Source organism: Oryctolagus cuniculus, chromosome 3, assembly GCF_964237555.1.
Source record: "Oryctolagus cuniculus chromosome 3, mOryCun1.1, whole genome shotgun sequence".
Classification (NCBI taxonomy): Eukaryota; Metazoa; Chordata; class Mammalia; order Lagomorpha; family Leporidae; genus Oryctolagus; species Oryctolagus cuniculus.
The window spans coordinates 97,661,872-97,733,960 of NC_091434.1; the positions used below are offsets into that span (position 1 = coordinate 97,661,872).

General features: G+C 37.9%; 1 long non-coding RNA gene and 1 pseudogene across 1 annotated transcript in view; one reads left to right on the top strand and one right to left on the bottom strand.

Moving 5' to 3' along the window:
- Positions 1-40,617: 40,617 nt before the first annotated feature.
- Positions 40,618-41,090, top strand: LOC100355787 (transcription factor BTF3 pseudogene; annotated as a pseudogene).
- A 20,554-nt stretch (positions 41,091-61,644) lies between these two features.
- Positions 61,645-72,089, bottom strand: part of LOC103348755 (uncharacterized) — a 12,397-nt gene continuing 1,952 nt past the window's right edge. Inside the window, exons 2-3 of the long non-coding RNA XR_007920406.2 lie at positions 69,283-69,388; positions 61,645-61,813 (exon numbers count right to left, since the gene is read on the bottom strand). This is a non-coding gene — a long non-coding RNA (uncharacterized lncRNA). The remainder of the gene's footprint in view (positions 61,814-69,282; positions 69,389-72,089) is intronic.

Below are 72,089 nucleotides of genomic sequence, written 5' to 3' on the forward strand. Positions count from 1 at the left end.
CTTTCCTCAAATTAAAATCCAAAAATAAACATACAAATAAATTTAAAACGCTGACAATTACGGTATAATAAAAGAACAGAAAATAATTGGAGAAAAGGGGGAAGCAAAGATTAGATTGAGTGGCCAGATCAGCATTACATGACTTAGGAGTGAGGGTTCTCTGTAAGAGATCAGAAGAAGAGACGAGGAAAGATAAAAGTCTGTGTGTGGGTGGGAGAGATGGAAGATCGTTCCAAGCAGGGCATAGCTCAGGACACTGAAGGAATTGAAAGTAAGCCATCAGGAAATTCAATCATAGTCATTGATGAGGAGAGTGGCCAAATGTGGTGGGGGGATTTGACCAAATATCACAGCATGAAGGGCCTGGGGCCCGTTGCAAGTGGCTTAGACTTTCCTCTGTGTGATGGGAAACCAGGGAAAGACTTTAAGCAGGAGACTAGTGTGATTTAATCACCTTGGCTGCTAAATGAGGAATGGATTTATGAGGAAACAGTAAACAGGAAGACCAATTAGGAATTTATCACAGTGGAGATAAACTCTACAGGGGAAAAAATATGATGATAGATTAGCATAGGGTCATGGCAATGATGATGGAGTTATAGAGATGGGTTTCAAAGCTTTTTTGAAGATGAAATTGGCAGGAGTTGGTCGTTCAATTAACAAGGAGGCTAAGGAAGGGAGCAAAGGCAAGAAAGATCCCCAGACACCAGACTCCATGTCCAGGGACATCATCCAAGACTTCAGGTAGATAGGTTGAAATGTATTGGTACTCTGGGCAAACCAGTCAAAAAGCATTACTCTCATATAGGGACTCAAATAGGGGCTATTTCTATTAAGGTGTGCACTCTCTGCAATACATTTAAAGAACTGACTGGAAAAATATTAGCATTGTCTTTAAGGTTTCCTTCCCACTTTTGCTGTCATGCTTGAATAATATTTCTCTGTAGTTTGTTTATTTTAAGAGGCTTATTTTATTTATTTGAAAGGCAGAGTTACAGAGAGAGAGAGAGGAGGAGGAGGAGACAGAAAGAGAGAGAGAGAGAGAGAGAGGGAGAGAGAGAGGTCTTGCATCCACTGGTTCACTCCCCAGATGGCCAGGCCTAAGCCAGGAGCAAGGAGCTTCTTTTGGGTCTTCTACAAGTGTGTAGGGACATCTTCTGTTGCTTTCTCTCTCTCTCTCTCTCTCTCTCTCTCTCTCTTTTTTCTATTTATTTGACACAGACAGTGAGAGAGAGAGAGACAGAGAGAAAGGTCTTCCTTCCATTGGTTCACCCCCCAAATGGCTGCTACGGCCAGTGCGCTGCACCAATCCGAAGCCAGGAGCCAGGTGCTTCTTCCTGGTCTCCCATGCGGGCGCAGGGCCCAAGCGCTTGGGCCATCCTCCACTGCATTCCCAGGCCACAGCAGAGAGCTGGACTGGAAGAGGAGCAACCCGGACTAGAACCCGGCCCATATGGGATGCTGGCACTGCAATCGGAGAATTAACCAAGTGAGCCATGGTGCCAGCCCCCTGTTGCTTTCTCAAGCACAATAGCAGGGAGCTGGATCAGAAGTGGAGCAACCGGGGCCATATGCATATGGCATGCTGTCATTGCAGGAGGTGGCTTTACCTAGTGTGCCACAATACCAGCCCTTAATTTGGAGTATGTTTTAGAGAGTTAAGTAACTGATTTCATTCTCTATAGGTTTGGAACAAATTGAAAAATCAGACAAAAAGAAATATATAGCCAGCCAGAAATCAATCAGGTTGACTAGAAAGCTGGACTTCAGGTTTATCGCCAAAAGGCTAACATTGCCCTGCCTCACTTACTATCCCTTAGCAAACCACAGGAACTACTGAAACAGTGGAGATTTTTGAAAGCAGACAAACCTACCCAGGACCACTGTCTTATACTAGCCCAAGTCAGAGGGAGAGAGTCCCCACTGCTTGTTATCTTTTGACTTTGCTCCTTTCCATTGGGAAATAAGAATCAATAAAGGCCAAATCCTTGTCACCCTCAAATAAAGTGACTTGTTCCTGTTCCAGGGGGAGTTGTGAACATAGTATACCCTACTTACTGGGAAGAGCACAGAACAAGAATTAACACTCAAAATGACCAGATGTCTTTTCCTGGTCACCACTTACCTCTGTGTGTTCTTTGAAAGTTAACTTAAAGCCTGCTATGGATCAAGAGCAAAAATGATTAAAAAAAATGGTTTGGAATTCAATAAAATATTTGAGTTTTATTCTTCCTAAAGAGTTTGACAGCATTACTTCTTTCTTTTGTGCCTTAAAAAAACATGAAGCCCATTAGAATCCTTTTTTTTTTTTTTTTTTTTTTTGCAGTAATTTGAAAGGTTGCAAGGTTTAATTGGGTAGGACATCCATCAGAACAGAGGGAACAGAATCCGAGAGAGAGTGCACAGTCATTCAGACTGAGGAAGCAAGTTTACATGGTTAAAAGGAGAGAATACACCTGACAGGCCAGGTGGGCAGCTCAGGAGAGAGCTGAGAGCTGAAAGCACAGTCTGTATTCATACTGGGGCTTATAGGGGAAAGGGGTCCATTTCTGATTGCCTTTTCTCCATCCCCTCTTCCTCCAACAAACAGTAGAGTGTGAATTAGGATTCCTCCAAGTACTGTAGAATCTTTTTTTTTTTTTTTTTTTGACAGGCAGAGTGGACAGTGAGAGAGAGAGACAGAGAGAAAGGTCTTCCTTTGCCGTTGGTTCACCCTCCAATGGCCACCATGGCCAGCGCGCTGCAGCTGGCGCACCGCGCTGATCCAATGGCAGGAGCCAGGTGCTTCTCCTGGTCTCCCATGGGGTGCAGGGCCCAAGCACTTGGGCCATCCTCCACTGCCCTCCTGGGCCACAGCAGAGAGCTGGCCTGGAAGAGGGGCAACCGGGACAGAACCAGTGCCCCGACCGGGACTAGAACCCGGTGTGCCGGCGCTGCAAGGCAGAGGATTAGCCTAATGAGTCACGGCGCCGGCAGTACTGTAGAATCTTAATGCTCTTCCTTGCAATGTTGAAATTTTCAGACTCTATTTCTTCACATACAAGATGACCAGCTATGCTCAAGGGTCTTTTTCTAAAAAGTAGAATACTTTCTTCAGATATCATCTGAGTCAAAAGGAAAATATGTGAAGCTCCCTAAAGCTGGGAGAGACACTAGAGTTCTGAGGATCTTCAGAGCACATCTTGGGATTCCAACAAGCATAGACTCTTTCCGATACTGTATGAGACTGTGGCTGACCCGTATACCCTACTTAATGATGAAGTGTTTACATGTCCAAAGAACTAGATGGATTCTACCCCTTGAGGCATGGGGTTAAAAAATCAAAGAGTAAACAAATGGGTGGATGAAGACTCCCCGTAAAAGAGAAAAAAATGAAAATCACTAAGGATACATTTGAGTGATAATAAAAACTCTAAGGCTGGGCATTTGGCATAACAATTAAGATGTTGCTTGGAATGTCTGTATCCCATAGTGGTGTGCCTATGCCAGAGCATTGTCTCCACTCCCAATTCCATTTGCCTATATTATGAGAAGAAAAAGATGATTGTTCAAGTAGTTTTGTGCCTGCCACCCACAAGGGAGATTTGGATCAAGTTCCAGGCTCCCGGCTTCAACCTGGCCCAACCCCAGCCGTTGTGACCATTTGGAGAGTGAAACAAGGGATGAAAGATCTCTGTGTCACTTTGTTTCTTTTGATCCTGATGCTTCTCCTGTCTCTGGGTGTACCTGTGTGTCTGTGTGAATCTGCCCTTCAAATAAATAAACTAAAATAAATCATTTAAAACATTTAAAAAATATGTAAGTTTAAAATTTAAAATAGAAACTTCTAACAGAACTAAATTTCATTTCATTCATAAACTCAGTGGATGGTTTTTGTATAAATTTATGCCAGTTGTACACCATTTTGCTTGCTTGTTGTGACTTCTGTGATTAGTGAAATCCATTTCATTCTAAAGCTTTTTGCTATCACACAGGAAAAATTTAAAAAGAGCAACTTTTAAGACATATAAGCAACACACAGAGCCCTGAGACTTCAGAGTGCTTGGGTACTTGGCTTCAGAATTCTGATTTTCTTTGAGTGTTGGATTAGTCCTGCATTGAATTGGGCTATAATAATCTATTAGATGATAAAGCATCATTTAACAAGAAGTTATACTCTTATATTATGTTTACATTTCATTTCCATGTTACCTTTTAGAAAATTAGTGATAAGTAGAAGCAGAACAGGTATTTGTAATTACTCATGAGTCATTTGCTCTTACATAATTTAATATCCACAGATCTTTAATATTTACAGCACATATTGCAAGAATTCAACATATGTAGTGATCTTCACCAAGTAACTCCATAGTTTTCTTGAATACAAAGATACAGATTTTGTCACATTTGTGTAACCTGCTAAAAATCTTGCTGTTAATTCAAGTGGATGAGATTTGTCCTCTAAAATTTGAATTAAAATAAATGCTTTGCACACATTAATCTGTAATATCCTACACATGTATTTTTTAATGTTGACTGGTCAGTTGGATAGCAGGAAATTTCTTCATAAGTGAGATGCTTTCTGATACCTGAAATCTCCCACAAGTGATTTCTTTTGTGTGAAAGTCCACTCAAAAGTCAAATACCATCACACTACAAGATTCTCAGTGGCAACAGTGCTCTCTTCACATTCTGTGTATGATAAAATGTGCTCTAGTAAGAGAAGAAAGTAAATATCTACTGAGTTAAATAGGTAAGTCAAGCCTAGACCGTGTGAATAGGAAAGAATCCTATACAACAAGGAGTAAAGTCATAATTATCAAAAAAGCAGTAACATTAGAAAATGTAACCACAATAAAAATCATTTATAACTTAGTATTTCTAAGAGCATGGCTGTTCAATGTAGGATACTTTACCATCAGTTATAGTAATACCAAATAATTCTTTTTCAGTTTCTAAATCCAAATTACACCAAAACTCTCTAGCTAATCTAACTAATTCAGAATATTGTCATACAAGGGATACTTAACACATTTCATGGAAACTGGAATTTAAAGATAACTTTATTTTGGTAAAAAAAAATGAAAACATGCATATAAGGGATGATTAAAAAATCTCAGAAATTCATATTATGAAATTATGCATGGATTTCAACTTTTCTGCAACAAAATAAATTTATCTTTTAATTCTGTTTTTTGCAAATTTGTTAACTAACTTTGTTAATTTTGAAATTTTACATTCCAAAGTTATTTTTAAAAATCTATTAAAGTTATTTCTTTAATGGGTTAACTTTTTTCTCCAAAACAATAACAAAATTAATAAGTGTAATACATTATTCTCCCATATCTTAAAAAATAATAACAAACTACTTCTTTTGTTCCATTGAAACATTCTTTGCAGGCAACTTTTTAGCTCTGTCATTTTTGTTATAAATCATTTTAATGCTGCATATTCTTTCACTATCCAGTTTTCTTAGTATACTAAGAATCCATCAATAACTGTGGGCTGTTAGAAAGCAAAAATAAAGATTTTTCTAGATTCATTTTTCAAAATTGAAGTGTGCATTTTCCTAAAGGGATGAAAAAGATATGTTTGATTAACTGACACTCAGAAATCATTCCTGAGCAATCTGTTAGAATTTCTTTCCCTTTACAATGTTTTCTGTTCTATGCTATCAAGAACTATGAATCATAATTTCTGGCAGCTAAAACCAAAGGGGGTGAGAGGCTCTATTAGCATCCTAAAAATATGCATGTCCTAATGCTCTCTTAAAATATGTCTGCTCAGAGATGTTTCAGATTTTCTCAGCCAAGAGAAATGACATTAACTAAGACCCTGGCATGAAGATTTGCTTATTTTAGTTTGCTTGATAATGTAACCATAGCACAAAAATATTGCTACTCAATGGCAGATAAGCTATTTTCTCACATTCCAACCTATTGCTTGCATGTATTACCTGATAAATGATCAAATAACCTATAATTACTTATTGTTTTGATCATTCACTTCTAAAGACAAAATTAAATATATATTGGAATTAGTTCTCTTAGGATAAGAGAGCATTCCCTCTTGCTGTTTTAAAAGAATCTGGTTAAAAATCATTCAGCCCAAACTAGGAATAATTGAGAACAATTAACAATTTAAATCAAGATAGCATAATGTGTCTACAGAAGTAGCTGATAAATTTCTGGGAAAAAGTCAAAAGTGATACTAATTTGTTTCTTGTATTCAGCATTCCACAAGGAAATTTGACTTTCTTTGCCTCTGAAAGTTTACTACAGGATTCCAGGAAGAATTTCCTAAAAGAGAACAATAACTGGCAGCCTGTTTAGCTGACTCTTTGTAAAAGATGAGTAGGATACAAAGGTCAGGCCTCAGTCAAAGGAGACTGTCTTGTTATTCTGATGTTACACCTTTGAGGCAAAGGCCTAATACCTTTACAGAAAATAAAAGCTGCAAAATGAATACTTTTCTCTGCTACAGACAGGGAGAGGACAAGGGTCATGTAATTGCATCCCTTGCTGCATTGTTTCACCCACTTTCTCTTTTTTTTTAACAGAAAACAACAAGTTGGTTAAAGAAAAACTGCCAACTGCTTTATTTCATGTCACTAGGGTATTTGTACACTTCCAAACATATACTATACTTTCAGCAGAATAAAATGGAAATGTTTGATGAATTTGATGAGAAAACCTAAGAAAAGTTTTTCAAGGATAAAATCCACAAAGATGTAGCAAATGCAAACAATGCTGGTGACAACTCTGGCTGTGGTACTATGAGGGAAGATGGATAATTATAAGGAAAAGGGACTTCAGACATGAATTGTAGAATGAACCTCAGTTGGAGACAGCTGGGTGAGAAGTCCCCTCCTGCTCCAGTGACAAGACCACAGCACACACATCTGGAGGTGAGAGCCAGAGGAAGAGGACCTGGATGCAGTAAGGTAGCAATGGGAATATGGTAGCACACTGAGACCAGACATAGGAACCGGGAGAGGAACAAAACCAACTGATAACTTACTTCCTGGCCTCACAGCCACGGGGATCCCTGTTACCGTGGCCACAGCAGAGTGCACTTGCAGGAATACCTTACTTCCGCAAACTTTGCCAGAGATGAATCCAGGTAGCACAGAGAACAGCTCAGTAAGAAGTGCTTCCTGGAGATTTCACAATGCTTCCATGCAGGAATTCATGCTGTTCCCTCTCACAACCCTTAGAGTATAGACTGTGACAATGTGGTATCATCTTGAGAGGAGTCACTGAGGGAATCCATACTGTGCTAGGAGAGACAAGCTCTTGTCTATCTCCTTCCCAGGAGCCCAACAGACATTTCCACATTCTAGCAAGGAAAACAGTGTCATAGGTCCAGTTGGACTCAACAGAGCAAGGGTGATCTAGCTCACACAGCATTCTGCACCTCAGGGGACAGTGGGAGCAGAGCAGTTGGGGTATTCAGCTCCTAGGACCCTCAGTGTAGGGGTGCCTACCCGCTCAGCCTAGGGGATTGTCTTTCTCCTCATTGTCTTCCCTCCTGTGAACACTTGATTTATCACTGGTAGCTACTGGCACCTGTGCACACTAAGACACTGAGACTGTCAAGGTTTCTGTAGCAGCATCCACTCTACCTGCCTAGAGACAGAGCTGCCTGAACAGCAGGGGAAGATTTTGCAGTAAGGTCTGAGCATGCAAACTCTACACCGTGTGCACATTTATGAGGATGGACATGCTCAGGACAGTGTACTCACGCTGAACAGCACACCTGAGCACTAGCAGTATCTGAGATCTCTGAGGTACCACCAAACTAACCAATATTTTAGATTTGGGGAGATGAATGGGGAGAAAGAATGACCTAGAAAATTTGTTTAATGAAATTATAGCAGGCCAGCGCCCCAGCTCACTTGGCTAATCCTGCCCCTGTGGCGCCGGCACACCGGGTTCTAGTCCTGGTTGGGGTGCCGGATTCTGTCCTGGTTGCTCCTCTTCCAGTCCAGCTCTCTGCTATGGCCTGGGAATACAGTGCAGGATGGCCCAGGTGCTTGGGCCCTGCACCCGCCTGGGAGACCAGGAGGAAGCACCTGGCTCCTGGCTTCGGATCGGCGCAGCACACCGGCCGTAGCAGCCATTTGAGGGGTGAACCAATGGAAAAGGAAGACCTTTCTGTTTCTCTCTTTCTCACTGTCTAACTCTGCCTGTCCAAAAATTAATTAACTAATTAATTAATTAAAATAAATTATAGCAAAATAATTCCTCAGTTTGCAGAAAGATCAGGACATCCAAAACAAGAAACTTATAGAACCCAAATAGGCATGATCAGAAAAGAATCTCACCATAACACATTACAAACTTTCAAAAGACAGAATTATAAAAATTGCATGACAAAAGCACCAAGCCACTTAAAGGACCTAATATTAAATTGACAGAATTAAATTCTCAACAGAAATTGTATAGATCAGGAGAGAATGGAGAAATATCATCCCAGTTCTGAAAGAAAAAAACCTGTCAACCCAGAATACTTTACTTAACAAAGCTCTCTTTTATACAAGAAGATGAAATAAAGGCTTTCCAAGACAAGCAAAAGCTAAAGAAACACTTCCCTCCCTGATAATCCTTACAAACAATACTCAAGGATGTACTACATACAGAAACAAAGAAAGGTAACTTTAATCAAGAGTGTGAAAGTATGAAACGTACTAGAAAAAAAAAGTATATTAAGAACACAAGAAATTATAGTGCAAAAATGGTATTACCAAGCTACTGCTTATCAATAGTAACTTTGAATATAATAGACAAAATCCCCCAATTTAGTTACAGACTGGTTGAATGGATTAAAAAAAAGAAAAAAGCAAGACCCAACAACCCAACTATACACCGCCTATATGAAATATAATTTGCAGTGAAGACACACACCTGCTAAAAGAAAAAGAGATTGTATGCAAATGGAAATCAGAAGCAAGCAGACAAAAGAGACTTAGATATAAGACAAAAGCTTTTAAGATAAAGAAGGTCAATATATAATGATCAAAAGATCAATTAAATAAGATAATATGACCATTTTAGTGTATATGCTACTGATGCTAGAGCACCAAGTTTTACTAACTAAATGTTAACAGATCCAAAGGGATACAAAAGCTCCAATACAATAATACTGGAAACTTAAACACCTGACTTTCAGCAATAGTAAGATCAATCAGTCAAAAAATCAACAAAAAACAATTGAGTTTACCAACACTACAAACCAAATGGACCTAAAAGACATTTTTACAGCACTCACAACTGTATAATACACATTTTTTCTTTCTTCAATACATGGAATATTTCCTAAGATAGATCATGTATTAGGCCATAACACAACTATTAACCAATTTTTTTATTTATGTTTCCCCCCAAGGAAACATTTTATTTAAGGAATACAGATTTCATGCATTAAATAAGTACAACTTTAGGAATATAGTGATCCTTTGTACCATATCCACCCTCCCACCCACTCTTCCACCCCTCCTTCTCCTCCCTCTCCCATTCCCAATCCCAGTCCCATTCTCCACTAAGATCCATTTTTGGTTAACTTTATACACAGAAGATCAACTCTGTATTAAGAGTTCAATAATTTGCATGGAAAAAAACCACAAAGTACCAAAAAAAAAAAAAAAAAACCAAATAAAACTTCCTCAACAGTTGAGACAACGGCTATTCAAAGTCATTGCATCTTGAAGTTAATTTCACTTATTTTTTTATTTTTTTAGAAACTTAATTAACTTTAAAGAAGCACTCAAAAATGATACATCTTCTGTGAGCACTTAGACATAATTATAACACAACTCTTTGAGGACAGAGGTCCTGCATGGGAATTAGTGCACAGTGACTATTGTTGATTTAACAATTAGCACTCTAATGTATGATGTCAGTGATCACCCGAGGCTCTTGACATGAGCTTCCTAGGCTATAGAAGCCCTTTTATTAAGAAGGCTGTTATTTAATGAATACAAATTTCATAGATACAGCTTTAAGAATATAGTGGTTCTTCCCCCCATACCAACCCTTCCACCCCTACTCCTGTCCCACCTTCTACTCCATCTCCCATTCCATTCTTCATTAAGATCATTAATTAATTAATAATTAACTTTTTATACAGAAGACAAACTCTATACTAAGTAAAGATTTCAACAATTTGCATCCTCCCCCCACATACAAAGTATAAAGTACTGTTTGAGGACAAGTTTTTTGTTGTTGTTGTTGTTGTTGTTGTTTGGTTTTTTTTGTTTTTTGTTTTTTTTTTGTTTTGTTTTGTTTTGTTTTGACAGAGTGGATAGTGAGAGAGAGAGACAGAGAGAAAGGTCTTCCTTTTGCCGTTGGTTCACCCTCCAATGGCCGCCACGGATGGTGTGCTGAGGCCAGCGCACCGCGCTGATCCGAAGGCAGGAGCCAGGTGCTTCTCCTGGTCTCCCATGGGGTGCAGGGCCCAAGCACTTGGGCCATCCTCCACTGCCTTCCCAGGCCACAGCAGAGAGCTGGCCTGGAAGAGGGGCAACCAGGAAAGAATCCAGCGCCCTGACCAGGACTAGAACCCTGTGTGCCGGTGCTGCTAGGTGGAGGATTAGCCTATTGAGCCGCGACGCCGGCCGAGAACAAGTTTTATAGTTAATTCTCATAGTACAACTCATTAAGGACAGAGGTCCTACATGGGGAATAAGTGTACAGTGACACTTGTTGTTAATTTAACAGCTAACACTTTTTATTTTTGACATCAGTGATGACTATGGAAGCCTTTTGAATCCACATACTCTGTCAGTATTTAGACAAGGCCATAAGGAATGTGGAAGTTCTCTCCTCCCTTCAGAGAAAAGTACCTCCTTCTTTGATGATCATTTCTTTCCACTGGGGTCTCACCCAGTGAGGTCCTTTTTGACACAGTGTCAAATGTATGGGTTTTTCAGTGAGACCAGAATGCCATAAGGGCTGATTCTAAGGTCAGAGTGCTATTTAAAGTGATTGCGATTCTATGATCCTGCTGTGTAGACTGTTTCTCATGTTAGAGCATTCACTCCTTTTTAATTCTAATTATTATTATTACCAGACCCTTAATGCTATCCATATGATCACTTTAACACTTAAGATGGTATTTTTACTACCCAGTTTAGAGGGATTTGGTCTCCCATGGAAAGTTTTTAAACTGTACCCTTAGAAGTAAGTCCATAGGAATGTATGCAAAACTATACAGCTTTACAAGTACAAACTTCATACACTTCATAATTACAACTGTAGGAATAACACTCATACTCCCAAACCCTCTTTCTCCTCTCTCTCTTATTCCCACTATTATTTTTTTTACTGAGATCTATTTTTAATTGACTTTAAACACATGTTTAACTGAATGTTAAGAGTTCAGAAAATGGTATTACAAAAAAAAACACTGTTCCTCAATAGTCAAGAAAAATGCTGTTCAAGTTATTGCTTCTCAAAGCATCAATTTCACTTCTAGAGATTGCTTTTTAGGTGCTCCATTAATTATCACAGATCAGGGAGAACATGTGGTATTTGTTCCTTTGGGACTGGCTTATTTGACTAAGTATTATGTTTTCCAGATTCATTCATTCTGTGGTAAATGACCATATTTTATTTTTTTTACTGCTGTGTAGTATTCCATAGTTACATATTTCATAATTTCTTTATTCAGTCTTCAGTTTATGGAATTTGGGTTGATTCCATGTCTCAGCTATTGTGAATTCAGCAGCAATAAGCATAAGGGTGCAGATAACTCTTTCATATGCTGATTTCATTACCCTTGGGTAAATTCCAATAAGTGGGATGGCTGGGACACATGGTAACTCAGTGTTCAGATATCTAAGGTATCTTCATACTGTCTTCCATGGTGGCTTTATCAGTTTACATTCTCACCAACAGTGGATTAGGGTATCTTTTTCCCTGCATGTTCACCACCATTTGTTGTTTGTTGATTTCTGTATGAAAACCATTCTAACCAGGGTGAGGTGAAACCTCATTGTGGTTTTGATTTGCATTTCTCTGATGGCTAGTGATCCTGAACATTTTATCATGTTCTGTTGGCCATTTGGATTTTCTCTTTTGAGAAATGCTTGTTTAAGACCTTTGCCCATCTCTTAAGTGTTGTTTGCTTTGTTGTTGTTGTTAAGGGTTGTTTGCTTTGTTGTTGTTGAGTTTCTTGATCTCTTTATATGTTGTGGTTATTAATCCTTTCTCAGTCGCATAGTTTGCAAATAATTTCTCCCATTCTGTCATCTGCCTCTTCACTTTCCTGTTTCTTTTTCAATACAGAAGCTTCTCATTTTGATGTATTCCTATTTGTGAATTTTGGTTTTGATTGCCTGTGCCTCTGGGGCCTTTTCCAAGAAATTTTTGCCTGTGCCAATGTCTTGTAGGGTTTCCCTAATGTTCTCTAATAATGTGATGGTGTTGTGTCATAGATTTAGGTCTTCAGTTCATTTTGAATGGATTTTTATGTAAGGTGTAAGGTAGGGGTCTTGCTTCATACTTCTGCATGTGGAAATCCAGCTTTCCCAGCAACTTTTGTTGAAGAGGCTGTCCTTCCTCCAAGAATTAGTTTTAGCTCCTTGGTCAAATATAAGTTGGTTATAAATGCTTGGACTGATTTCTGGCATTTCTATTCTGTTCTATTGATCTATCCATTTATTTTTATACCTGTAGCAGGCTGTTTTGATTATAACTGCCCTGTAATATGTCTTGAAATCTGGTATTATGATGTCTTTGGTTTTGTTTTTGTTGCATAAGATTGCTTTAGCTATTCGGGGTCTCCTGTATTTCCATAATTTTTTATACATCTGAAAAGAATGTCCTTGGTATTTTGATTGGCATTGCATTGAATCTGTAAATTGCTTTTGGAAGTATGGCCATTTTGAAGATATTGATTCTCCCAACCCATGAACATGGAATATTTTTTTATTTTTTTATATATTCTTCTATTTCTTTCTTTAATGCTTTGTAATTCTTATTGTAGAGCTCTTTGACATCCTTGGTTAAATTTTCCAAGGTACTTAATTTTTTTTGTACCGATTGTGAATTGGATTGATCTTAGTAGTTCTTTCTCAGCCATGTTTCCTGTATAAACTCTTCTTCCAGTAGTCTCAGTGGAGTCTTTTGGAACCTCTATATATAGAATCATGTCATCTGCAAATAGGGATAATTTGACTTTCTCCTTATTTGTATCCCTTTGATTTTTTTTTTGTCTAATTGCTCTGGCTAAAACTTCCAGGACTATATTGAATAGCAGTTACAACAGTGGGCATCCTCATCTGGTTCTAGACTTCAGTGGAAATGCTTCCAACTTGTGGCTGTAGGTTTGTCACAAATTGCCTTGATTGTGTTGAGGAATGTTCCTTCTACACCCAATTTGCTTAGAGTTTTCGTCACGGGAGAGTGTTGTATTTTATTAAATTATTTCTCTGAATCTACTGAGATAATCTTATAGTTTTTGTTCTTCAGTTTGTTAATGTTATGTGTCACATTGATTGATTTGCTAATGTTGAACCATCCCTGCATACCAAGGATAAATCCCATTTGGTGTCTCCAATTTCTTGATAAAGGCACCAATTGTTTTAAACTTTCTCTTAACACTGATTTTGCTGTATCTGATAAGTTTGGATATGTTGTATTGTCATCTTCATTTGTTTCCATAAACTTTTTGATTTATTCAGTGACCCACTGTTCATTCAGAAGCATGTTGTTCAGTCTCCATGTATTTGCATATGTTATATAGATTCCTGAGTTTCTGATTTTCAGCTTCATTGCATTGTGGTTCGAGAAGATGCATGGTATGAGTTCAATTTTTTGGAATTTTTTGATACTTCTTTATGACCTAGCATGTGTTCAATCTTGGAGAAGGTTCCATGCACTAGTGAGAAGAATGTGTATCCTGCAACTTTAGAATAGGAAGTTTTGTAGATATCTGTTAAGTCCATTTGGTCAATAGTGTCAATTAACTCTGTTGTTTACTTGTTGATTTTCTGTCAAGTTGATCTGTCCACTGCTGAAAGTGAGGTATTGAATTCCCCATTACTTTAGTCTGTGTATTATTTGAGTATATGTCTCCCTTTAGATCCCTTAACATTTCTTCTAATTAGCCAGGTGCCCCATAATTAGGAGCATTTATGTTTACGGTAGTTAAATCTTCATGTAGAATCATTACACAGTGCCCTTCTTTGTTTTTTAACAATTTTTGTGTTAAAGTCTATTTTAGGATGGCTATACCAGCTCTTTTTTGATTTCTGTTGGCATGGAAGATCTTTTTCCATCCTTTCACTTTCAGTCTGCATACATCTTTGTTGGTGAAAGGTGTTTCTTGTATGTAGCAAATAGATGGATTTTGTTTTTTAGTCCATTCAGCCAGTCTGTGCCTTTTAACTGGGGAATTGAGTCCATTTACATTCAAAGTAACTATTGACAAACAACAATTTTGTCCTGTTGTTTTTCCATAAATACTACTATGTTTTAGTTTGGATTTCCTTTGTACTTTTACTGGGAGATTTTCTTCCTTTACCTTCTTTTTTAGTGATGTCCATGTTTCTGTGTTTCTATTTGCACCACATCCTTGAGCATCTTTTGCATATCTGGACAAAATTCTTTCAATTTCTGTTTGTTATGGAAGGTCTTTATTTCACCTTCATTCATAAATGAGATCTTTGCAGGGTATAATATTCTGGGTTGACAGTTTTTTTCTATTAAGACTTGGAATTTACCTTGCAATTCTCTCCTAGCATGTAAGGTTTGTGTTGAGAAGTCTGCTCTGTATCTAATTGGAGATCCTATGTAAGTAATCTGGCATTTCTCTTGTGTACATTTTATAATCTTTTCTTTATTTCCTATGTGAAGAGTTTGATTGCAACGTGTTGTGGTGAAGATCTTTTCTAGTCATGTCTATCAGGAATTTTATGTGCTTCCTGTACTTGGATGTCCCTATCTTTCTCCAAATTAGGGAAGTTTTCTGCTATTATTTCACTAAAAAGCCTTTCATTCCTTTCTCTTCCCACGCTTTCAGGAACTCCTAGACCCATATGCTGGGTCATTTGATAATATCCTGTAGATGCCCAACATGTTTTTTAGTTTTCTAATTTCTTCTTCTTGCTTTTTGTCTGACTTATAATTTCCTGTGATTTGTCTTCTAAGTTGGATATTTTTCTTCTGTTTCACCAATTCTGATGTTAAGGCTTTCCACTTCATTTTTTATTTGTTCTATTGAATTCTTCATTTCCAAGATTTCATTTTGCTTTCTCTTTAAGATTTCAATTTTGTAGGGGAAAATTTTCTTTCATGTCCTGTATAGATTTCATTAGTTCATGCATTTGTTTCTTATTACTTCTAAGAAATCCTATGACCAAATTTTTGAATTCTATTTCTGACATTTCTTCAAACTCTTCATCTTCACAACCTAGTATTGAGGTGTTGTATTCTTTTTTGTATGTTTGTTTTAAAGATTTATTTATTTGGAAGGCAGAGTCACAGATAGACAGAGGCAGAGGCAGAGAAAGAGAATAGTCTTACATCAGCTGGTTCACTCCCCAGATGGCCGCGATGCTCAGAGCTGTGCCAATCTGAAGCCAGGAGCCAGGAGCTTCCTCCAGATCTCCCACACAGGTGCAGGGGCCCAAGGTCTTGGGCCATTATTCATTCTGCTAGTGCCATAGTAGAGAGCTTGATGGTAAGTGGAGAAGCCAGGTCTCAAACTGGTACCCTTATCAGATGCCAGCACTGCACTCAGCAACTTTACCAGCCATGCCACAGTGCTGGCCCAGTGTTGTATTCTTTTTGGGGTGTCATTGTGTTCTTTATTGTTGTTTCTTGAATTGTGTTTATTGATCATTTGTGGAGATACTTGTTGGTTTCTTTATTTTTTTCCTGTGGTGGCTTTTACCTTTGGACTATATCTGTGTGGATTAGTGGAGTGCTTTCAGGCAATACCTAGAGGCATGTGATGGGTGTACATGGGAGCTCCATTCAGTGCTGCAGGGTCAAGGGAGGGTTAAGGTGACACCCAGGCTTAGCGTGGTACATCTTTAAAAATAAATCTGAGGTAATGGTTTTTCTGTTATGTTGGCATAGACTCAGCTCATTTTCTCTCCTCAAAGGACACCAATGCCTGGGTGCTAGCCTCAGTGGGTATAATATTCATCTACACTTCCACAAGGACCACACAAAGGTTCTGTTCAGTCCTCAGTGTAAGCAGATTCCCCAGCAATGTCCCTCACCAGGTGAGCAGGGAACCCTGAGCATGTGGAGCCTCCCACAGTTACTGCCCAATATCCCAACCACACACTGAGCTTTCCCACACAACCTCAGTGTTTTCAAAGCCCCACAGTCTCAGTGTTTTCACAGTCCTGGCACTCAAGCCTCCCACAGTCACAAGCACTCAGCCCCCAATCAGTTCTCCCCACCAGACTTAAGAGTCTCTGCTCAGCTGTTTGCTGGGTGTGGACGTGAGCTGGCACAGCTGTTACATATATCCAAAATGGCTCCTGCTCTCTATCAGTTTGTTGCAGGACACCTTTGCAGGACAATCTGGTTTGACAGATATGCTATCTCCCACAGGGCTCTAAGCCAGATTCCCTCCAGGCTTTTCCTCCAGTTTTATTGCCAGTAGCTTGGGCTACTGCAGTCTGGTCTCACCTCTCTCCAAAGTTGGTTTGGAGGCTCTCGGCTACTGGGGTCCTGATTTGTGAATGTCCACAACCTCCACATAGTTCCCCTATGTCCCTCTGATTTGCATGGAGCTTCCTCTGTCATTTTCTCCCTAACTCTTCCCTGAGACTGCACTCTCTCCACTTTATTTAAACTATCTTCTCCTAGACTAGAGAGGTAAGCTCCCTCCCTACTCCATCATCTTAATTCAATCTTAACAGATTTTTTTTAAATGAAGCCATATTATGTATCTTTTCTTAACACAATAGAAATTAGCAACAACAACAACAACAAAAAACACTGTAGGAATTATATAAATGCATGTAGACTGAACAATGTGCTTCTGAATTAGCAATGAGTTATTGAATAAATAAAAAGCAACTTTGAATAAAAAATATTGGGTGGGTATTGTTGTGGCACAGTAGGTAAAGCCACCACTAGAGAAGCCAGCATCCTATATGGGTGCTGGTTCATGTCCTGGCTCTCCACTTCTGATCCAGCTCCACTAATACACCTGGGAAAGATGGGCCAGGTACTTGGGACCCTGCAACCCATGTGGGAGACCTGGATGAAGCTCCTGGTTCCTGGCTTCAACCTAGCTCAGCCCTGGCCTTTAGAGCCACTTGGGGAGTGAATCAGCAGATAGGAAACCTGTCTATCTCTGTCTCTCCACTCTCTCTGTAATTCTGACTTCCAAGCACATACATAAGTAAATCTTTTTTGTAATTTTTTAAAATTTTTAAAAAATTTTTTAAGTTTTTTGAAACTAATGAAAATTGAAATATGACGTTAAAATTTATGGGATACAGCAAAAGCAGCACTAGTAGATAAGTTTATGGCAGCAAGTGCCCACATCAAAAAAAAAAAAAAAAAAAAAAGGAAAAGCACCAAAATAATAACCTAACAGTATAATTCAAGGACCTAGAGAAACAAGTAAAATCCAAACTCAGGATGGCATGTTACTGTCATAAAATGGACACATAGACCAATGGAGCAGAATAGAAATGCAGAAACAAATCCATGCATCTACAACCAATTTATCTTTGAAAAAGTTGCTAAAAACACTCCCTTGGAGAAAGGATAGTCTCTTCAATAAATGCAGTTGGAAGAATTGCATTTCCATATGCATCAGTTTGAAATAAGATCATTACACCCTATAAAAGATCAACTCAAAATGCATTATCAATCTAAATAAAAGACCTAAAGCTAAAATTATGGGTGATTTTTACAATAAGGCCCCCCAAATGATAGGCAATTAAAACAAAAACACAAATGTGATTCTATCCAATTATGAAGCTTCTACACAGTACAGTACAGTAAAACAAAGTAAAGAAACAACCAAGAGAACGGGAAGAAATATTTGCAAGCTATTCATCTGATATAAGGAGCTCATAAAATTGAATAACATCAAAATAGTTCAATTAAGAAATAGGCAAACAGACATTTTTCACACATGAAAAAATTCTCAGTATCACTAGCCATTGGGGAAATGCAAACAAAACCACAATGAGGTATGATCTCACTCCAGGTTGAATGGCTATTATCAAAAAGTAAAAAACAAACAAACAAGAAAGCCTGCTGGCAAAGATGTGGTGAAAAGTGAATCCTGGCCGGCATCGCAGTTCATTTGGCTAATTCTCCGCCTGTGGCGCCGATACCCCAGGTTCTAGTCCCAGTCAGGGCGCCGGATTCTGTCCCAGTTGTTCCTCTTCCAGTCCAGCTCTCTGGAGTGGCCCGGGAGTGCAGTGGAGTGCTTGGGCTCTGCACCCGCATGGGAGACCAAAAGGAAGCACCTGGGTCTTGGCTTTGGATCGGCGCAGTGCACCCGCCGTAGCAGCCATTTGGGGGGTGAACCAACGGAAGGAAGACCTTTCTCTCTGTCTGTCTCTCTCACTGTCTAACTCTGCTTGTCAAAAAAAAAAAAAAAAAGTGAATCCTAATACACCATTGGTGGGAATGCAAATTAGCATAGCTATTTAGAAATCAGTATGGGGATTCCTCAAAAACCAAAGCAAGATTTAACGTATGACCCAGTTGTACTACTTCTGGGAATATATCCAAAGGAACTGGTCAGTATATGGAAGAGATATGAGCATTTTCATATTTATTATAGCATTATTCACAGTAGCCAACATACGGATTTAACTTAAATGTCAATGGATGAATGAATGAAGAAAATGGGATATATACACACAATGGACTATTACTAAGCCATAAAAATGAAATATTGATACTTACAGAAAAATGAATGGAATTGGAGATAAGTGAAAAAATTCAAACAGAAAGAAAAATACTATGTTTTCTTTCATATTTAGAAACTAATATATATGTATATGTTTTAGCAAAAACAAGTATAGATGCTTTAGTTTTGGTATATAGATGTATATAGATATTTATAAATGTTGTTTTCATGGAATTATATTCCTCATTTTATGATCTTTGTCATGAATGTTACGTTGTATAATATTAATACACCTACCCTTGATTTTAAAGAAAAAGGTGTGGATGTGTATATGTGCATAATATATGCATATGAAGCCAATATGATAAAATGCTAAAATTGTTAAATCTATATGTACTCAGTAAACTCTTGTTTATGCTTTTCTGCATTGTTGGAAATATTTTGAAACAAAAAGACAAAATAAACAAATAATGTAAACTGAAGAAAAAGAATAAACTTCAATTTACATTTGAGGAAACAGAAACAAAATATTGAATGCCAACAAAGTGGTATTATTATTTTATGCTTGATTCAGAATAGAAATGAAATTTGTATTTATTACATTATAACAGTATTAGTCAAGGATGCTTATTGAAATGCTAATTCTGTTGTGTGATTTTATTTCATAATATAGGTTCTGTGATTATATATATTGCCAGAAAGGAATTTCTTAATCACCCACATGGGAGAGCTGGATGGAAGTTCAGGCTTCTGGCTCAGCCTGGCCCTATCCTGACCATTGCAGGCATTTGGGGAGTGTATAGCATATATAGCTTTATATTCATATTAAGACAGAGATATAAATGTATGTAGATATTTACATGTGTATTTAAAATAAATATAATACAGATATATATATAGATATCTATAGATATGGATATAGATAGGTAGGTACATAAATAGATAGATAGATAGATACATAGATAGATAGGTAGATAGATAGATTTCCTGGTTGTGACAATTGATAGGACTTACAAACAATAACACAGATAACACAGTAGTAACAATGAGCAATCTTAGTGTCCTGAGCTTGATTTTCAAATACCATTCCCTGGATACAAAGTTAATTACATGCTGCATCAGTGTCTTTTGTGCTGCAATAACAGAATATCACAGATTGCATAATTTTGTTATGATTTCAAATGCATTTATTCATCTGGAGACTGGAAAGTACAAGATTGAAGGGACTGCCAATGGTGAGAGCCTACTTGTATCTTTCCATGGCAGAAGGGCAAAAAAGATAGGGCAAGGGAGACAAAAGAGTATCAAACTCACACTTTATAAGGAACTCAGCACAACTAAAGTGGCATTAACTCATTCCTAAGGGCAGAACCTTCATGTTTGAACTATCTCTCATTAGGTCCCATTTTCCAACACTGTTGAATTGGGAATTAAGTTTTCAATACACGCTTTTACAGCAACACATTCAATCTAGCAACCAGGGGCCAGCGTTGTGGTACAGTAAGTTAAGCCACCCCCTACAATGCCAGCATCCCTTATAGGCACAGGCTCATGATCCAGTTGTTCCACTTCTGATCCAGCTTCCTGATAATGGGCCTGGGAAAGCAGAGGAAGATGGCCCAAGTGCTGTGGAGAGATCCAGAAGAAGCTCCTGGCTCGTAACTTCAACATGGCCCAGCCCCTGCCATTGCAGCCATTTGGGGAGTGAATCAGTGGACAGGAGATCTCTCTACATATCTCTCCATTTATCCCTCTCTCTGTAACTCTGCATTTCAACTATATATATAGGAAAAGAAAAAAGAAAATTTTAGCAATCAGGAAAAACACAAGATGAGTCTGAATCATTTTTTTAAAGATTTATTTATTTAGTTGAAAGACAGCATGACAGAGAGGGAGAAACAGAGATCTTCCACCCTCTGATTCACTCTCCAAATGGCCACAACAGCCAGAGCTGGACCAGATTGAAGCCAGGAACCAGGAATTCCCTCCAGGTCTTTCAAACAAATGACAGGATCCCAAGTACTTGAGTCATCTTCTGCTGCCTTCCCAGGTACATTAGCAGAAAGCTGGGTCAAAAGTAGAGCAGCTGTGACTTGAATTGGCACTCTGATACAAGATACTGACCTCAGAAGTCATGATTTAGCCCACTGTGCTAAAATGCCAGCCCATCCTGAATCACATTTGCTATGATAGAAAACAGAAGTCCTCTAAGAGCTGCTCTAAGAGTTGCTCTAAGAGCAACAAGAAATCATCAAAAGGACACAACTCCAGGGGCTCCCACTGGACAAATGTGAGCATCAAAATAAAGATAATGTTGGATTAGGGTGTGAACCTCTTTGGAGGCCATGTTCAGCTTACCACAGTGCCTCAAACATTTCTTATAATCATCATATTTGGAGAACGTTACAATGTATGCCCTTTACCAAATAATCTCCCATAAAGTTTAAATAAGATTGATTCTAGTTACATCGGTCAGTTACCTCACAAGGAGTATGCAAAGAAAGATTAGCAGGGAGTGTTTAAAAGGAGAGCAAGATTGAGGGAACTCACACAGATTAAAGAAATTCTCCTAGAGGAGTAATAGTCACAAGCCCTGAACCTGGATGATCAAGAAAAAGAAGGGGTATGAAGAAGCCCTTGCTTCACAAATGTTCTACATGAAATGGTAGAAAGGAATAGATCCATTGCTGGCCATCAGCCAAGAAAGGAGGAACCAGGGGAATAAGTAGTTCTTTACCTCTATTCCCATTGCTATACATTGGCTGAATTCAGCCATAAATCAAGGGACAAGAGAGTCCTTCTGATACAACCCATTGGATTTAGACTCCCAGAAAACAAAGAAGGTCAGAGAAGAGAGAAGAGTGAATAGAGAGGAAGAAGGAACAACCAATAAGATCTTGTTTGCATTTCATCATCCATTCTTTTGTCCAAATGAAACACATGTGCTATTAAGTAGTGTACACACAAAATACAATCTGTTGCCATTTTAAAACAGAATTATGTCCATTCAGCCATATGTCCAAAAAAATCTGAAACATGTAAAATACAAGATGGCAGGGAAGGGAAAGTAGAAGACACAAACATAGTATAAAACGTGGCTGCTGCCTCAGCCCTGTGACAGAGTTGATAACCACAGCCCCCTTCATGTATTACCCCTGCTCCTTTATCTTCTGCCAGTACCTGGGCTGCTCCGGAACTTTGTTAACAAAGGATGCAAGCACTCACTCTCACAAGATCTATTCTTTTAATATTTCCTTATATCCTGAGTTGCTACAATTGCTCAGTGAAATTATGAGTGGACATGGAAGGATCATGAGAGATTCAATTGAATTGTCTCAGTTTTAAATATAATAATCTTCAGAGCTGGCTCTGTGGTAAAGTAAAGCTACTGCTGGGTGCCGGTTCAAGTCCCCGCTGCTGCACTTCCGATCTAGTGCTCTGCTGTGTCGTGAGAAAGCAGTGCAAAATGGCCCAAGCCCTTGGGCCCCTGCACTCACATGGGAGACCCAGAGGAAGCTCCTGTCTCCTGGCTTCAGGTCACTGCAATTTCGGCCACTGTGGCCATCTGGGGAGTGAACCAGTGGATGGAAGACTGTCTCTCTCTCTCTCTCTCTCTCTCTCTCTTATTTTCTCTCTCTCTGGCTCTGCTCTCTGTTACTCTGCCTTTCAAATAAAAAGTAAATCTTTAAAAAATAAATAAATATAATACTCTTTCCCTACTTATGCAGCAAAAACTCAATTTTCCCTGAGTAACCAGGATTAGTCCTCTCTGATAATACAAGGATCACATTCTGAGCCAAAATACCAATCAGGCATCCAAGCTCTGATTTAAAGGAACCATGATCTGGTGGAAGTACTCATTTCATGAGCAGTGGGAGCTCCAAAGCCACCAAGTCCAAGTTTATGAATTTCTCTTTTTTAATATTTATTTATCTATTTGAAAGGCAAGACTAGAGAGAGAGAGGAGAGAGAGAAAGAATCTTTTTTAAAAAAAGATTTATTTATTTATTTGAAAGTCAGAGTTGCACAGAGAGAGGAGAGGCAGAGAGAGAGAGAGGTCTTCCATACTCACTCCCCAATTGGCCGCAATGGCCAGAATTGCGCTGATCCGAAGCCAGGAGTCAGGAGCTTCTTCTGGGTCTCCCACACGGGTGCAGGGGGCCCAAGGACTTGGGCCATTTTCTACTGCTTTCCCAGGCCATCACAGAGAGCTGGACCAGAAGTGGAGCAGCTGAGTCTTGAACTGGCGCCCATATGGGATGCCATCGCCTCAGGCTAGGGCGTTAACCTGTTAACCTATATCCACTATAGGTAAAGGCACAATTATAGATTTGGCACCATAAATTGGCAACTTTTAAGCATGTATCTTTAACATCTTATAGAATAACACTCCCAATTTCACAGAGTTAGAAAATACAGAGGCTTAATCACAATATTTTTATGTCATCACTGCAGGTTACTGTCTCTAGGAACCTGCAACGTGGAAAGTCTTTAATCAAAGTGTTCTAGGTCTGCAGGATAGATAATGTCAAGCAATTGACTATGAGGCCATGAATGCTCACCTAGGCAACTCAAGTCAAATTCCTGTCTGCAAGTCATAGGCTTTTTCCACATATGAGAAGCAAAACCTTAGTAAGCTGCACATACATGTTCATCTCTAGGGATTCCATGGTCAATGAATCATTGCCACAAATCCCTGTAGATCAAACACTCTGATTACCCTTGCTGCTTATTAAGTCATTTGTGCTCATCTTGTCTCTGGTGGTTTAGCAGTGACATGGAGCCTCTACCATTCTGTGATTCCATTATTCCATTGAAATCCAGGAGTCCAGTACCAACACATTATCTCCTACTATTTTCTCCACCCTGCAAAGAACAGCTACAATAGATATGGGTGTACTTCCTTACCAATTCACATCTTAATGCTCAGGTGAAGAGAATGTCATCTCAGGGTAATGTTCAGTGTGTGGTGGAGTCGATTTCATGTAAGCATTCACTCTAACATTCCCACTTTACTGAGCCTTTGGACTCGGTCCACTACAATAGTACAAGGAGGCTCCAGCATTTCTTTTCCATTAACCCTAGATCACCATTGAGTCTGAACTTGAATTCACTGTATTTACATCATTCCAAGATGGTTAATATAACACATTAAATCCCAAAACCCAAGTAAAAGCAACTATGTAGATAAATTTGGACCTAATTGTACTTATTTTTTGGTTTAATACGTTTAGAGGCTACTCATATATGCTACACAGATTCTTACTAATACAATTAGGCAAAGTCCTGAAACTCTTTGAAGTGCAGTCTGTTTCCCTCATAACCAAACACTTCTCTGCCCATGCTCTCATATATACCTCATACTACAGCTGACTGACTATGTGATCTTTGGAAAGTCATTCCACATATATGAGCTTCATCTTTATAATGAAGGTGAAAATATCTACTTCTTAGGGTTGGTACATGGACTAAAAAGGACATAACTAGAAAGCCACTAGCATAAATCCTTAGGACATAGAAAGTACACAAAATGTTGTAGCATTTTTCCTCCCTTAAGAACCAACCTTGAACCACATCTCCAAATACAAGGAAAAAATAAAAATTCTAAAAATCAACAAAAAATTAAACCAATGTAAGTTGCAAAATTCCTTTGTACTTAGAGCTAAGTAAATCTGAAATATTACAAAAGCATTTCAGTTTAATTTAGACTATGTCACATGCATTACACACATGGAAATACACATTGTGGATTTAAATATTAAGCCAAAGTTTGAATCTGTGTAACTGTCCTTGAAGGAGTTTATTCTCCTTCAAGCATGTATGTCTGAAGAAAAACATCCATAGGATTTCCAGATTTACCAGTAAAAGACAAATGCATCATAAATTGATATTTTAATGGGTCATGGGTGGGACTGATGCTGAGCCTTGAGTATACTTAACAGGTTTTGTTTTTCATGAAGGCCTTCATTTCCATTGACATTGGCAATCGGATTATGAAGCTTAGCTCCAGTGGGACAATTATGTCAAATTCAACTTGGGAGGGTGAAAGTGTTCAGTAGAGAGCAGTTGTCCTTGTTCAGAAGGAAAAAGCACAAAAGGATTAATGATTACTTACAAAACTCATCCTACTTGGGGAATGATAAAGTTCTTACAGAGGAATAGTAATAAAATCATATTAGAAACCTATTTTCCACCTTGTATAGCAGAAATAAATGGAAGAACAAGAATGTACCCTAGAAAATTTATTTATTTACTAATGCATTTTATTCTATTACTTAGTAAAAAAGTACAAACATACTGCTTTTCCACATGTTTTAATTTATACTAATACTTTCACCAATTATATTGTTGGGGAACACCCTTTTAAAAGCTGATGCATTTAGGATAAGCATACCATGTACTTACTTGTGATGCCAATGCCAATTCCTTAAAAACCTACATTTGGGGATGTGACCATATGCATATATTGCAGAGATTGTATCCATTTTCTGGGAAGTAACTTTCTTAATAGCAAAATGGTACAATGTAAAAACAGACAGGCAAGAATCATCTATTAGAATTCTATTAGTTCCAAATACTTCTCTAATGTGTAAAATTAAGACACAAAATAAACATTCCATGATGTGCTTCAGAAATGTACCAGATGTATTTCTCCATTCTTGTGGGAACTTGTGGATTAACCTTCCCACATGAGAAATCTCTATGCAGGAAGATGGTTTCCTCCTGCGTTTTCCACAAACACTGTTGTAATTTTAAGGATGTCATGAGAAATTTTCAAGAATCTGAGAGACATTCTGGTCACTCATTGGAATCGTGCATGCATAATCGTGCATGCATATAATGCAACGAACAGAACAGGGATCACAATATTTGCTTCAGACAGTGAGATCTAACATAATTATAACACTTTGTGAGAGGACCAGGAGCTTGTTTCTCTTTTCCAGTCATTAGAACTCATAGTACAGCCCATTCATTGAGTCAAACTTCAGAATAGAAAGACATAGCCATTAGCTACAGATAGCAATGTTGATTTAACAGTGTTGGAGATTGCAACATCATATTCTGACACTGCCAAAGAAAGGGAGGAGCTGGAGAAATCTAAAACTGGGTTCTCCTCTTAAGAGAATCTTAAGCTCTGCCATTCTGTTTGCTCTGAGTAACAACAAACCATTGTCTTTGTATTTTATTCCCCTCATAGGCCTGGTGAAACCAGAAGCAGGAAAATAATTATCTCTGAGCAAGAAACTGAATTGTTTTTATAACCCAAGTTTCTATTTAGTACAAGGAGAAACCTATTTTTTTTTCTTTCTTTCTTTTTTTTTTTTTTAAACTTTTATTTAATGCATATAAATTTCCAAAGTACGACTTATGGATTACAATGGCTTTCCCCCCATACCGTCCCTCCCACCCACAACCCTCCCCTTTCCCACTCCCTCTCCCCTTCCATTCACATCAAGATTCATTTTCGATTATCTTAATATACAGAAGATCAGCTTCGTATACATTAAGTATGGATTTCAACAGTTTGCTCCCACACAGAAACATAAAGTGAAAAATAATAGATGATTTTTTAAAATGATGATGAAATCAGAGCAGACCTATTGTCATGTTTAATCCCAGTGAGAGTCAAGTTGGGAATTGATAATTTCTTTTTTTTTTTTTTTTTTTTTTTTACAGAGGATCAGTTTAGTATGCATTAAGTAAGGATTTCAACAGTTTGCACCCCCATAGAAACACAAAGTGAAATATATTGTTTGAGTACTCGTTATAGCATTAAATCTCAATGTACAGCACATTAAGGATAGAGATCCTACATGAGGAGTAAGTGCACAGTGACTCCTGTTGTTGACTTTACCAATTGACACTCCTGTCTATGGCATCAGTAATCTCCCTATGCTCCAGTCATGAGTTTCCAAGGCTATGGAAGCCCTCTGAGTTCTCCGATTCTTATCTTGTTTAGACAAGCTCATAGTCAAAGTGGAGGTTCTCTCCTCCCTTCAGAGAAAGGTACCTCCTTCTTTGATGACCTGTTCTTTCCACTGGGATCTCACTCGCAGAGATCTTTTGCCAGAGTGTCTTGGCTTTCCATGCCTGAAATACTCTCATGAGCTTTTCAGCCAGCTCCGAATGCCTTTAGGGCTGATTCTGAGGCCAGAGTGCTATTTAGGACATCTGCCATTCTATGAGTCTGCTGAGTATCTCACTTCCCATGTTGGATCACTCTCCCCTTTATTTACTCCATCAGTTAGCATTAGCAGGTACTAGACTTGTCTATGTGCTCCCTTTGACTCCCAGTCCCTTCACCATGACCAACTGTGAACTGAAACTGATCACCTGGAACAGTGAGATGGCATTGGTACATGCCACCTCGATGGGATTGAATTGGAATCCCCTGGTATGCTTCCAACTCCACCACTTGGGGCAAGTCAGCCTGAGCATGTCCCAAATTATACATCTCTTCCCTCTCCCATTCCCACCACCATGTTCAACAGGGATCACATTTCAGTTAATTTTCAACACTTAAGAATAACTGTGCATCAATTACAGATCTAAACCAGTCATATTAAGTAGAACATGGTCACCAAGAGGGAAACCTGTTGGAGTGAGGTGGACACTATGGGAAATGGTGGCTTGATCAGCATAGCCCTGACTGTTAATGAACAACTAAATACATTATCCCTCTTAGTAGTTTTTTTTATATGTTCTACTTAATATGACTGGTTTAGATCTGTAATTGATGCACAGTTATTCTTAAGAGAAACCTATTTTTAAATTAACTTTCTCTTAAAAAGTAATGATTGAATTGAGGTGGAGAAACCCTTTATGAACTTGAAAATATAAAAATCTCAATTTTATAAAACCCCAAATTAGGGGGAAAAAAAAGTGTAGGGGCCAGTGCTGTGGCTGATTTGAGTCCTGGCTTGCTCCACTTCCAATCCAGCTCTCTGTTAATGTGCCTGGGAAGGCAGTGCAAAATGGCCTGGGTCCTGGGGCCCTTGCACCCACTTGGGAGACCCAGGGGAAGCTCTAGGTTCCTGGCTTCAAATCAGCCCAGCTTTGACCATTGTAGAAATTTGGGGCATAAAACAGCAAATGGAAGACCAATCACTCTCTCTCTCTCTCCCTCTGCCTCTATCTAACTCTGCTTTTAGATAAATCTTAAAAAAAAAAGAAAAAAGTTTATAGAATTTTTAATAAATACTAATAATTCACTTCAGATGTTTCTTTTTTTAATTTGTTTTTCCCAAATATGCTACAAAAATATATCAAGGAGTAAAAAAATTGCTGAGTATATGTAAAAGACAGTACTCGGTAAAAGCAGTCAATGACTCATTCCAAGTCATTACTCTGGGCTTACACCTTTCAGTTATCAAGAAGTGTAGGTTATATAACTATTATTTGAATGATCAGATGGATTTATAGATGGAATATTCAGTTATACTGAAATATAACTGATCTAATCATGAATTGGGATTGTCCATTAATGTGAAAAAAAAAAAAAACTTCAGTCTGTATATGACGAGTTTAGTGGCAATCCTACAGATATGTCTATTATCAGAGATGACCAAAACTAAAAAAAAAAAAAAAAAAATTAAAGTGTGGCCAAATTATCTCTGTGATCTTCACTTTAGAATACTTCTTAAAGAAATAAAAAATCAATTAAACAATTTTAATTATGAGCATTTTTTAAATCTCAATAGTAAAGAAACCAAATCATATACACCTTGAAAGCAGCTTTAACTTCTCCAATCAATTGTACAAAATAGTTGTTACTCTTTTATCACCTCCACCTCAGCCATCAATGCAGTGCACTCTCTTTTGCAGGCCTTCTTCCACACATGCATACACACACACACACTAGGTGGAAGCAGCTCCCACTGAGGTCGACTGATGATAAAAATGATACTTAATTTAAAAGACATATTTTTAGTCCTCATCTTACTTGATCTCCAAAAACTCACAGGACACTCTTTCATACACCCTTCTTCAAATACTGTCTTTCCTTGGCTTCCATAGTATGTCACTTACCTGCTTACTTGCTTCCCTTCTGCTGTGGCCACTCTTCTCTGCTGGTGCATTCTCTTCTCCCTTCTCACTTATTAATGGTAAGTCACCTTCTCCTCTTTACATATTCTCATTCTAGACAATCTCTTTGAAGTTCATTGTTATGGTTTAAATATGTTCTCCAAATTTCATGTTTTAGAAATTTAATCCCCCCAATCACATGCTAATGGTGTTTGAGAGATAAGAATTAAGAGGTGATGAGTCATGAGGACTGTGCTCTCATAAATGGATTAATTGATTCATGATTCATGTGGTATCCCAGGAGTGGCTTTGCCATTAAAGCAAGTCTCTGGCACACTTACTCTGTCTTGCCTTGTTATAATGCCGCAAGAAAACCCTCATCAGAAGCCAAGCAAAAGGTGTCTCCATGCTCTTAGACTTCCCAGCATCCAAAACCAAGAGCAAACTAAATTCTTACTCTTTATAAACTACCTTGGTACCAGGCAAAACAGAAAACAGACAAGAAATCCATGCAACTTTTTTGAAGATGAACCACAAACTTCTCCAGTGTGGATCTCCTATTTCAGGTCACCAACTGCCTGGGTGTGTTCATTTGGCTGTCTTGCTGAATTACATATTTAAGATATTCAGAATTGCTCTCTATTCTTTCTTATAAGATTTTATTTTTATTTGTGATGGAGAGAGTGGGATGAGAGGTTTACTGCTCAAATGGCAACAATGGCCAAGGCTGAGCCAGGCTGAAGCCAGGAGCCCAGAACTCCATCTGGGTCTCCCACATGGGTAGCAGGGACCCAAGTATTTGGCCATAATCTGTCTCTTTCCCAGGCACACCAGCAGGAAGCTGGATCAGAACCAGAGCAGCCAATATTCAAATTGGCACTCCAATAAAGGATGCCAGTGTCACAGGCAGCAACTTAACCTGCTGTAAAACAAGGTCAGTCTCTGTAGCTCTTTATTCTAAATTCAGTTTCTTCCTAATGTTTTCTGATGACAACACCCTGATAAAGTTAAGAATTATTTTTATATTTTTCTTCACCAACTCTTCCCAATATAACCAATCCATCAGAAATTCCTACAAAATTTCCTTCTTATTTTTTGGTGAATTCATCGACCTCAGTCCATCTCAGCAGCCACTACCATCATTCAAGTCACCATTATGTCTTGTATGGACATTAAAATAGTCACATACCTGAATTTCCCATTTGTGCACTTTTATTTTCCACTTTGAGAATAAGAGAAACAAAGACAGAAAGAGAGGAAGACAAACTGATAGGTACAATGAGCTCACATCACTTGTTGACTCCTCACATGCCCAGAGGTGGGAGCCAGGAACTGAATCCATGTCTTCTACACTGGTGTTGGGTGCAGGAACCCACCACTTGCTGCCTCCCAGAGTATGCTTTAGAAGGAAGCTGGAGTCTGGACTGGAACCCAGGCACTCCAATGTGGAACACAGACATCTAAACCAACATTTTAACCAAGAAACTAAATACTTAACCTTCCAGTTCTATCCTTGCCCCATTCAAATAAAAGCCAAAGTAACTTAAACAAGTAAATAAATAAATAAAGTTGCTTACATCCCACCCAGAGCATAAGACTTTTCAGCAGTTTCCAGCCACTAACACAAATGATCCTAGTAACTTCTCCTCAGCATGTCTCCTACCATATCACCCGCCTCAGGCAACCTACCTTTTTTTTTCACTTCCTCTAACATGCCATGTCTTGCCTGCCTCTCTTGGTTTTTTCCATCTTACTTCAGTCAATTCTTCCTGCAGATTTAAGCTTCAGTGGCCATTCCTCAGAGAAGCATTCCATGTATTATTGACTGGCTCAAATTCTCCATGACATGATTGCATAACATGCCTGTACCTTTAATTTGTAGAACTTATCACAGTTATGAAAATTATCCATGTGGTCATCAAATTCATATAAGCAAGTGGTAAATTTCATGAGGACAGTAAAGAGTCTATTTTATTCCCCATGGTGGTCCCTGTTTCTGTTGTAAGTGCCAAGGCAATATCATAGAATGAAAGACTGATATATTCCAGAAATTCTTCTGAAATGAAAACAGATACCAAAAAATATTGATCAGCCAAAGAACAACTACTTAAATGACAATAGAACCTGGCATTCACTGTAAGGTTGATGATGACTGAAATGAAGATAAGAATAATGATTGTGCTTAGGATACCAGTGATGTGAGCAAAACCTCAGTGGACTTTATCTGGCAGCTGGACAAAGTGCCAGTGTAGTCTTCATAATAACAGTAAAAGTAAATATTCCTGTAATCTTGTTAGGAGGACACTGCAATTCAGAGATGAACATGATTTGTGTGATTATTGTCATTAAAATTTGATGACTCAAGCACATCACTGTTATTTTTATTTATGAGGTAGGGGTGTATCTAACTCTTTTTACACTCTGATAATGCCTAACTTTCCATATATTGTGTCCTAGGAGGGAAGTGTTGAAGTTTTTGACAACAAGCCTATTAATAAACATTTCTGATCATTTAAGTACATTGTGGCTCACCATCAGTAACTTGAATTTTGTTCTTTGATATTGTAAAAATATTAATGTAGAATGTAGTGTATCCAGAAAGCTAAAATAGTCAATGCCTTTTTTTTTTTTTTTTTGCTTACCACAAGGTACTCTAAAAACTGACTCACTTCTTGCTCAGATTAAACAAAAAAAAAGATTTAACTTCTTACTACATTAAAAATAGAAATTCTATTCCAGGTATGCAAAGTAGAACTGTCCTAACTGATCTTCTAGAAAGGAAAGTTGAATTTATTGTGAGTTATTTTCCATGTCTCTAATAAATGTTTTTGCGGTAGTTCTTCCAAAACAAACTGTAGGAATGTAACTGTAAGACACACTGTGACAATATAACCCATACCAACAAAACAAATAACCACAAACAGTAATTATTCCTTTCTTATATTTTCACTTGTATGGACATCTTACCACTTTCTGTGGCATAGCTACTGTGTAGCAAAGTTCAATAAGTACTAGTAAAATGAAACTATGACTTCTTGATATAAAATGAACCCCAATGAATGTTGAATTCCTCAAGCATCAGAAAAGGTTTGCCCAACACTGGTCAACAGTACATGGTAATAATAAACAGTTTCTCAAAGACATTAGACTCAGCACCCTCTTGATGCTCCCAGAACTTATTGGATATAAATTATCTTATATGAACCTTCTGTCATCTAAATTTCCAGAATATGTAATTTACAATATAGACTATTTGGATAAACCTGTGAAAATGACAGCTGATCCTGTTTTAAGAAACTTGTCACTCCATCTCATAAGAAGTCATGTAATTCTGAGACCTAATGATGGTTTTCCAACTGTTTTCCAGCATATTTTTACATTGCATGCATTTTCACTTCCAGCCATGAATCCAGTACTTAACACGACAGAAAATTAATAATTCAGCTGAACATGTTTAACCAGGTAATGCAATCACATGCTAACTCCGTGGATGAATGAGCTTTATATTATGTTCTAGACAAAGATTTTAAGTCATGAGAATCCTATGACCAAGGCAACTGGGATTGTAAGACACCAAGGAATTCCATAGGTGTACACCTCTAAAGTGTTTTTTTCTCTATATTTGCATAAAATGGGGGGAGGGAAGAGTTTGGGGAGGGAGGCTGGCAAGCTGACACTCCATGCGTAACTTGCTCCATTGTATCTCGTTATTACAGCACATATGGCTTGTACCATACTGATCTGAGAGCCCTCCAACACATAGGAATAAGCAGAAAAAGTGAGGAATTAAGTGTTAACCTTCACTTTGAGTTTCCCAGCTTTGGAGATTCTCTCTAAGTGTATTATTTAAAAGTTGTTAATTTCCTTTTATAACAGTTTTTTTTAATGGAAGAAATTCCTCATAGATGTGTAAAGGAGATGGCCTGGTAGACTGCAAAGGCTCTAAAGATGTATAAATACTTACTGGTGGACTTTTGAAATGCAGAGTATGCAAATACTCATCAAAAACTTTGAAGCACATTATTGACCCAGTCATTATTGAGGCCACTGATTTTATCTTGCACTAATAGAATTTGTCTTTAAAACAAAAAATTTTAGGTAATGTCATTTGTCTAATAGGTTAGAATGATTCTACAAAAGCTACTACAGTTTATGTATACATATTTAGAATATATTTTGGAAATTTGCATTCAAAAGTGCAACAAAAATCTTGTTGCAAGGCTCTTCCCCAGAGCAGACAGAAATCAAACTGCAGTTTAAAACTTAGACATACCAGGGCGCCAGATTCTGTCCCGATTGTTCCTCTTCCAGTCCAGCTCTCTGCTGTGGCCCGGGAGTGCAGTGGAGGATGGCCTAAGTGCTTGGGCCCTGCAGCGGCATGGGAGACCAGGAGAAGCACCTGGCTCCTGGCTTCGGATCAGCACGGTGCGCCGGCCACAGTGCGCTGGCCGTAGCAGCCATTTGGGGAGTGAACGAACGGAGGAAGACCTTTTCTCTCTGTCTTTCTCTCTCTCTCACTGTCCACTCTGCCTATCAAAAACAAACAAAAAAGAAACAAACAAAAAACTTAGACATACATTTAGTGGTCACTGTCATAGGTAGTACCAATGGATGATCTCTAACTTCCTATAATATTAGATTACTAGGCAGCTGTTTCTCCATGACAAAATGACTTATTTTTTTTGTTTTGCTTTGTTTTGTTTTGTTTTGTTTTGTTTTGACAGGCAGAGTTAGACAGTGAGAGAGAGACAGAGAGAAAGGTCTTTCATTGGTTCACTCCCCTAATGGCCGCTGTGGCCAGCACTGCGGAGATCCGAAGCCAGGAGCCAGGTGCTTCCTCCTGGTCTCCCATGGGGTGCAGGGCCCAAGGACTTGGGCCATCCTCCACTGCACTCCTGGCCATAGCAGAGAGCTGGCCTGGAAGCGGGGCAACCGGGACAGAATCCGGTGCCCCAACCGGGACTAGAACCCGGAGTGCCGGTGCTGCAGGCAGAGGATTAGCCAAGTGAGCCACGGTGCCGGCCTACAAAATGATTTCAACTCTTTCCTTCCCTGGAAAAATTCTAACCAGCAAATTCTCTTACCGGACAGCAGTCAGTCATCTTCTGGGATAGTTTCCAGCTTAAAGAACAAGTTTTGACCGTGTGTGACAAGCTCCACAACTTTGAAATGTAAAAACCATCACACATACAATTTCAGGCATTTCATTATATTAGCATGGATGTCAAAAGAAAAATGCATTTTCAACAATTTATTTAGAAGATAAGAGAGATAAAATAATTTTAGTCACCTAGAATAATTTCAGTGGATAAATAAGCCTTATCTAGCTTGGTACATGAACCCTTAAACTTTTTCATTTTTAAAGTATGAGAGAACTTCAAAAAAAAGCCATGGAAATACGGAATTAAATAAGTTGATTTTTGATGGAAAAAAAAATTTAAGTCTATGCATTTAAGAAGGCTATTGATGTGCATAGATTTGAACATTTTTGGACCAAAATAATTTATTTTTAATTCCATTTCTATCTCCATAGTTAAATAAATTTATAACCTTAAATAAATGTATTTCATAATAAAAACCTCTCCCTTTTGCTTTTCATACAGTAACTAAAAATATGTAGTTCAAATACAAAAATATTTTTAGAGTTCTAAGTCTAGAGCAACAACTTTAAATACTGTCATTCAACTATGTGTTTGTCATGTATTCTATATAATATATTTTTCCTAAGTATGTACAGGGATTTTTCAAGGAAATTCAGAGTAGATACTCAAAAGCAAGGAGCAGATTAGGAGCGTGTTTACTCCAGTTATAAATGACCTTGTAAGTGTTTATTAGAGTAAAGTAGTCAACAGTGGGTTATTTAAGGCCAATCTCAATCCGAAATTGTTTCTAGTTGGGTTAAGCCACCAGCTGTGACCCGGCATTCTATATGGACAATGGTTTGAGTGCCAGCTGCTTCACTTCCAAACCATCTCCCTGATAATGTGCCTGGGAAAGCAGCCAAAGATGGCCCAAGTGCTGGAGCCCCAGCACCCATGTGGGAGACTAGGACAGACTTCCAGGATCCTGGCTTCAGCCTTGCTCCGTGGATATTTGGGGAATGAACCAGCAGATGGAAGATCTGTGTGTGTGTGTGTGTGTGTGTGTAATGCAACTCTCTCCTTCTTTCTGTAACTCTGCCTTTCAAATAAGCAAATAATATTTTTAAAAATGTTTCTAGATGTATATTTCATGCATTTCCATATCCAAGTAACATAGGACATAAAGAAGAAATTTGAAGTTGATTCAGAAGTTGTAGTTTTGTCAACAATCCAAAATTTGGTTATAAGTGAAATTGCCCTAAACAAAAATGTATTTCCTGTTTAATAGAGAGAAGTATATTTTAAACACATATCTTGGGGCCAGTGCCGCGACTCAATAGGCTAATCCTCCGCCTGCGGTGCTGGCACCCCGGGTTCTAGTCCCAGTCGGGGCAGTGGATTCTGTCCCGATTGCTCCTCTTCCAGTCCAGCTCTCTGATATGGCCCAGGAGTGCAGTGGAGGATGGCCCAAGTCCTTGGGCCCTGCACCTGCATGGGAGACCAAGAGAAGCACCTGGGTCCTGGCTTCGGATCAGTGCGGGCGCCAGTCGCAGCGCGCCGTCTGCAGCAACCATTGTGGCGTGAACCTACGGAAAAGGAAGACCTTTCTCTCTGTCTCTCTCTCTCACTGTCCACTCTGCCTGTCAAAAAACAAACGAACAAACAAACAAACAAACCACCACATATCTTGGACCTTGCTTTTGAAAGAGGAAAGTATTATATCAGTTTTTAAAAACAATAATTGACTCAGCAAATATATTGGAATCAAATATATATGGGTGAAATTTCCTTGACACCATTTAAAAATAATGAAAGGAAGGAAATACTTGAGATAGAAAGCATTCGGAATATTATTAGAACCAAGCTGTTTTTAAAATAAAGGGAGAGGCTTAATGAGCTTTCAGCATATCATCCCTTTGGATTAACAAACTTTATTAGTAGAGCCTAGTAGGTATATATTCCTCAAATCTAGACTCAAGAAAAAAATCTAGGATTAACAATGGACTACAAACATAGGGTCCTTATGTTTTGGGAATCATGGGAGTATAAGAGATGGGTAGAGAAGGATCTCAGTAAAAGCACCAAACTGTCGTGACACAGTTTTTCTCATGAGTTGATTTGCTCTAGGAAATAATCAGTATGAGTGAAGTCATTTAAACTTCAAATTTATCATCAAATTCTTCCTCTAGTGTTCTGAATTTTTAAACGTACTGAATCTGCTAGACCAGCCTCTAATCATTGGGAAACAGATTAATGAATTTAAAAGATAGTGAGACCAAAATAAAAGGCAGTAACACTTGCATCCTTTTCTGCTCATCATATTCTACAAAATGCTAGCCAACTAAAAACACAGTGTTTGTGAGTGTAGAATCCAAAGGGTTTACCCTTCACCCCTCCCCCCCAAAAAAAGCTGATTTTTAAAAATAGCCAATGAAAGTATACTACCTTCCCAGTACCAAGGATTGATTCTATATTCCTTCATTTAGAATACACATGAATATCAAATATTCCATGCACAAAAGCACTTTGTAGGTCATAAGATATATCCACAATAGTAATTGATTGGGGCAATCCTTAAAAATAATTTTGGCATTTTTATCGCATTATAATATGTTTAATGTCACTAAAATATTTTGAAATAACTGTCTATTGACAAAACAAATGCTGAATATATCCAGAATTCATGAAGAAAAGGCTCGTTATAACTAGGAGAAGAAAATGTACTGAAAAAGAAGAGATTTGAAATATGCCTTAAGAGGAGAAAAGGATTTAGAGAGGCAAAAAGATGGAAAAGCAACTAAGACACAGGGCAAACCATGAAGAACAAGAATCAAAACACAAGATTCAGTTTGTTGTGGAGAGAGATTAACTTGATTAGAGTTAGAGTGCTTTGGGAAACGTTGTGATACACAAGAATGAATAATATGCAAGCAGATAAGTCTTTAAAGCTGAGCAGAAAAGGTAGGAAATAAAGCCACAGAGAGGGATTATCGATTTTGAGATCGAAATGTCATGACGGATTGGACGTATAAGGGTGCTTCAAAAAGTTCATAGGAAAGAAATTAAAAGTGTGAGTTTATATTGGTGTAAAAAAGTTAAAATCCATGCACAGTTTTTTCATATTATGTATTTTCAATATGTTACCAAAAAAATTTGTGCCAAAATGTTTTTGCCGCAAAATAAAATCATACTTTCAACTCCATTTTTCCGCAAATTGTTTAAAGTACCCTCATGTCAGGATTATTCAAGTAGAGACATAAATTCACAGAATGGACTAGAGTTAAGAGATGCTCAAAAAAGGAAAATGAACTAGAATGTTAGTGCACAATTATGAGTAAGGTGGTTAGAAACCAGGATATTATGCCAGCTGTCACCAAAACCAATAGAGCAAGAAACATCTCCAAAGTGTCAAAGGCAATATACTCAACTAATAGAAAGAGATCAAAGCATGTTATAATGAGAAAAACATGATGGACTGTGGACTCAGTTGAAATTTCACTCCACTACTTACTAACAATTCCCTTCACATAATCCCTTCCAAATTCCCATTGCCTCATCTGTAAAATTGGCATAAAAATACTTACGCAAAGAAGCTGTGATAAATAATGGAATAATGTATCTAGCATCTGAAATAAAGAAATAAATAGTAATAGTTTTTAATTATTATTAAAAGTTCATAGATTAACAATATCTGGAATTTTTGTAGTTTCCTATCTTGACAGGAAAGGTTTTTAATGATCTTGTTTTGTTAGAACAAACTGGTATGCTCCAATGGAAGGAACTGAAACATGGGATCCCATTGATGAGTATCTTTAAACATCCCTTGTGAGAAAAGAAAGTCATTTTCTGTTCTTCTTGCTGTTTCTCTTCTTCAAGCCAATGGCTGTGAAGAAAGTGAGAAGTTGGAAGGATGAACCAAACAGATGCAATTTTCAGCACATCTGAACACAGACAAATGAAGAAAATTAAATGTCTAATACTGATTCGCTTTTGCTTCAAGAACCCCAAGTATTCTTGCTGAATGTTTCATGTATTTTTCATAAAGATAATAGATGCTGCTGCTGTTCTGCTGTAGCTCAAATTAAGCTCTTTATTTTCGTGTACTAGAAGTTCACCTACTAGAAAAGCCAAGTTCAAACTTTGCTGTTGGAGAGCCCATATCTCCCATTTTCTAGGTGAATCAATCCTTAAACAACTCAATGCTGATGTTTGCTTTTTTCTTAAAGGTACACGGGTGCACCTCTAAGTCTGTAAGGATACCAGAAACCAATGCAATTGTGTCCCCAGAAATTTAAAAAGTATTAATTTCTCTGTGTCAATACCTATATCAGAAAGATACATTCAAGTTATCGCTTATAAAACTGATTGTTCATTATTCCTTGAACTTGAAGGAGTAGATGAAAGAGAAGAGAATATTGTCTAGAATACTGCCTTAAACTTATTTAGATTCACATAGTTTTTAAATGTTTTAATTCTTTATTCTATTTTTTGCAAGGCAGAGTTACAGAGAGAGGAGAAGAGACAGAGAGATCTTCCAACTGCTGGTTCACTCCCCAAATGGCCAAAATGGCAGCAGCCTGTCAGGCCAAAGCTAAAAGCCTGCAGCTTCTTTTGGGTGTCCCATGTGGGTGGCAGGAACCCAAGCACTTGAGTCATCCTCTGCTCCTTTTCCAGGCACATCAGCAGTGAACTGCATTGGAAGTGGAGCAGCTGGGTCTCAAACCAGTGTCTATATGGGATGCTAACCATAGCAGACAGAGGCTTAATCCTCCATGCCACAACACTAGCCCCTATTTTTTAACATCAAGTTTTTAGGTGCATAATTTAATGAATTATACTTACATAACTACAAACAAACTTTAAATATTTCCATCATCCCATAAGTTCCCTTGAACATTTTCATGACCAATCTCTTCCCTTATTCCCAACCCAAGGCATCCATCACAAGAATATCTGACCCAACAGTATTACATTTTTTGGAATGTCACATAAATGGAATAATACAGTACATTTGCTTTTATATATGCATTTTTTCTTAACAGTAATACTTTTAAGATTCATGCATATTTTTGAATTAATTATTAGTTTGCTTCTATTTCTTTTTCTTGGGCAATGTTTCATTATATTTATCTATCATTGTTTTTACTCTTAGCAGTGGATGGATACTTAGATTGTTTACATATTGGAGAGTTATGAATAAATCACTATAAATATTCACATACAATTTATCATAGACATATGTTTCCATTTCTCTTAGGTAAATGCCTTTGAGTGGAATTTCTATGTCAAATAACAAGCATAAGTTTAATTTTATAGGAAAATTCAAAAATTACATAAGGAAATTCAGAGTAGTAAAACTATTTTACATTCCCAGCAGCAGTGTACAAAACTTCCAGTGGCTCCACATCGTTGTCAGCACTTGCTATTATTTTTTTTCCTTTTTTTAGTTTTAGTATTTCCAATAGGCACAAAGAAATATCTCATTGTGATTCTATTTTGTATTTGCTTATTGACTAATGATATTAAATATTTATTCACATGTTTATTGGTCATAAGTATGCCTTCTTTGTGAGGTGGTAAAATCATTTGCCTGTTATTATGTATTACTATTGAGTTATGAGAGTTCTTATTTATAAGAATTCTTATTACAAGCCCATTACTAAACATGTGGTTTGAAAATATCATTTTCTCATTTGGTGATTCATACTTTAATTTTCTTAACTTTGTTTTTGGAAGAGAAGTTTTTAATTTCGATGAATTCTAAAATATTGTTATTTTATTACTGCTGCTTTCGTGTGTTATCTAAGAGATATTTGCCTTGTCCAAGTTCACCACATTTATCCTATATTTTCTTCTAGAAATCATAGTTTCGAGTTGTGTCTTTAGATGTAGGTTATATATGTACTTAATTTTATCAATGAGGTGAGGAATGGGTCAACAATAATTTCTAGCACTTTATGAGGGATTCCAGCATCACATATTGAAATAACTATCATTTCTCCAATAATTTTATTGACACTACATCTATAAACAATTGTATGAATATATTTCTGAAATTTCCATCATGTTCCTTTGATCCATATAGCTGTCCTTTCACTAGAACCATACTCTTTATTCCTATTGAATTATAGTTGGGTTTTAAATTAAGAAATATGAATTACTCATTCTATCTTATTCAATACTGCTTTGACTATCCTAGGTCCTTTGCTTCTACATACATATACATTTTATTATTCTATTAAATTTTTTTATTTATTTTCATTTTATTTGAAAGGAAGAAAGGCAGACTGAGAACCAAAACCCTCCATCTGCTTGTTCTCTCCCTAAATGCCTGCAACAGCCAGGACTGGACCAGACTGAAGCCAAGAGCAAGGAACTCAATCTAGCTCTCCCACTTGTGTGGTAGGGGACCCAACCACATAACCCATCACTGTTGTCTCCTAGGGAGCACGTTAACAGGAAACTGGATAAAAAAATGGACTCAGGACTCAAAACAGGCACTCCAGTAGTGGACGTGGCTTAACTACTGCACCAAGAGCCCACTCCCGTATCAATTTTAGGAACAAACTGCTGCTTCTAGCTGCCGTTTGCATCCCTGAGTGTGGGAGCTTAATAGCAGCTGGTCTGCCTGAGACCTCCTGAGCACCAACCCTAGACCCCAGTGCAGCCGTATTTTGGCTCAGACAAGATGAAAGAAACTATCATGAACCAGGAAAAACTTGCCAAACTGCAGGCAAAAGTGTGCATGGGTGGGAAAGGAACCGCTCACAGAAAGAAGGTGGTTCACAGAACAGAGACAGTTGATGATAAAAAGCTTCAGTTGTCCTTAAAGAAATTAGTGATAAATGCTTCTGGTATTGAAGAGGTAAATTTGTTTACAAACCTAGGAACACTGAACCATTTTAACAACCCTAAAGGTCGGGCTTCTGAGGCAGCCAACACTGTTACAGGTCGTGCTGAGACAAAGCAGCCAACAGAAACGCTCCCCAGCATCTTCAGCCAGCGTGGTGCAGACAGCCTGAGTAGTCTGAGCGGGCTGGCTGAAGCTCTACCAGTGCAGAGGATGAAGAAGCACCACTTGCTACTGGAGAGGCTGATGATGTTGAAGTTCCAGATCTTGTGGAGAATTTTGATGAGGCCCTGAAGAATGAGGCAGACTGAATGGAGTCAACTTCTGAAGGAAGTAAAACTTGAAAAAGTTACTGGGAACTGCTATTTTATATTATGACTACTTTTTAAAATTGTTTTGTTGATGGGGTCAGTGCTGTGTCGTAGTAGGTTAAGCCTCTGTCTGTGGTGCCAGCAACCCATATGGATGCCTGTTCCAGTCCTGACTGCTCCATTTCTGATCCAGCTCTCCGCTGTGGTCTGGGAAAGCAGGAGAAGATGGCCCAAGTCCTTGGGCCCCTGCACCCACGTGGGGGACCTGGGAGAAGCTCCTGGCTCCTGGCTTCAGATTGTCCCACTTCTGGCTGTTGCTGCCATTTGGGAAGTGAACCAGGGGATGGAAGACCTCTCTCTCTCTGTATCTCTGTCTCTTATCTGTGGCTCTGCCTCTCAAATAAATGGATAAGTCTTTTTAAAAGAAATCATTTTGTTTATGATCTGATAAAATCTAGATTTCTAATTTAAGCTCAAGCCCCTTAGTAAAGCTCTGTTCAGTTTTTTCTTATACACAAGTCATTCTTAGCAGCTAATTAAGCTGAATAAGCCTGGAAATAAGGTTTGGAAGTGTGGGGGAGCAAGAACTCAAACCAGTATGTGGTACAGCTGTCCCGAGCGTGAATTAACCTGCTGCACCAATATGCTTGCCCCACAAGCTAGTTTTACCATAGATACTCTTTCCTGAGAGTTTTAGAATGAATACATGTTGAATTTAGTCAAATACTTTACTTCTTCTGCACCTATTGAGATGATCATATTGCTTCTACTATTCCAGCTATTGTTACGGTAAACTATATTAATTGATTCTTCAAGAGTTAAAATAAACTTGCTTTTACTGGATTTAATTTCCAAGTTTTGTTTAAGCTTTGTATGCCCATGTTGATCAAGGATCTACTCTGTAATTTTGTTTTCTTGCTTTTTTTATTTTTTTCAATGTATTACTTTCAGGAAAATGTTGTCCTCAAAAATAAGTTGGGAAATTTTCCTCCTCTTTTATTTTCTCAAACATTGGAGTAAAATTAATATTGTGTCTTCCTAAGTTATTTAGAATACTTCATCAGTGAAATCATCAAGGATTGGAATTTTCTTTTTTGAACAGTTTCTATCAATGTATTTAATTTCTTTAAGAATGATAGTCATATAAAGCTGATGCTGTGGCCTAGTGGGTTAAGCCACCACCTGCAGTGCCAGCATTTCATATGGGTGCCGGTTCAAGACCCAGCTGCTCCACTTACTATCCAGGTCTCTGCTATGGCCTGGGAAAGCAGTAGAAGATGGCCCAAGTCCTTGGGCCCCTGTACCCACATGGGAGACCTTAAGAGGCTCCTGGCTCCTGGCTTCAGATTGGCGCAGCTCCAGCCGTTGCCGCCATCTGGGGAGTGAACCAGTGGAGGGAAGGCTTCTCTCTCTCTCTCTCTCTCTCTCTCTCTCTCTCTGCTTCTCCTTCTCTCTTTGTGTAATTCTTTCAAATAAACAAATAAATATTTTAAAAGATAATAATAATAATAGAACTAACACAGTTATGTAGTTTTTCTTAGGTAAACTTGAATAGTTTATGTCTTTGAAAAAATTTATCCATTTCATTTAATCAAATTTATTGGTATAAAAATTTTATGATTTCCCTTGCAACCTCTTGAGATCTGAATTATTTGTCATGATATCCTCTCAATGTTAATGTGTTGGTAATTTGTCTTTTCTCATTGTTTCTTGATCAGCCCACCTAGAGGTTTATAAAATTTTGTGGCCCTCTTGAGAAAATCAGCTTTTGAATTTATTGACATTATTATTTTACTATTCTTATCTTGATTAATTCCTTCATTCTGTGCCTTCTTTGATGGTAGTTCTGTCTTCTTTTTCTAGTTTCTTTAGGTAAAACTTAGAAACTTCTGTTGGTTTCTAACACAAGCACTTAAAGATAAAACTTCCCCCTCTTATCACTGCTTTGGCTCTGTCTGATAAATTTTGATATGTTCTATTTTTATTTTAATTCAATTCCAAATATTTTCCAATTTCCATAGTGACTTTCTCTCTGACACATGAGTTATTTATAAGTATGGTATTTAATTTCCAAATATTTGAGGAATTTTCTATATATACTTTTCATACTGATTTCTAGTTAATTCCACTGCAGTCAGAGCACTTACTGTATGCAATTTCAGTTCTCTGAAATGAGTTAATTTTTATGACCTAGAACACAGTCTATACTTTCACTTATAAAGAACTCATATTCTTCTGTTATCAGGTACATTGTTCAAAAATGTCTATTAGCATTATCACGTGGGTTGATCGTGTTATTGAGGCACTGTCTACTTACTGAGTCCCCATTTGCTTTCTCTATCCAATACTGAAGAAAGGATATTAACATAACTAATTGTGATGGTTTATTTCTTCTTCCACGTGTATCAGTTTTTGCTTATGTATTTGGAAGCTTTATTGTTAGTTAAATGTATATTTAGAATAGTATGTCTTCTAGATGAATTAGCCCCTTTATCACTATGTAATATCCCTTCTTGAGCAGTAATAATTTTACCTGCTTTGAAATATATGTTGTCTAATATTAGCAATCACCTACAACTTTCTTTAATTAGAGTTTTCATGGCACGTCTTTTTCAATCTTTTGAATTTCGAATTGTATCTTTATATTTAAAGTGACTTTCATATAGATAGCATACAATTGAGGGCTGCTGTTTTGTCAATCTCTCATAAGGACATGCTGAGATGACTTTTTTTAATGTAATTATTGATATTGTTAGTATAAAACTCACCATTTTGTGAGTTGCATTATTTTTATCAAAATTGTTCCTTTTTCTCTCTTCCTGCCTTCTTTGGACTAAATAATTATGTAATCCCATTTAATCTCTACAATTAGATTGTCATACCTCTTTTCTGAGAGATCCCATAGGATTTACAAGACACATTTTTAACTTATCATGGCCCTATATATATATGGCAGAATTACAGAGAGGCAGAAGCAGAGAAAGAGAAAATTCTTCCAATCCATTGATTCACTCCCCAAATGACCTCAACGGCTGGAGCTGGGCAAATCTGAAACTAGAGCCAGGAGTTTCCTCCAGGTTTCCCAAGTGGGTGCAGGGGCCCAACACTTGGACCACCTTCCATTGCTTTCCTAGGCCATAGCATAGAGCTGGATCAGAAGTGGAGCAGCCAGGACTTGAACCAGTGCCCATATGGGATGCTAACACTGCAGGCAACAGCTTTACCCACTATGCCACAGCGCCAGCCCCTATGGTCTACTTTTAAGTATTTCATATTTAGAAGGGGACTCCAGTTCTCCTGCCTACTTACCAACTAAGCCCTATACAGAAATGCTTAGATTTCAGATAAGCTTTTTTCAATGTAATGGTCTTTCTGATCTGTACAACTTTCTAGGATAGAGTCTTAACCAATTATTTAGCCAAACACCAGTTTAGGTGTTGGTATGTAGGTAGTTTGTAGAAATAAATTCAATCCAAAATCAGTTTACTTGGATAAGGAAAATTACTCTAGATAATCTGGGTTGTTGCCCTAATCCAAGGCTGAGTTTCCCTGAAAGAGAGAAAAAATTGCCTTGGACAGCAGATTAGGCCTGTGCCTGTGAGCTTCAACCTGATCATCCTCTCTCCTAGACAATCTTGGCTGACTTGCTGAGTCAGTTTCCACAGTCATACAATTCAGTTCCACTAGATAAGAGAGACAGAAAGATGGATGGATGGATAGACAAATCTACCACAGATTGTTTCGCTTTAAAAAAAAAAAAAAAGCTTTTATTTATTTATTTGAGAGGTAGAGTTACAGACAGTGAGAGGGAAAGACAGAGAGAAAGCTCTTCTGTCTGCTGGTTCACTCCCCAAATGGCCGAAATGGCCGGAGCTGGGCCAATCCAAAGCCAGGAGCCCAAGGATTTGGGTCATCTTCTACTGCTTTCCCAGGCTATAGCAGAGAGCTGGATGGGAAGAGGAACAGCCGGGACTAGAACTGGTGCCCATATGGGATGCCGGCGCCGCAGGCAGAGGATTAACCTACTGCATCACAGCGCCGGGCCCCAGATTGTTTCTTTAGCTGAGCAATGACTGATAGAATTCTTGTTTTCAAAAAATTTATATTATACACAGATTATGAACAGTGAACATATCAAGAGGTTATGGAGTCATGGTTATGGTTAAAAACATTCATGAAAAATAAATATTATGAAAAAACTGCATGGAGTTCAAAAAATTTTTGCACCAAAATAAACATATTTTAATACCATTTTTCAACGAATTTTTTGAAGTACCCTCCTGATGCAAAGAGAAACGAAGAGAAATTTGTCAAGGTCCCAGTATGTTTTGAAGGTAAAGATGAGAGGTCTTATGAGGGATTTGTATAACAGTTGTGGAAAAAAGAAGAGATGAGGCCAGCGCCGCAGCTCAATAGGCTAATCCTCCAACTGCGGCGCCAGCACCCCAGGTTCTAGTCCCGGTCGGGGCTCCGGATTCTGTCCTGGTTGCTCCTCTTCCAGTCCAGCTCTCTGCTGTGGCCTGGGAGTGCAGTGGAGGATGGCCCAAGTGCTTGGGCCCTGCACCTGAATGGGAGACCAGGGGAAGCACCTGGCTCCTGGCTTCAGATCAGCGCAGTGTGCCGGCCTCAGTGCACTGGCCGCAGCGGCCATTGGAGGGTGAACCAATGGAAAAAGGAAGACCTTTGTCTCTCTCTCACTATTCACTCTGCCTGTCAAAAAAAAAAAAAAAAAAAAAAAAAAAAAAAAAGAGAGAGAGATGAGAATGGCGCTAACCATTTGGGCCCAAATTTCACTTCCTTTCCTAACTTCTCTGGCCTAGTATAGGTGATGCTCCATGGCCCTAGTCTTTTGGCAGTAAAGTGATCATCCACTGTCTTGTGTCTGCTTTTCACTTTCTATAACAAAACTCAAGATCACGAAGCTCCCCAAGCTATAGACTGTTCAGATCTTGTTCACAGCTACACCTATTACAGTGCCCACAGACTCTCAAAACTGTGTATTAAATGAATGATCAGGGTTTTTTGGTAAAGTTTATAGTTGGTAATTAAGAAAAATTTAAAAATTATATTAACCTCAATCTACTTCATATATATTTAATATAGTGTACTTCATTGTATTTTAGTTTTATAATTTTAATCATTTTGATTTTCAGTGTTCATTTTTACCTTTGCTTCTTTTTCTACTGAGGGGTTAATTTTTTTATAATTTGGACAAACTTTATTATTATATATATTGTCATCTATATTATCTATAGAAATATTCTTTGTTATTTTATACATCAATTTTAATAATTTTGATTTACAAAAGTGACTTTATTTTTCATTTTCATGTGGTCAAACCTATTGATTATTTCTCTTAAAACTGCCTTAGTTAAGAAAATGCGGTATAGATACACTATGGAATACTACTCAGCCATTAAAAAGAATGAAATCCTATATTTTACAAAAAATTGGATGTAACTAGAAACCATTATGCTTAGTGAAATAAACCAGTCTCAAAAAGATAAATATAATATGTTTTCTCTGATATGTGTCAGTTAATATAGAATATAAAAAATTTATTGTAATGAAATGAATATTTTGGGATATATTGTCATTTTTAGTCCTTGTTTATACTCCTGTGAAACTGTGGTCTTCCTACTTTTTACTTGTTTAATATTTATTGTCATAGGAGAATTAAGTCAGTGAACAAAGAGTGTGTTAAAATTATGTCTTTGAAAAAAAATGCCTTAATTACACATACTTTTATATCTACTTAGCAAACACATGTAATTTATATCATCCTTCAGTTTTTTATGTTTCATTTTTGCAAATTACCCCTATTTTTCTTCCTGGAATTTATTTTCTCCATGATAGAAGAGGAGCTGCTAAACTGAATTTCTTTAAACATGAAAAGCAATTGAAAAGATTAATCCAGCGGCCTGCATTGTGACCTAGTAGGTTAAGCTGCAAAGTCAGCATCCCATATGGGTACTAGTTCAAGTCCCAGCTGCCCCTCTTCCAATCCAGCTCCCTATTAACGTGCCTGGGAAAGCAGAAGAAGATGACCCAAGTACTTGGGCCTCTGCAACCATGTGGGAGACCAAGATGGAGTTCCAGGCTCCCAGCATCAGCCTGGACCAATGCTGGCCCTGGCCATTTGGCCATCTGGGGAGTGAACCCAATGATAGAAGACATCTATGTTTCTTCCCTCTCTCTCTGTAACTCTGCCCTTCAAATAAATAAATATTAAAAAAAGAAAGGAGAGAATAACTAATTTTAAGCTGAAAGACTTCTTTAATGATCCCTCACAGCTAAGGATTTTGTATTCTGTGTGTTGTTTATTAAATAGTAACTAATGTCCTTGCTTCAGAAACTATTGTAGCTTTCCCTGCAGGTAAGAGTAAAATACGGGGTAAAGGCACTCTTTATGTTAAAAGTTGTCTCAATGCACATCAGATGTTTATTTGAATTGGCTCACTGAGCTACTACTACTGAAAGATTTAGAATTTTAGCACAAACAGTGCTTTAGTCTTCCCAAATAATCTTTCTAGTTACCCAGGACTTCCAAACTGATAGAGATAAAAGGAAGAATTTTATTTTGTATGAGCATACTTTGGGACTTGGTAATTTCCAGATCTTTTTATGTGTTCAGCAAAGACTGTGCTCATTCTACCTGTGACCTAAATAAGGCTTAAATCAATTATTTAATAGCATAACACTAGTCCACTGACATGCTCTTAATTTAGCACAGCCACAAGTAATTGAAGAAACTTTCTAAGCTTTTTTCTGCTTGTCAAAATTCAGCACAAAAAGAACAAAATAATAGTGGAGACCAAAGATATATAAACATAAGAAAGTTTTTCAAACTTTAAAAAATAATGATTTTGAGCCCAAGATTGACTACTATACTAAATGTAGGACTTTTCATAGTTCAGGGTCTTAAATCCCTAGAGATGCAGAAATCCCAATACAATATATTTCTATTATTAGCATTTTCTATTTTTAATGCTGCTAAATTTCTGCTGTAATAAAAATATGGAAATTTATAAAGCTAGTTTATCAGATCACGTGGTTTTCATGTGTCAGAATATTTTAAAGTCCAACTACAGGTTTCATTTTAAAAAATCAAATATATAATAAACTTATACTAATTTTTATCGAAATGAAAATATTTACCTAGTGAGAACTATGCTGGAATTTCACCTTTGTCACTTTCATTTAAATGAAATAAAGAGCATCAATGTGGCTTTCAAAGGTAAAAATAAAATAAAACATGTTAAGAATTTTAGTTGACTTCTTACTGATTGTATTTCTTCTCATGTAATATTAACATTTTTTAAGAAGGCTTAGCTGTGAGCCAAGACCTCCTTCTTTTGAGATTTACTTATTAATTGATTAATTAATTAATTATATTTGAAATGTAGGGTCACAGAGAGAGAGAGAGAAGAGACAGAGAGAGAGAGAGATCTTCCACCCACTGGTTCCCTTCTCAAGTGGCTACAATGACCAGGCTGAACCATGCCGAAGCCAGGAGCCAGGAGTTTTTCCAGGCCTCCCATGTAGGTGCAGGAACCCAAAGACTTGAGCCATCCTCTGCTGCTTTCTTAGGCACATTAGCAGAAAGCTGGGTCAGAAATGGAGCAGCTGGGATTCCAACTAGCACCCATAAGATATGCCAGCGCTACAGGCCGTGGCTTTAACCAGCTGGGTCACAGCGCCAGCCCCTATAATGTCAACTTTTAAACCACATATTTACCTTACATGTTGGAATATTGGTATGAAGGCACTCATCAAAAGTTTAAATGTTCCCACTCAGAGAATATTCTTTGATAAAAGATCAGAAGAATGTTAAAATGAACATCAAATGACCAAGTAAATCATTGAAAGATTCCATTATGTACATTTTGCAATTAGGTGTCTTTGCATTTAGTTTCCAAAGGCTTAAGAAATTAAAGCATGTATTTCTTCTAAGAGATGACATAATACAAATTTTTAAGCTAAATTATGTTTAGGAAAAGTACTTAATTTTAAAAATTTCAATAAATAACAAACTTAATCATGCACTGGAAGTGGTGACTTATGCAATAATTTTCACAACCTCTTGTTTAAAGCAAAAACAGCATGATTTACAAGAGTAGATTACAAACTCTACGTGTTGTCAGCAAAGTACATCATGTGTTTCTACTGAATACATATCTTTTTCATGCTTGGGATTGAAGACAACATTTACTTTCCTTGCCAAATTTGAGCATTTGGCTTTAAAACCGTGATCATATTCAGGTCATCAGTATGGACAATGGTAGTGAAATTAAAATTGTATTATGGAGCATTTCAAGTGGTTTATTTAAGCACTTCTTCTAGGGGGCTAATAATATCTTTTGAATCTGAAAAATGAATCATTTTAGCAGTGAGTTAAAAAAATGTACACAAGTGTCCAGAATTCTGATCACCTCGATAACATCTGAGTGTAATGATAATTTTAAATCACTTTTAACTGCCAGGTTCCCTGTCACTCTCAAGCAGAAACACTTAGGGTAAATTGGAGGGACTCTAATAACTTTAAATCATTGTGTCCTGCACATGCTCAGAACTGATCGCTTCCAAATTTGAGAGCATATAAAAATTTGAAGAGCTTCAATTATTTTAAATCACCATGTGTAGCGTGGAGAGAGATTTTAAATGGTTGTAGTGCCTCACATTTTTTTAAGCACTTCAGTTTGGAAGTGAGTCAAGCAGCATTCCAGCCAAGAGGCTCAGGACATATTGCACTAGTTTGACTCCTCAGAACTAGAAATGCATACCTACACACCAAGGAACTTGTTGTCTCCATTCTTTTTTTTTTTTTTTTTTTTTTTGAAAAGTAAGGGTCTTTAAAAAAAAAATAATAATAACTCTCCCCCCCTCAATTCTGATCAGAAACAGTCAAATGAGAAATGTGAGGATTCCTAGGCCAGGCCAAGGGAGAAAGATCTAAATCCAAATGGTTTTTACAATGCAAAGCATGGTTCTCCTTCAACTTTAGACTATCTATAAAAGAGACACAAAGCTAAAGAAATGCAAGAAGGTTCTGGAAGCACAGCAGGCACATTCATATACTCCTACAGTTGAATTATAATAGAAGTGGCATTTCCCTCACGGTGTTTCCCCTGGCTTCAGTTTGCCCAGCAAAGCTAACCTTCTGGTTCCCACTTGGATGAATGATTGTACGGCCTTGTGTTTTACCAACACCCTGGCGCCACTTTCTCTGTATTCTCTTTGTTTGATTGTGGGAGAGGGTGAGCACTTTGACATTTTGCACAACTCAGAGTTCACTTGCAACATCCAAATCCTTAAAGAACCCAAAAACTATATCAGTACAATCAGGCTATTTAAAGATGGCCTTTCTTCCAGCATTTTCCATCTTTTCATCTAAGTAAAAAGTTACAATCTCCTTTGTTGCCTTTGAGTTTTCACGTATTTTAGGCCTGGCACTGCCCAGAGAGCAGGCCAGTTTTCACAATCTGTGTCAGTAAAAACAGAATGTCCTATAGTTAGTAGAGGGGGAAAAAGGGTAAAGGGGAAAAAAAATGAAAGAAAAAGAGCCCAAAGGCACTGGAATAATTAAGCAAATGCAGTGACAGCTGTGACGGGTCCTGGGCAGAACTGGCTCCACTGAGCTGAATTAATGACATCAACAGCCCAGTATCTCCATTAGCACTTGATCATTAATTATTACCCCTGACAGTGAGAGCCTAAACCTTCCTAGGAGCAGTCTGTTATTAATCTACCTTACCTGTCCTGAGCACCAGCACCTCCACGCACTGAGTGGGACTGGATTTTGTTCTTGTGTTTGTAAGCTTCAGTGATTGCTTAAACAAACAGTGATGACCGTCGTGCTATGAACTCTGCCTTGGATTACTGGGCTTCAGATGGATTCATCTAACACACTGAGGGAAACTACCTGGACCTGCTGCCCTGACTTTCCTCTGTCAAGCTTAGAAGGGTCAGGGGACATCATCCACCTGAGGCGATGCACAAGGCACCAAAGAAGTAAAACATTCACCACTGTCCCCTTACCTAGCCCTGCAGAGATAAGAACTCCTCAGATTTCTGCAGAATCTCATTCTTGAATGTGACCAGTGGCTATAACTGTCTTTTAGGGTCTAAAAATTGTTTGCTTTAAATGCTAACCAAACACATGGAGAAGTTCAATTTTGTGCATGTCAATTTAAATAGTGACTTCATCCAATTCTGATCATATTCCAGACAAATCACATTATTTCTGGATTATCATGAAAAGTACTAGGATTTTATCTTTTAAAAATTAAAGACTCATTGTATGTCCATATCTAAATGCTTCTGATGAATCTTTAAAAATTGTCAGAGCTTTGGCCATTTAATATACAGATGCATTTGTACAGACACACACATACACACACACACACACACACACACCCCAGATAACCTACAAAATCACAAAAGGATTAGAAATTTAACAAAAAAAAAGTCAAATGACCAGTGAATGCCTTACAAGGCCTCAATTTTCCTCCCAAAAAAGATTTGCTCTGATTACATGGTAGTCAGTGTGTTTCTTCCACTGATGAGGGAAAAAATATGGAATGCAAGCACAAGCTTATGCATTAAGTACTCTGCTCCTGGCAGCAGACCTTCCAGCATTCGAGTGATGATTATCTTTTCCCAAAGAAGACTTCATAGAACTCTAATACGTTAATTTGCTTATTGTTCTTTTCCTGCTACACACATAATCCAGAGTTCACATCCCAGTCATGAGCATAGATACAATATGACGTAATAGAGAGCCTGCTGTAGCTAATGGCCCTGAATGGCCTGAGAAAATCCCAGAGCTCCTACGACTACACAGTACATTTCCCAGTTTGCAGGGAGAATCTACATATCCTCTCTCTTCAGGGAGGAAACAGTGCTAGAATCATCAGTTCTGTTTCCTGTAGGTCACTGATACCCCAAAGTGATGGGCAGTTACAGAGTTTTCTAAGACTAATGTAAAAGTGAAAACATAAGCAGATTAATATGTATTCCATTCACTATCTACCATTTAATTGTATAATGAGAACCCAAATGTTTCCCCCTGCTGAATATTCTAATCACCAAACAAAAACTTTCTGCCACTCAGAGGACAGAGCCCTATTCCACTATCTAGAAGCCAAGCCTTCAAAGCCAAGCCTCCAAGAGGAACCTCCACCCTCACCTCCCATCCCTATGCTGGGGGTCCTTTGGTCAACTCAAGTGACTTACCAGTCACTTTGCTGGAAACCATTACTCAGGAATCACCATTACTCAGAACTCACAGGATGTGCAACAATGCAAGTTCTGGATTCTCAAGCATGATGAACTTACAAAACAAAAGGAAACACTATCTAACTCTGGACTTCAGCCTGCTCATATGTAACTACAAACAACATGGTTCTTTGTAGTTATAACGTTGGGACATTCGTTGAGAGATGTTTGTTTGCATAGCTAATGTCAGTGGTAAAGGAAAAACCTAGAAAGAAGGACAAAATAACCTGGACTAAACTCCATCTAGTAAAAATTGAGACAGAACAAAGCCAAACAAAGCAAAATCTTTGATGTACAAGAAATTTTATGTCAAGGGGAAAAACAGTGTTTCTTATCTGTGAATCTTTTTTGTCTCATGAGAATTATCATCATATGACATCATTCTTCCCCATAAATTGACCAAACTCTGTTCTCCAAGATTTTTCTCAATCTATATACTTTCTGGTAATTACCAGGAATTGGTTTTATTTCACTTCATTTTAGTAATATGTTGACCACTCTTAGAATCTCCCCAACCAAGGGCCCAAACACTCCTTACCCCTATAAATCGTTCTGATCTGATAGATTCAGCTGAGCTCAATTTTTTAAATAGAAGCTTCCTATAACTTCACTCTAGTCTTCACTTCTAAGATCACTTCAAATAGACTTAAATCTAGATGTTGTTATTGTTTAAATTATTTCAAGAGAAAGAGTGAGACATGAATCTCCCATCTATTGCTCTACTTCTCCAAATGCCTCGCACCTCCAGGGCTTGACCAGGAGTCAAGAATTCAGTCTGGGTCTTCCACATGGGTGGCAGGGACCCAAGTACTTGAATAGTCACCTTGTTGCCTCCCAGGGTGAAAATGTGCAGGAAACTGGAATTGGAATGAAAGCAGGAATTTGAACACACACACATTGATAGAGGAAGTGGGCATCCCTAAGAGGCATGTTAACCACTGCCTTGGACATAATTTTAAAAATTCCTTTTCTCCTTTATCTTGCTTCTGTAACAATAATAATATCTTGAGTTGATTTCTTAAAGTTCCTATAGCTGGTTATAGCTATTAGCAGTTCACACTACAAACTATTTTTTTCCTGCAGATAAAAATTGTTTTAGTTTTTCCATTAGTATTTTTGACTCATAAGTCACATTGAGTCACCAAATATCCCTTCAGGATCTCTGGTCATAAATGACGTCCAACAATTCTCCCACCGTATGGAATCAATTCACATTCGAAAACAGTAAAAAGGAAATTAGTGAACACTAAGCTTTAACACGCCATCTTCATGATGCTTACAAACAAGAGGAGCCACATTCTCCATGGCTCATCCTAACAGGAAAAAGTCACTGTGTTAAATACTTTCCTGTTATAGTTCCTTATTAAATGTTTTTTTGAATTTTCTTCATCTTACTTCACATTCACAAGGAGTCCAAAGAATTAAAATCTTGCATTTTGATTGCTTCTTTTTTTTAACATTTAGAAAAAGATTACAGAGTAGATATTGTTTGACATTGAATTTCTGTTAACCATGTCCTCCACCGGAGCATAGTTGTACACATTGTTTCAGAGCTAACATAATGGGGAATATTTTCAAAGAGGGCTGTGTTTCAAGCCAGATGGTTTATCTGCTGAAACAATTCTCCCAGTAGAGAAATAGTGGCTGCACAGTTGCAGTAGTGTTCATAAGCCTAGTGCAGTAGATTCATTTGGCACCCACATTTTGGAGTCAAACAAAAGTGTGGTTTGTGTGAATCTCAGACTCAGACGCTCATAAGTGAAAAAGACTTTTTTGTGATTGCACATTGTGCTTTATTGTACAGGCAGTAGTGTGTTTATATCAAAAATACAATGTGTAAATATGATATAATTTCAAAATATGTATTAATGATTTCACACATACTATGCAAGGGACAATACTAGAATAATTGCTGCAGAGATTATCGTGCCTGGCCCAAAAAGTGCCTAATTGCCATTTCTTGTGTTGAAAACAAATGCATTACCAAAATTCAGATACACTATGAAGACCAAAATTTAAGGAAAATAAAAGATTAGACACTTATCTTGGGCTTTTGACAAAGATCAACTGTTGCCTATGAAAATTCAAAAGTCACACTACATGTTCTATGCATTGCTCCTGCCACCTCCTCAAAAGGCTCTTCATTTAAATTTTCGATTATCATTTCTACATCTTGATGGGAACCTTAAGAAAGGCCTAGGTCACCCACAGAGTTGGTCCTTTACCCCGACAATGATCTGCAGAGCTAAAAGGATGCAAGCTGGAATCTCACCCTCGCTTGTCATAGGAATAGCCACTTCCTCCTATACTAGTGCTGGCCATATTTTAAAAATAAACAGAAGAGTTAGAGGATTCCAGCAGGGGGTTACCATGCTTTGAAATGTCTCAAGCATGTAGAGGGATGGGAAAATCCCTGAGATTCCAGAGATTATAAAAAAAAAAAAAAAAGCACATGGGAGGTTCTAAATAAAGAAATTCTGGGTATGTTGGGGAAGTTGGCACCAGCTTTGCAGTTCTTTTCCTCAGAGACTATTTTTGCTTGAGTTAGCAAGCGAGTGAGCAAGTGCGAGAATGTACATGCACGGATGTGCCCTTCTGTGTTTAAAGAAGTCAGTGAGCATTCATGACATTTTATTTTCTCAGCAAATAAGAGTCCTTTAAAATATATTGTTTTCCCCTGAATCATTTAGGTCCCCAATACGTATCATACCTCCCAAATTTTATTTAAACAAACTATGTCCCTGACTTCAAACCTTCAAGATGAAAGAACATATTTTCTTAACAAAACAGTAAAAAAAATTTAAAGCTATGACCCCACAAAGTGAATGAACACTTTTCTCACACACAAATACACACACAAACACAAGTATCACTTTAAAAAGCCTAATGTAGTAGGAGAAAAAATAGAGATAAATGCTAGAAACCTATCATCCTGAAATTAAGAGATAAACTAGAAAACCCCAGGCCTCAATACATATTCGCATATTAGCTTTTAGGGCCATCAAGTTTGAAAATCCAGATCAGAAGATTTCAGTCCAAATTAATATGTATATTAAATCCAAACAAATGTTAGAGACACATGCCAACATGAAATCTTTACGTAGCTGTTTCCAAAACAGTACCTGTGGGAAAATAAAAATAAAAATATATAAACACCTGCTAATTACCTGCATAATTTTGGAGGCCACCCAATATACTTCAACATAATTTCAATCTTAATTTTGTATACGCTGCATCTTGCTCTTTTTGAGTGAAGATTTACCAATATGCCACTTAATGCAGGCATTAGATGTGCTCAAAGTGACAGGGCTGTGGAATTTTTTTAATAAATGTTTTGGGAGATCTCTCTCTCTCTCTTTCTCTCCTCTCCCCATCTTGCTTTTTGCTTTTCTTTTCTTGTTAACATTTTCTAAATGTTGTCATTCACCAGGAGGCAGCTTGTGGAACATGGTGTTAGAAGGTATTTGAATCCCATTTCATTAACAACAGAACTTTTGTAAATATCTGGTAAAGGATCTTAAGTATTTAAAAACAAAGAAAAATTCTATTAGATCATATGTTTTATACTTTAAGTGTTATGAAACTAAATACTCCACCTCATTAAATGCTACCATGTCCCAAATACCAGCAACACTGCCCAGTGCTTCAGTGCATGACTGGGATGGTTTCCTCATTGACTGTTGACATTTTACGTCACTTTGGGTGACTTTACCAAGCAGAAACCAAGGGGTGTGTTTTTTCTACTTTGTTGGTAGACAGCATCATCAAAATTACATACATATGAAATCTGAGAAAGAAAAATTCCTTATCTCTGAAGGACAACAAATTCAGTGTAAATACTTATACCAAGAAGAGCAAATTTGGGAGCCAGCACTGTGGCGCAGCGGGTTAACATCCTGGCCTGAAGCACCAGCATCCCATATGGGCGTCAGTTCAAGACCCGGTTGCTCCACTTCCGATCCAGCTCTCTGCTATGTTCTGGGAAAGCAGTAGAAGATGGCCCAAATCGTTGGGCCCCTACACCCACATGGGAGACCCGGAAGAAGCTCCTGGGTCCTGCCTTCAGATCGGCACAGTCCAGCCGTTGTGGCCAATTGGAGAGTGAACCATCAGATGGAAGCCCTCTCTCTCTCTCTCTCTCTCTCTCTCTCTGTCTCTCCTCTCTCTGTTTAACTCTGATTTTCAAATAAATAAATAAATCTTAAAAAAAAAAGAAAAGAAAATTGGATATTTCCAAGAAGTGAACAAACTTAATTATGAGGCTATGGTTAAGTTAGTACAGCTCTATTGTAACCAAGTACTTTCTAATAGTTTGCTTGGCAAAAATATAGAATACAATTAAGATTTGTAAATATCATAAGACAAAATGCTGGTGATTTGTTAAATAAAATTTTGTGTAATATAATTTTCCTAACACAAAAACCACCACATTCTTCAAATGGATAAGCCCAAAAATTTGTTCAAAGATATTGTGAAATAATTTTTTTGAGAAATAATTGAGGAATCATGAAACAGATAAAAGCAAGGGAATTCCTCTCAACTGTTTCCATTAGAGGAACACTTTTTCTTCTCTCAATCTTAGCATCTTTTCATTCCACCCATTTTCAAAGAAATGATATTTATCATTATTGATATAAGGACAGTGGACACATCATCCTTTATTTCAGTGTATTTTGTTCTCTCGAAACTATGACTCAATATACCAGACACCTGAAAGTGAACTTCCAAACAAAATAAGGCAGAAAAGAAGAGAAAGCTACTCAATTCTTTAATGTTGGTGTGATTTTGACCATGCGCAACTCTTGGGCTCTGATAGACTCTGGGAGTACCCACCCATTAAAAGATAAAGCCACCAGTTTTCTCTGTTATATCATTTCTATAATGCCCTTCCTAAAGCATCTAGAACCAGCCTGGTTTCCATCAGGATATCTCCAGGCTACGATAGTTTGTAGGGCTCTTTCTGGTCAGGATCTTTAGATTCTGATTTAGCTCTGCAATCGCCATGCATGCAAAAATATAGCCGCAGAGATCTAAGCCACGATTCTCCATGTGGGCTGAAGTTTCCAGGTGGCTTTTGTGTGTTATGACTGTGTCTGGCCTCAAAACAAAAGCGAGTTGACAATCCCTTACCTCCTCCAAGCCGGTGCCAATTTTTAAATAAAATGTCTAGTGGTGATTTATTGCCAATGCAAATTGCCAGACTGGCAGCCCCATTTACCTACTAACCAGACAAATCAGTGAAAGCTAGGTGAACCTTGCCAGTTTCCCCAAGTATATTCTAGAAGCCATTCCAAATTTCATGCTTGTTCTGTTACCAGTTTTCTTATTTGTGTGCATTGGGAAAGAAAATATCTAAATGACCTTAATGGCGTAAGAAAGTGGTCATCCTTCCATTTGGACCTCCTGGGAGAGGTTGTCCAGGTTCATTTTCCAAGGTCACACATTCTTCACTTTAGGTAAGAACTGATGACAGTTAATGACCTGGCTTGAATAAGAAGCAGAGATGCAGAATGAAAAGATTTCTTTCCTCATCTAATATCATTTTAGGGGCATGTTTCCTACCCTTTCCCTAGGGAACAAACACCTGCCTTGGTGAGTCTCAAGGGACTTCTTATTCCTCTGCAATTTATAAGTAACCTCTCAGCTAGGGCAAATATTTAAAAGGCTAATTTGGGTCATATTTGGCTGTATCCATTCCTATCATTCGCTATAAAGTTAACCTACCTCTGTTAAAATCAAGTGCATGACTTTCTTGTTTTGCTCTAATCGAAAGCACTTCTTTCTATTCAGTAGTAGTTCAATGAAGACTTCTATATACATGTATAACGTGGTTAAAAAGAAAAGAAAAAATCCAAAGTCATCAATTCCTGTTTCTTTAAGATAACTAGCAGGCTGGGATAACAAATGAAACCTCTTCCAGCCTTATTTAAGCTGCCCAAAGTGACTTGTTATCAAATCAATGAGCAGAAATCTTTCTTGTCTCATCTCCATGCTTCTATGTCACTTGAATGTAAACTTCAGAACCATCTATATTTCATCAACCATTTTCTTCATGTATTATTTAATAAGCTGTTTAGAGCATGTCTAATTACAAGCATTTATTATAGAATTCAACCCTAGAAATGTATGAGAATGTGCTAAATTGTGTGCTACCTAAAGTTTTAATGAGAGTATAATACCTCTGGCCCATATGCTTCAAGAACGTTATCCTTAATTATGTAACATGGGTATTTTACTGATATCTGTTAACTGCTCCAGCAGCTGTGGTTTTCTGCTTTTTTGCACAGCTCAGGAGGAGCAGCAAGTTCAGTTTCCCCTTTTTGGGGGGTTGCAAAATCCATGCCCCAAACAGGTGTGTGCAATCACGAACCACAGTGATGAACCCAAACTGCTGCCTTTCTAAAAATTCCGCCAGCCGGTGACACACGCTGGTCAAGGTTGCACAACCTTGTTTTCCACCGGTTATTTTGATGATTCATTCCCCACGGGGAGGTGAATTTCAGCCATTGTTACTTTGCTCCTGTTTCTGATAATTAAAGGAATCACTTCCTCATTTTGATGACTTCTTTCTCCCTCTGTTGCTCTCACTCTCATTCACTCCCTCCTCTTTTCTTAAAGTGGATTCTGATCTTTAGAAGGTATTCCTTGAAATGGCTGTTTTTGTCTCCAAGGAAAAGGATTAAAGAAAAGTGAAGCAACACAAAGACACACGCACATGCACACACACACACACACACAACTCTTCAAGTTGTTAGTTCATAGCAGTGAATATGCCTAGATGATACAGCACTACAAAGTAATTATTTATTAAAAATATAAGCTCTCAAGCCAATAAGCAACTGGTATCCATTGCCAAGTTGCAACTGGGAAACTGCACGTTGATGCTATTGTTTACTCAAGAAATTTTTGTGGAATTGCTATGAGAGCCTCCCTCATATTGTAAATGTCGCATGTGGCAAGTTGTCCTCTTTACAGGGAGGATTTGATTTTATTAAATGTCCAAATTTTATCTGGAGCCAAGTCTGCTGATACATTGATCAAGTCTTTTACTTGTTAAATAATAAATAACTGTAAGGAATAAAAACCCCAAAGTAAATTTCAAAAAAGGATGCACAAAAACATTCTGAACACTAACAGATATCAATGGACGAAATGTAGTCTCTCAAACGTGACTGCCCTAGAGAAGACAATATTGTTTTTTAAATTTGCTTGCTTGCAAAAAATACAGTATTATTTTACTCTCCCACCTTGATTTTCTGGAAAATGGAGCAACCCAAGTTAATTTATTTTCCTTATTAAATGATAATCAAAAACATATTATAAGTATACTCTGTAGAAATTGCTCTCTTAATTAATGGCATCTAAATAGAAACAAAAATGCATCAGGGTATTTCAGATTGCTATAAAGGTTTGGATTTTCTTCATACTAGAAAGTGGTGCTCATAATAAGGGTATGAGTCATAAAACGTTAAAATCCAAATATCAGACTATTATTATTTACTATCTGTCACCTTGAGCAGGTGACTAGACCTTCATAAACATCAATTTTCTCATCTGTTAACTGTGGAAAATAATTCAAGTCTTGCAAAAGTATGATTAAATACACAAAAAATTTTCCAGCAGCATGTCTGGTGCATAAAAGATGACTTTTATGACAGTTGTTATTATTACACATCCATGTTCTCCACTGAAATATGAATTCCATAAGGACAAGTTCTAGGTCTCAGTTATATGTGTTACCCTCTATCCAGCATAATATCCGGCACATAAGGCTTAACAAGTACTTATTAAATAAAATAGACTGTATACATACTTTTAAATACATCAAAATTAAGAATTGTAAATAAAACTTAAAAATTTTATAATGAATTTACTGAAAAAGTAGTCCAGGGGCAAACAAGATTTGGTTTAGTTTACAATATATCTCAAGTTTATAACATGATACATTTTAAAACAGCTGATTTCTTGATGTCACCTTTTTTGTCCTTTTCAGTGTTCTAAGAAGCTTATTTGCTACCAAATACATAATTATTTCATTAGCAGTAATCACAAACAAATTAGGTGACTCTAGCCAAGAGAGATACATTGAGTAATATAGCAGAAGTCATAGGTTAGCTCCAGATGGTGAGGTGGTGGGAGGAGAACTTTTGATAGGAAGAACATTAAGCCACTACTTCTATAATTCTTGGTAGCTACAGGGGTGTGGGCTCCGTAAGGGTGGTGGAGCGCTGAAGCAAAGTCACACTTCCCCAAACACAAACTCAGAAGGGTGAAGTCTCCTCTAACCTGCTCCACACACAAAGTTAATTCTTAGTCCTCACAAATCAACCACACAAAATGACTCTTCAATGTACTGGGAAAATAAAAAGCAATTATTTGTTATACAAACAAATTAAAAAGTCTCACTTCATCAGTTTACTCGATGCCATATCTTTCCTTCTTCTCTCTACCTTCTAGTTTCATTTTTCAGAAATCAACACTTGAAAAGAAAATAAGTCTAAGAACAATTTTAGATGTGGAAGGTAATTGTGTGAGCTGTCCTTTGTGCAATTGATAGAACTGCAATTAAAGATAGAAGGATGCTTTATCTCTTTCAAGTAGTATCTTTCGACAGAAGGCATGAAGGTGATAACCACCCCCCATGACACCCAACAGCAAGTCTACTGACCCTTATTGGATCTCTCATCTATAACAGAAACAGAAGAGGGAAGTTCATATTTAAGAAAAAATTATTAATATAAAGAGAACATATTTCATGTATTTCAAAGGTACAATTCTAAGAAAACAATACTACTTCTCTCCATCTTTCTCTCTCTCCCTCGATCTCCCTCCTTCTTTCCTTTCTTTCTTCTTAAATTTTTGCAAACACATAATATCAGTTCACTCAATTACCACAGGCTTAATGTGCCACTACCACAATATTCAACAAGTAAAAAGTAGAAATACCATACTTCCACAATAAAATCACAAGATATCCATTTCATCCCTATACATTGTTTTACATTCTATATTAACTCCCACACACCAGAGAAAACATATGATATTTGTCTGTGGAATCAAATGCACACTTCATGAAAGGAATGATGGTGCTCATTAGAATCTTTCTTTTTTTTTTTTTTTGAGATTTGGAAAGCATTTTATTTATTTTTTTAACTTTTATTTAATAAATATAAATTTCCAAAGTACAGTTTTTGGATTACAGAGGCTTCCCCCCACCAAACTTCCCTCCCACCCGCAACCCTCCCATCTCCCGCTCCCTCTCCCATTCCATTCACATCAAGATTCATTTTCAATTATCTTTATATACAGAAGATAAATTTAGTATATATTAAGTAAAGATTTCTAAAGTACAGTAGACACAGGTGTCTTCAACTCATCACCATCAGTAGAAATTTGCCTTGAACTGTTCACTGCTGAATATTGCTGCTCCTGCTTCTTCCCAACACCTGGTTACAAAGAACGAAAAGGGCACCTTCAGTTTGGACATTGCACCTCTCTTGAAAAAACTTTGCTTTGTCACGGTACTTAGAGAAGAAGTTAGATAATTGTGTTTAGGAGAATTACAAACAAGGAACAGAAACTTTGAACTTTTTTTTTAAATCTTAGGTTGGAATCCCATGACCCAAGATTTTGCAAGTCCTGAAGGAAATTCAGCTCAGGCAACAAAGAGTCTTATGATACAATACCCTGCAATATTAGTAGCTAAACCCCTGATTCATAAAGGAAAATAATACAAATAAAACAGAATCCCAGAATTAAATCACCAAGAAGCCCAGCTAACATTACAAGTCTTCACCCCTATTCTTTAAAGTCAAAGGTTGGGACCACCCTCCTGTAATAACAAGTTTCATCACTTATTTATGTATATCTGCCCTCCAGTCTAAGAACTGGTTTAGTGCAAGAACCAAATCTTATACTTCTTTCTAATCCCAATTCCTGGCATTGAAATTGACTGAGATGAGATATTGCAAAGTATTTTTTAAATAGGTAAGTAACATAGAGGATAAAAGAGGATAAACAAAGGGTTTATCTATGAATTATAATACATCCTATAATTCAGCAATAAATACTATTAATAAGCAAAGATAGCTAATTCTTTTCCACAGAAGTAGGTAGCCAGGCTCTTTCCTTACCCCTGCCCATTTGCCATTTCCCTCAAAAAACCACCCATTCATCAGGGGATTGCCAAACTTAAGAGTCTTATGGATCAGAACTGAGAGGAATAGAAGGGCAAGTCTCTGCAAGACTCATCTACTAGCCTTAAAATCCTATTGTAACTGTAGCTAATAACCAACTCTCTTCAGTATAAAAGCACTATTCCTCCCACTGCCTTTCCATCTCTGTTAAGGGCAGTTCCAGGCCAGAAATCTTGGTGCATCATTAGTGTACCTGTTTCCCTCTAACCTCTCATCTGATTAATTGGGATATACGATTAATTTTTCCTTCAAAATATGTTCAGAATCCAACCACTTCTTAACCACCTCCACTGCTACCAACTTGGCCTATGCCACCACTCTCTCTTGTGTTCTTTGTTTTAAGATTTATATATATATATATATATATGTATATATATATACATATATATTTATTTATTTATTTAAAGACAGAGTTACAGAGAGGCAGAGGCAGAGAGAATGATTTCCCATCCATTGGTTCACTCCCCCAGCTGGTTCCAATAGCTGGAGCTGAGCCAGTTTGAAGCCAGGAGCCAGGAGCTTCTTCTGGGTATCCCAAGCAGGTGCAAGGGCCCAAGGACTCAGGCCATCTTACGCTGCTCTTCCAGGCCATAGCAGAGAGCTAGATCAGAAGTGGTGCAGCTGGGTCTTGAACCAGTGCCCATATGGAATGCCAGCACTGCAGGCAGCAGCTTTACCTGCTACACCGCAGCACCATCCCCTCTGTATTGAAATAGCTCTTAAAAGCTATGCATGCCCACCTGAGTCCAGTCTTCATGTATCAGGCAGAGTGACCTCCTCAGTCCCACGCCATACCATGTCATTCCTTCCATTGTCATCCACTGATGGTTTTCTATATTACTCAGAAGAAAATCCAAAGTCCTTACTGTATTCTAAAAAGCCCTACATTATCCACCCCTACCCCACTGCTCATACTCATTACATCTGTCTATACTCTGATTGCACCCCCAGTTCTCTGCCAGAGGCACACATGATCCAGCACCACTCTCTGTCCTGCCATTGCATGAGACATGCTCCGCTGCCTGGAATTGCTTCCCAGGTGACCAGATGCTGTGTCCCTCATCTGTTCCTTGTCTAAACTGTTCTCACTGAGGCCTTCACTCGCTATTCTATCTAAACTGTCACCATCTTTCCCTGACACCTAATATTACCCCTTCCCTGATATTTTTCACCCTTAGCACCTACTACTCTCTAAGCAATCATTTATTTTTGTCCTGCTTATTGTATATAATTTCCAAAGATACCTAAGTTTCATCATTCAAAGCGAGGGCTTTACCTTTTCTAAACTGCTATATACCCAGAATATACAACAATTCCTGGTAGGTACCAGGTCCCCAGTAAATACTTACAAATGACTCAATGAATGAAAATTCCTTTAGCATTAACATTTTATACATTATTCACCTTTGATTTTTCTTAATGGGGTGGCAAGGTTGTGAATGTTGAAAGAAATAATTGTTAAACATGTCAGTCTTAGACTTATTCATAATAAATAGAATGGAACATTGTTCTTTCAAGAAGCTGTATACTGCCTTACTAGGCGAGGAAGCTACTCAGATGTTGAGCTTACATTATGAGAGGGAATAAACGACATGGTAATATTTTAAAGTATTTTCACCAAAAAGTAATAAAGAGAGCAAACTATCTTTATTTCAAATAGTAGTATCTATAACCAAAATAAGCCAGGAAATTGATTTCACTAGAATAGTGGAATACTCCACTAGAATATATTCTAGAGTAGTCTAGAATATTCCACTAGAATAGTTTCAGCACTAAGTAAAGTAGGTAGTTACATTCATTTTTTTTTTTTATTGACAGGCAAAGTGGACAGTGAGAGAGAGACAGAGAGAAAGGTCTTCCTTTGCTGTTGGTTCACCCTCCAATGGCCGCCGCGGCTGGTGCGCTGCGGCCAGTGCACCGCGCTGATCCGATGGCAGGAGCCAGGTGCTTCTCCTGGTCTCCCATGGGGTGCAGGGCCCAAGCACTTGGGCCATCCTCCACTGCACTCCTGGCCACAGCAGAGAGCTGGCCTGGAAGAGGGGCAACTGGGACAGAATTTGGCACCCCAACCAGGACTAGAACCTGGTGTGCCGTCGCCACTAGGCGGAGGATTAGCCTGTTAAGCCACGGCGTGGCTACATTCATTTAAAAAGTAAAATTTTTATAGAAACAATATCCATTAAAGAATGTAATGGGTCAGGAGGAAATCTTATTAACTATAACAACAAAACAGATGAAACACTATAAAAAATAACATTCAGCATTGGGTAAAGCCTACATGAATAAGATATTTAAATGCTGTAAAGAATGGCAACAGGGAACATGACAAGATTTCTGTCTTTATGATGTCTCAAAGGCACTGAATGTTCAATCTGCCCAAAACCAAACTCATGATGTCCAAACAGACCTATCCCAGTGACCACATGTCTAAGCATAGAACCACCAAGGATGGTAGGCAAGCCCAGAACCTGGAACGATCTCTGTTTCTACTCTTGCCCTGATCATTCCAAACCATCAACAAACTCTATCGACTTTCTCTCCTACACATTTCTGGATTTGTCTCCTGTCCATTTTCATCACCAACACCTGAACCTCAGCCATCATAGTCTCCCTTTGTACCATGAGGATACGGTTTCCAACACTATTTTCCTTGTCTTTAATCAGATCTTTTAAGGTGATCAAACTGATCCTTTCTGAAATAAACACTCGTTAGTTACTTCTCACCATTTGTATCTTAACTCAAACATCAGTTTCTCAGAGAAGACATTCATGACTATTCAGTTTTTTATCCTATCATGTACTACTCAGTTAGCCCTCAGTGGACCTCTGGTTGCATGATAATTTAATTAGTTTCCATCTCTAACATCAAAACAACTTACAAGTTATTTAAGGATTAAGATAGCACCTCTTTTGGTTTCCCTGTATTTCTATCATTTAGCATAGGATCTGGCAAATAGTGAATGCTCAATAGCTAATTGTTGAATTAGATGTTGTGAAGATGGGCCTTTGCCTTGGTCTGTTCTACAGAACCTCTCTCCATACCCCCCCCACACACACACACACTATACTAAGAGGAAAAAAGGACTTGCAGACAACTTTGCCATGTGGCTGTCAGTTCATAGCTACAGCATACTACTAACCCTGACCTTGAATATCTACTCTCATAATTAACACTTTTCAGAATCCAGGGAAATACTTCTTCCCATTTCCTGCCTTTAATCTTCAAAGCAAAAAGTAACTGAATAGTTGAGAAGTGTGTTGATGATGACGTTGGATGTTGGAAAGGATCTCACTTAGAATGAGTGACACATGTACAATTAAGTAAGAGAAAAGACCAATTAATCATCAGGTCAAATCCTTCCTCTCAGACAGTATGAATGCAAGAGATTCTTGCAAAATAAGTATAATTTCCCAGAAGTGTATAGCACCTTTCCTGCTTCTTGTCATGTTCCAATTCATAGCGCAGGAAATATCATCTGACACAGTATTTAACAGAACTTTTCATGTGTCAGGATGGCAATGCTTATACTACCTCAAGGTTGATGAAGGTGTAGGGAAGTAGGCACTTTTCGCTATAATACAGTGTTAAAAAATTTATACCATCTGATACTTTTTCATGTTAAGGTAATATTAATACAAAAAGAACAGATTCAATGTAGTTCATAGGTATAATTACATCAAAATTTAGACTAATGTTCTGGAGAATCAATATATCTTTTCCATCTTGTTTCTATCATTATTTTTGCTACATGATCTTGGGAAAACTTCTTAAACTCACTATGCCTCAGTTTCCTCCTCTGTGAAATGATGCTAGCAATATTGTCTACTTTGTACATCCCAGAGTTTTAAAGGATACTGCCTGTAAAGTGCTTAGCACAGAGCCCAGCCCATGGCACTACTTGACTAACACCATGCATCACAATTTCTATCTCTTCTTCCACCATCTCCTCCTCGTCCTCTTCATCACCATCATTGCCATCAGAACAAACACTGTTTTATGTCTTTAAAAATGGAAAACTGGGATGGGTATTTGGCCTAGCAGTTAAGATGCTGGTTGAAACTCTTGCATTCAACATCAGAGTGCCTTGGGTTGACTCCCAGATCTGGCTCCTGGTTCCAGCTTCCTGACAATGCAGACACCAGGAAGCAGCAGGTGACAGCTCAAGTACATAAATTTCTGCTACTCACATGGAAGTCAGGATTGAGTTCCTGGCTCCCAGCTTCATCCTAGCCAGCCCCAGCTATTATGGGCATTTAGGGAGTGAACCAGAAAATGGGTCTCTCTCTCTCTCTCTTTCTCCGTCTCTCTCTCTCATACACATACTTTCTTTATTTTTTTTATTTTTTATTTTTTTTTTTTGACAGGCAGAGTGGACAGTGAGAGAGAGAGAGAGAGAAAGATCTTCCTTTTGCCATTGGTTCACCCTCCAATGGCCGCCGCGGCCAGCGCGCTGTGGCCGGCGCACCACGCTGATCCAATGGCAGGAACCAGGTGCTTCTCCTGGTCTCCCATGGGGTACAGGGCCCAAGGACTTGGGCCATCCTCCACTGCACTCCCTGGCCACAGCAGAGAGTTGGCCTGGAAGAGGGGCAACCGGGACAGAATTTGGCACCCCAACCAGGACTAGAACCCAGTGTGCAAGGTGGAGGATTAGCCTAGTGAGCCACAGCGCCGGCCTCATACACATACTTTCAAATAAATTTTAAAATGGAAAACTTTGAAGTTCTTGAAGTTATATGTCATTAAAAATAGTGAGATATATTCATATATGTTCATAGGCAAAGTTGCTCATTATATAAACTCTCCAAATAAGGAAAGTTACAGAAAAATAGATATATTATAATCTTGTTTTAATATCACCTATAGCATAATTATTTGTTCATGTATAATACTCATTTATGTATATAATTAAAATACATGCCTCCCAGAATGACACAAAAAATTTTAGAAGTGGGTATATCAGGATATTTGAATTAGGGAAAGGATTTTATAAATCATGTTATTTTATTTTATTCTGCTTGTATTTTTGACAAAAAGGACATTTATCACACTTACAATTTAAAATTTTAATTTATTTAAAGTTTCTTTTTTGGTGTTTGAAGATATAAGTGTTCACCAATTCCAGAACTTACCATTCCTGGGCACACTGACTGATTTCCCATTCTGGCTTTCGGTCTAGTTAAAGTCCCGTGACCACTTCTGACCAGTGAGCTGAGTGTGAAAGTAACATGTATGACTTCTGGGACAAGAGAGTTCAGAGTTCATGTGATATCCCATAAAGCTCCGTCTTTATGTGCACTGGCAGCCCTGAAAGACGTGATGCTGCTGGTGTGACTATCAGACAAAACAGTACAATTCCTTCATATGCTTTCAGAAATGTTGTACTTTTTCCTTTATAGTCTCCATTCCTTAAGTGGAGAATACCTTTATCAATAACTTTAGATTGCTTGATAGTTTAATAAATTACAAACTTCCATATGTAGCATGTGTTCAACAAGCAAATTTCAAATATTTATTTGTACCAGGAAACTGGAAAACAAGACAACCAAACTCAGTACCAGACCTTGCCATGTACACAGCCTTTTCAAAATGGGATGCCTGTAAACTAATAGCCAAGAGAGACAGCATAGGATACTGAGCTTGATGGACAAGTGAGTGGGCAATTTATCATTCCTGATGATCTAGCAAAGCATAAAAGGAGATGCTGTTTTTGGGGAGTTTGGGTCAAGTAGGTGATAGTTTAGTTTTGAAATCTGATAATGTCTCAAAGGTGTTTAAAATAAATTATGATAACTTTTCTCCTCTTTTATTGAATAAAGCAGAGTAAATAATGTTGAGCTATGTTTACACACATTTTTTATAAAGAAGTACTTCTATTTAATTTGGCTCTATCTAGAGTTAAATATAAGTATTTGTACTGCTCTTTGAATTACTTGATTATTTCTCATTTGGGATTGGTAAATAGTGGTTTAGTATTTTAAACACATGAAATTCAGTCCAAAATCAGATTTATGTCAGTCTGGTAATTTAATTGAAAGCCATGGCTACAGTGAACAGAGCTAGAGGTGTGATCAGATTGCATATCGAGCAGTAAACAGTGGAATGATGCTTACACAGCAGGTTTGAGTCTATCATGTTTCACCAGTTAAGGTGGAGGTAGAAAAACTGCAGGTTAAAACAGCACAACAAAATAAGACATAAATTACATGATATCTGATATTCGACATGCATTTTATCTAGTTACCTCTTTAATAAAACCATCATCTACTGAACTCAACGTTAACGTCCACAAACACTACAATATTCTACTTTGTATAGTTTGTGAAACATAAAATCTCAGCATTTGGAAACCGGAATTTAAGTGTATATAAGCTTAATGTCATGTAGTCAATACTATGTGACTAATATTGTGTCCACTTTGTTGTGTTACTCTCTTTATTCTGTAGTAGCTCTTAATTCATCAGTATAGACAGTACTACCAGGTGTGATCATCTTTGTCAAGTTTTCAACCTCATTGAAGGACTAGCAAATCAATACTTTTCTTCTCTCTCATATTCCTATCTGTCCCACTGATATCAGTTGTAGCTCAGTTCGTTATTCTTCCTTCACATTACTCCTTTTCTTAGACTCCCAGGAGTTCCACCAGAAAATATCAATGCTTTCTGGTCAATCATTTAATCTAGATTGTGATTCATGTGTCTCAAAAACAGTATCTTACTTTTATTGTACCCTCTTGTAAATGTTCAAATCTTTCTTCAGGTCTTGGACATATTTATATCCATTGACTCAGAAGCAGGAATGAATTCTACTTCTTGGAAACCATTCTAAGGGAGAAAAAATCAAAGAAAAGAGTCAGCATTCTCATCAAAGCATTTTTTGCAGGCACGAAACATTGTAGACAAACTAAATATCCAACAAGACGGGATCATAAAACAGAGTATTACACAGCCATTAAAAATAAGACAGCTGGAGACTGCTAAATGATACAAATAAATATTCACTGCATGCTGTTAAATAGCAATAGTCTGCCTGATTACAAAATGTCATATACAACTTGCTCTCATGTTTATGACTATATGTACACAGAGAACATATAGTCATACAAAAAGATATGCAACAAAATATTAACAATTGTCACTTCTGAGGACTAAAATTAACTCTTCATTTGTTTCTAAATTTCCTCATTAGATACATATTTAAAAATATATAATGTACACACTTCCACAGAATCTTACGTCTTTTTGCAGTGCTTACTAAGCCTAACCAGTAAGTGCAATCCTTTCTTAGAATGAAGCAATTCATCAAATAATGCTCAACCACTGTTTAATACAGAGAGGAAAAGTATCTTGAAATACACAGGACGGACTCGTCATGTCAGAAAACAAGAGTTACTCAAAACCCTGACGCTAACACTAAAATGTGTCTATCCCACAACCAGGCAGTCAAATGCTGACACTTCAACTACCAAGACCATGTCAGTTCCTGTTGGTTCAGATCCTCTTTGGGCTTGCTGTTCTAATCTAATTTAATTCAGTTTTTAAGCTAACACTATAAAAGAACCCTAGCCTGTACAATTCCGAATGGTATGGAGCTTCACCAAGAAAATCAACTCACAGAATAAGAGAGAGAAGTCTGACTACACTCAGGACAAGGGGTTAATGTTGTCCAGCTGATGGTGCCCTAGACATTCAAAGGCTGTGAATTGAACTTTTCAAGCAAAAAAAAAAAAAAAAAGGAAACTGCATGGTTACAAACTTTATTTTGTTACTTTCCATTTTCACCATTATTTTGCAAAACAAGACACATTTTTCACATGAAAAAAAATGAAAACAGCATGAGTTCAAAATAAACTATTCAAGGGTTCTCTTGGTAAGTCATTTCTTGGGGCTGGCACTGTGGCACAGTGGGCTAAGCCTCCACCTGTGGTGCCAGTTCATGTCCTGGCTGCTCCTCTTCCTACCTAGCTCTCTGCTATGGCCTGGGAAAGCAGCAGAAGATGACCCAAGTGCTTGGACCCTTGCACACACATGGGAGATCCGGAAGAAGCTCCTGGTTTCTGGCTTCTGACCAGCTGAGCTCTGGCCATCACGGCCATTTGGGGAGTGAACCAGTGGATGGAAGACTTTTTTTCTCTGTCTCTCCTTCTGTCTGTCTGTAACCCTACCTCTCAAATAAATAAAATCTTTAAAAAAAATAGGTAATTTCTCCACTACTCACTAAAACCTGCATGTAACACCATGCAGGGATAATTCTGTCACCAAACAGAAATGATGCAGTGACTCCAAGGAGAGGCTTTCCCTTGTAGACAAAGGTGGTTTCACCACTGAGGTATTTTATTACAGAATGAGCCAAGGCACAAAGATTTATTTGTTCCCCAGAAAGGACATATCTGAAAGATTAACAAAGCAATTATTTAGGTAATAATTCATTAAAAGCTTCTCTGCAAGGTAAAAAGGGAGTCAGAGATCACCTCTCTTAAGAATACTTGCTGTCCATCATTACAGACTTGGGAATTTTTAGAATGATCACTAGAGCGCTGATCCTAAAGCAAAATCAGATTCATAGCTCAGCTCCAGAATGCCTTTGATCCTGCTTGAACCCTCCAGCCTATGACACAGCCAACCTACTGTCATTTTTAGGAACTTTTCTGTATGTTTTACTGTGGAAAGTTTGACTACAAGGTGACGTGGTGAAGAGTTTTTCTGGTCATGCCTGTTAGGAGTTCTATGTGCTTCCTCTACTTAGATGTCCCTCTCTCCAAATTGGGAAACTTTCCTGTGATTGTTTCCCTAAATAGGCCTTCTAGTTCATTATCTCTTTCCACACCTTCAGGAACTCCTAAGACCCATATGTTGGGTCATTTGACCCATATATCTCCAACACCATTTTTTTTTTTTTTTTTTGACAGGCGGAGTGGACAGTGAGAGAGAGAGACAGAGAAAAAGGTCCTCCTTTTCTGTTGGTTCACCCCCCAATGGCCGCCGCGGCTGGCGCACCACGTTGATCCGAAGCCAGGAGCCAGGTGCTTCTCCGGGTCTCCCATGGGGTGCAGGGCCCAAGGACCTGGGCCATCCTCCACTGCACTCCCAGGCCACAGCAGAGAGCTGGACTGGAAGAGGAGCAACCGGGACTGAATCCGGCACCCCAACCGGGACTAGAACCTGGGGTGTCAAAGCCGCAGGCGGAGGATTAGCCTACTGAGCCACAGCGCCGGCCTCCAACACTATTTTTAAGTTTCCTAATTTTTTCTTGGATTTTTCTTTTTTTTTTTTTCAGTCTGACTGAAAGATTTCCAAAGATTTGTTTGCTAGCTCTGATATTCTTTCTTCTGTCTCGCCAAGTCTACTGTTAAGGCTTTCCACTGCATTTTTTATTTGATCTACTGAATTTTCATTTCTAATATTTCATTTTTATTTCACTTTAAAATCTCAATTTCATGGAAAAATTTTTCATTCATGTCATCTATGGTTTTCTTTAGTTCATGGATTTGCTTCTGAATGCTTTTGGGTAATCCTATGATTAATT